At 39.1% G+C, this 72,089-nt stretch overlaps 1 pseudogene; it reads right to left on the bottom strand.

Moving 5' to 3' along the window:
* Window positions 1-41,533: 41,533 nt before the first annotated feature.
* On the bottom strand, window positions 41,534-43,245 carry LOC113898314 (annotated as a pseudogene).
* Window positions 43,246-72,089: the final 28,844 nt, after the last annotated feature.

The following is a 72,089-nucleotide window of genomic DNA, read 5'->3' as shown; positions in this document are numbered from 1 at the left end:
TATCTAGGTTTGTCATAGCTTTGCTTCCAAGGAGCAAGCATCTTTTATTTCATGTCTGCAGTCACTGTATGCAGTGATTTTGGAGCCAAAGAAAAGAAAATCTGTCACTGTTTCCATTTTTTCCTCATCTGTTTGCATAAAGTGATGGGACCAGATACCATGATCTTCATTTTTTTAATGTTGAATTTTAAGCCAGCTTTTTCACTCTCCACTTTCACCTTCATCAAGAGGCTCTTTAGTTCCTCTTTATTTTCTACCATTAGACTGTTATTGTCTGCATATCTGAGGTTATTGATATTTCTCCTGGCAATCTTGATTCCAGCTTGTGCTTCATCCAGCCTGGCATTTCGCATGATGTACTCTGCATGTAAGTTAAATAAGCAGGGTGACAATATACAGCCTTGACATACGCCTTTCCCATCTTTGAACCAGTGCATTGTTCCATGTCTGGTTCTAACTATTGCTTCACAACCTGTATACAGGTTTATCAGGAGACAGATAAGGTGGTCTGGTATTCCCATCTCTTTAAGAATTTCCCTCAGTTTGCTGTGATCCACAGTCAAAGGTTTAGCATAATCAATGAAGCAGAAAATTTTCTGGAATTCCCTTATTTTTTTCTATGATCCAATGGATTTTGGCAATTTGATCTCTGGTTCCTCTGCCCTTTCTGAATACAGCTTATGCATCTAGGAGTTCTCAGTTCATGTACTACTGAAGCCTAGCTTGCAGGATTTTGAACATAATCTTGCTAGTATGTGAAATGAGTGCAACTGTACAGTAATTTGAACATTCTTTGGCATTTCCCTTCTTTGGGATTGGAATGAGAATGAACCTTTTTCACTCCTGTGGCCACCACTGAGTTCTCCAAATTTGCTGGCATATTGGTTGCAGCATTTTAACAGTATCATCTTTTAGGATTTGAAATAGTTCAGCTGAACTTTCATCAGTTCTACTAGCTTTGTTTATAGTGATGCTTCCTAAGGCCTACTTGACCCACATTCCAGCATGTCTGGCTCTAGATGAGTGACCACACCATTGTGATTATCCAGGTCATTAAGACCTTTTTTGTATAATTATTCTGTGTATACTTGCTACTTTTTCTTAAGCTCTTCTGCTTCTCTGTCCTTTTTTGTGCCCATACCTGTGCGTGAAATGTTTCCTTGGTATCTCTAATTCTTGAAGAGATCTCTAGTCTTTCCCATTCAATTATTTACTTCTATCACTTTGCACTGTTCACTCTCCTTGCTATTCTCTGAAACTCTGCATTTAGTTGTACATATCTTTCCTTTTCTCCTCTGCCTTTCACTTCTCTTATTTTCTTAGCTATTTATAAGGCCTTCTCAGACAACCACATTGCCTTTTTGCATTTCATTTTCTTAGGGATGGTTTTGATCACCACATCTGTACAGTGTTACAAACCTCTGTCCATAGTTCTTTAAGCACTCTGTCTACCAGACCTAATCCCTTGAATTTATTGGTCACCTCCACTGTAAAATCATAAGGGAATTTATTTAGTTCATACCTGAATGGCCTAGTTACTATGCTAAAGCCTTTGACTGTGTGGATCTCAATAAACTGTGGAAAATTCTGAAAGAGATGGGAATACCAGACCACCTGACCTGCTTCCTGAGAAATCTGTATGCAGGTCAGGAAGCAACAGCTAGAACTGGACATGGAACAACAGACTGGCTCCAAATAGGAAAAGGAGTACATCAAGGCTGTATATTGTCACCCTGCTTATTTAACTTATATGCAGAGTACATCATGAGAAACTGGGCTGGATGAAGCACAAACTGGAGTCAAGATTGCTGGGAGATACATCAACAACCTCAGATATGCAGATGACACCACCCTTATGGCAGAAAGCGAAGAAGAACTAAAGAACCTCTTGATGAAAGTGAAGGAGGAGAGTGAAAACAGTTGGCTTAAAACTCATCATTTAGAACACTAAGATCATGGCATCCAGTCCCATCACTTCATGGCAAATAGATGGGGAAACAGTGGAAACAGTGGCTGACTTTATTTTGGGGGGCTCCAAAATCACCGCATGACTGCAGCCATGAAATTAAAAGACACTTCTTGGAAGAAAAGTTATGACCAACCTAAACAGCATATTAAAAAGCAGAGATATTACTTTGCCAACAAAGGTCCATCTAGTCAAGGCTATGGTTTTTCCAGTAGTCAGGTATGGATGTGATAGTTGGACTATAAAGAAAGCTGAGCACGGAAGAATTGATGCTTTTGAACTGTGGTGTTGGAGAAGACTCTTGAGAGTCCCTTGGACTGCAAGGAGATCCAAACAGTCCATCCTAAAGAAGATCAGCCCTGAGTGTTAATTCGAAGGACTGATGTTGAAGCCAAAACTCCAATACTTTGGCCACCTCATGCGAAGTGCTGACTCATTTGAAAAGACCCTGATGCTGGGAAAGATTGAAGGCAGGAGGAGAAGGGGACAACAAAGGATGAGATGGTTGGATGGCATTACCGACTCAATGGACATGAGTTTGGGTAAACTCCAGGAGTTGGTGACGGACAGGGAGGCCTGGCATGCTGCAGTCCATGGGGTCACAAAGAGTTGGACACGACTGAGCAACTGAAGTGAACTGAATGGCCTAGTGGTTTTCCCTAATTTCTTCACTTTAAGCCTGAATTTTGCAATTAGGAGCTGATGTTCTGAGCCACAGTCAGCTCCATATCATGTTTTTACTGTCTGTAAAGAGCTTCTCCATCCTTGGTTGCAAAGAATATAATCCATCTGAGTTCAATATTGACCATCTAGTGATGTCCATGTGTAGAGTCATCTCTTGTGTTGTTGGAAGAGGGTGTCTGCTATAACCAGTGTGTTCTGTTGGCAAAACTCTTATTAACCTTTGCCTTGCTTCATTTTGTATTCCAAACTTGCCTGTTACTCCAAGTATCTCTTGACTTCCTACTTTTGCATTCCAGTCCCCTATGATGAAAATGACATTTTTTTGGTGTTAATTCCAGAAAGTCTTGCAGATCTTCATAGAACCATTCTACTTTAGCTTCTTTGTCATTAGCAGTTGGGGCATAGACTTGGATTACTGTGATACTGAATGGTTTGCCTTGTAAACAAACCAAGGTCATACTGTATTTTATCATAAATAGGAATATCTAATTTGCAGACTTCTTGCTCCAACCTTTTCCATCTTAGTCTGTTCTTAGATAAAAATTCAGTTAGGTAGTAGTGTATGACATACAGTAAGTGTATAACACACCTGCACACACAGGTAGACATGCAAAAGCATATACAAAACAACCAGTCACCAAATCAATGATTCTTCCTATCTTTCTCTTGGAGGGATATAAGCCAGCTGACTGCATTCTTCGAGCAAAAAGGAGAAAGAGAGACTAAAATGGTCACATTTAATCTTTGTCTGCATGTGTGCATGCATGCTCTGTCTCTTCAGTCGTGTCTGATTCTTTGCAACCCTATGGACTGTAGCTCACCAGGCTTCATGGTCCATGGGTTTCTCCAGGCAAGAATACTGGAGTGGGTTGTCATGTCCTCAAAGGGATCTTTCTGACTCGGGGATCAAATCCATGACTACTGCGACTCCTGCATTACAGGGGGATCCTTTACCACTGAGCCACCAAGGAAGCCCCCTGTTTGCATAACTGTCCCTAGTCCAACATCCAGGCCTTGTACCAAAGAGTGGAGAATACTTGTGGTCCAGTCACTGCACAAGAAAACTTCCCATCCTCTACTGTGGCAGGGGAGGAGTAGGTGTGTCACTGCATCGGGCAGATTAGGTGACCTGTGCTTTTGCTTCTTAAATATTGATGCTGAAACAATATTCCTTGACTTCACAGGTCCTCCTAATTTATAGGAATTGTTTTTTAACATTTTTATTCTTGAATTGCCTTGCTCCTTGGACTTCCTCTTTGCAGGCTTAGAGGAATTTCTGCTTTTCCAAATCTGCTGTCAGTGAACACTCATTCATTTGCTTTTGTGCTTCCAAAATTTCACTAACATCTCTTACCCCATGTTGTCTGCTCTCTTACTTCCCACTTTTTTTTTTCCTTCTAGTGGCATTTTTTGTGTATGTTTTTGACAGGAGCAGAGATAAATGTTTGCATCCAGTTCACTATTTACAGTTAAATGTCTTTAATGGGTTTTCAAATGTTGAACCATTCTTGCATCCCCCAATAAAGCCTATAATATCACAACATATAATTTTTAGCATATTACTTTAATTTTGTTAGTGATTTTTATTTGAAGTCTTTTTTCTGTTTCATAAACTTTTGCTTTCATCTTTTTAATTTCCTTTCTTCTAAATTATTTGGTTTTCTCAATCATTCCTTCTATTTTGATTTTGACAATGATTTTATATTTTCAACTATAGAAATTTAGAATACAAATTACTCCCTAAGATCCACTTTAACTACATCTTGTTTTGATACATAATGCTTTAATATTTATTCAGTTCTAAATGTTTTCTAATTTCTAAATAATTTTCTTATTAACATACAAATTGTTAAGTATATTCTCCCCCTTAAATCATTACTCAGGATAGGCACAAAGAAACATTTTTTTAGTTTTTCTGATTTCTAGAATATTATTACATGTAGTTGACAATGTTGCCTGTATGATGTTGACATTTTTGAAATTTGTTGAGATTTCCATTGTAGACTTACTCAAGTAAATTTTTGTGTACTTTGAAACATGTTTATTTTCTGTTGGACACAGCCTTTATATATATATTTTTTTTAATCATGCTTTCAATGGGTTATTTAAATCTTCAATTCTTTTCCTCTTCAGTTCTGGCTGTTTGTTCTGTTTCAGGGAGAAGTATATTAAACCTCTCTCCATGTTTGTAGGTTTGTCAGTTTCTCTTTGTTGATTTTCATTATGTCTTTCAATTCTTTGTGGTTAGGGGCTTTGAACTGCAGAGGTTAAAAAATGAATTAAGAGTTTACAGGCCAGTGGGAGAGATTGTTAGATACACTTCTAACAATAAAACCCAAGGCCTAACACAACTGACACATGCAAAAGAAACAAAGTGCTATTAAGTCTGACAAGAAGCAAACCCATTTCTTTTTCTGAATTATCTCTATCTAATTTTTAAGTACCTCTGAGGGATGTAAATTCTCCTCTTGCACATCTGTGAAACATTTTCCGGGCAGTCTGGAGAGAGAGGCTCTTTGCCCCACTTCATGTGTGCTTTATTTCCTCCCTCCCTTCATTGGCCCTGCCTCTTCCTGATCAAAGCTTTCTGTTATCTAGTACTCCCCTTCTTACTAACTTCTCTTTTTCTTTATTAGCCATTCTATCTTTTACCTTCAATATTTACAGTTTTCTTTTCCTCTTTCTGTCTCCTAAATGAGTCATAATGTGAAATCCTAGGATTCTTATTTGTTTTGTTTAGTGAATAATACATATGTTTATGCTATTAAAAATCATATTCATTCAATTTAAACATACATAATTGGGAAAAAGTCAGACTCTTCTCTTTAGCTTTTAAAATAATCATTCCATTCTTTTTTTAATTTCTATGTCAACAATTCCATGACCCCCAATTTGGTTCAGCAAATAATTTTTTAAATTCCTTTTTACAATCCCATATTTCTATTCCACCAAATTTTAATAGGCAGGGGAATTAATAATAATATTTTACTAAAAGATTGTGTGAAATAAATATGATTTCTTTGAGCTTATGCTGTAATTGTAAAATAGTTCAAGGAGAGCATGTGTGGCTAAGTTTTTTCAAAGATTAAAAAAAGGATGCCAATGAAAGATTGCATATGGAAAGACGACTAGTTTAACTTGTACAAGACTAGGCTGCTAAAATGCAATACTTAAATATCACAGAGCCAAAATATAAAAGAAGATTATCATGAAAATGCAAAATAGCATATTAAATTCAAATAGTATGAGCATCTCCTAGGTTGCCTTGTCTCTGTAGTAGCCTTGCTATGACGGATGCCTTATTAAAGCTATAAATAATTTTGCATTTATAGCTTTATCAAAGAGTGATTATGATATAAATAAAAATGAATATATCTGCCTCTAGAATTTCCATATATTCTTACAATTTTCAAGTTATACTGTGCATACATGCACATTCACACACATGCACATTATCATTTTTCTGCACTATCAAGAGATTACATGAAAAGACTGTTGTTGGACATCATAGTAACCCCTGCAAGGCTGCTTGAGGGATAGTTTGTGTTGCATTTTGTGCAGTTTTCTGTCAAGATAATTTCTATAGTAACCCCTATTTGCATTCTTTCAAATGGTGGTAAAATCTGACATATCCCATTAAATATGATAGCACTGCAGTGTTTCATCCACTCTTAAGCCCACTTGGGAATTCTTCATTTTATCTACTGACTGAGACCATTCTTCTCTGGTATCAAAGCATCAAACTTTTTACCATTAAAATGTTAATTAGACTTTTATAACCATTTTAGTAGTTCTGCTCTTCATCTCAATTGCTCCAAACATAATTATTTACAATTGCATGATGTTCTCATTAATATGCTATGGAAATCTGCCATAGTGCATAGAACTTAGCTTAATAACAAGCTGCAGAAATATATCCTCAAAGACATCTGTGAAACATCTGTAGAATTTTAATGATGCAAAATAACTTTTCAGTAAATGAGATAATAAGCAGACAATACTTAAGGTCAGTATTTTTTATAACTATAGCCTGTCTGCTAGTATGACGATTGCATGCCACTATTTAATACACCAATAGCACAACCTACTAATGATTATTTGCTAAATCCCATGTTCTTTAAAAGTGATACATGTAGAGCCCAGAATATCCTTGTGTCTATATTAATGTATAAAATAGTATTGATATGATACAATATATACAATCTTAGCACCTATTTGTAAACATTTTCCTCCAACACATGTCAAGGAGTTCTACCCATATCTCACTCATCCTTGGATTGTTCATTTAAATATTAATTTCTCTTTTCACAGAAAAATAGATGTTCAAAGGATAAATGGCTTGCTTCACTTTATATTCCTGTAACAGATAGGAAATGACAACAGAATTTCAATTTATATCAGAAACAGATATCCAGTTAAATGTAATCTGGTATTTTTCTAAGGTTTCTAGTGGGAATAGTCCTAAGATTGTATTGATAGGGCTATTTGTGTTATCCTGGGCAAATCACTTAATTTAACAGAATCTCAATAATTTTCATTTAGAAAGGGAAATAAAAGTAACCACCTCAAAGTATCCAAAAAGAATAATTACTATTTCATTCACTTAATTTCCCTAAAAGCCTAGAAGAGATCATCATAGGGAAGACTAAAATTCAGCTGGCTGAATAAATGACAGGTGGATGGATACATATGGTGCTTTGCAAACTCTAAAGTCCAATATATTAAGATCACTGCTTTATGTGAGTCCTATTTGCAGAAAAACTCCCAATATGGAGATAGGCATAATATATTAGTCTTCTATTGCTGATGTAAACAAACTACCCCAAACTTGGAGGCTTAAAACAACACATTATTATTATTATATAGTTCAGTAAGTTAGAAGCTGAACATGGGTCTCACTAGGCTGAGTCCTAGAGAAGAGCTCTGACTGTGCGAACAGTGGGCAGAAGTTACATTTCAGAGATGGAGGAGGGAGTAAGAAACCTCCAACTACCTGGGTCCTATTCTCAAATCAATCAGTGGTCATACCCTTTCAATATCCTCCTCCAACACCATCTCTATCATATCAGGGCTCCACACTCTTTATCTGTGTCACTCCTTCACAGATTTCTATCACTTCCTCACAAGTGATAAACATAGCCACAGTTACGGTTAAGGCTTCTACATACGAATCTGGAGGGATGGGGCACACAGACACATCTATAGTCTATGACATCTAAAGTAATCTTTAGATTGCTTTACATCTATAACATCTGAAGTCTATAATGTCTAAAGTAATCAAAGCAGTCCACCCTGCATAAAGATAGATATACAGACCAATGGAAAAGAATAGAGAACTAAAATAAACCCTCAGGCTTATAGTCAAATGAACTACAAGAATGCCAAGACTATACAATGGAGAAAGAACAGTTTCTTCAGTGAATGTTGGAGAACTATATACCCACACGCAAACAGTATGACATTGTACCCTTTCCTTACACCATACGTAAAAATTAGCTCAATTATATTAAAGACATAAACATAAAACCTAAAATTTTAAAAATCCTAAAAGAAAACATAGGAGAAAATCTTCATTACATAGGATTTAGCAATATTTTCTTGAATATGACCCCAAAGCATAGGCAACAAAAGCGAAAATCGACAAACTGGACTATATAAGACTTGAAAACGTATATTTAGCAAAAGAAATAGTCCAAAGAGTGAAAGGCAACCAGTGGAATGGGACAAAATATTTGCAAACAATGTATCTGAAAATAAGTTAATATCTAGAATACATAAAGGGCAACTCCAACTCAACAACAAGAGAAAAACAAAACAGCCAATTAAAAAATGCACAGAGGACTTAGACTGTTCTCCTGTTTTCTTGTTTGTTATATACCACATTTTTCATGTTTAAATAACATGATAAATATTTGTTCAACTGATTTCACGACTGCTTAATATACCTATGACCATGAATAGTAACAGGGATTAAGTCACACTGTTGAGATGGGGCAAATCAATTCACAGCATTTCTTTTGCTTCCTTAAAAACTGAAAGGTAATAGTATCTGCTGCTGCTGCTGCTAAGTCGCTTCAGTCGTGTCCGACTCTGGGCGACCCCATAGACGGCAGCCCACCAGGCTCCCCCATCCCTGGGATTCTCCAGGCAAGAACACTGGAGTGGGTTGCCATTTCCTTCTCCAATGCATGAAAGTGAGAAGTGAAAGTGAAGTCGCTCAGTCGTGTCCGACTCTTAGCGACCCCATGGACTGCAGCCTACCAGGCTCCTCCATCCATGGGATTTTCCAGGCAAGAGTACTGGAGTAGGGTGCCATTGCCTTCTCCCAATAGTATCTAGACACCGTCATAATAGAAAATGAGATTATTTTCTCATTTAGTTGAAATATGAGTTTAGTTCTCATTTACCTTGGGAAGTTTTCAACCCTTTCTTCTTCCTTCACAAGAATTTTAAGATAGGCAACATTACTACATCACTTCCCAGGCTTTGAGAGACAATCTAACATCATAAAAGAGTGAGAAAGTCTTGACCTTCCACATGTTGCTGAAAGGACACAACAGAAACCAAGTATCTTGGACCTGGCAGTCTGAATTGAGGTTGCTACAACTAAGTTGGGAACTCACTTATCTTTTTAGCAGCTCCAGATAGTACTGTGAATAAAACAAGTAATATTCGCTTCTTTTCGTGTCCTCATCCATCCTTACATATTTCTTTTTCAACTCAAAGAGTCATATGTCATCAAGACCTCAATGGACCCATCAGAATTATGTCATGGGGCTACAAGGCAGCGTTCCCTATTCATGCACTGTTTTGAATTTCTTCATTCTTTCATCTTAATGGGAGACTAAATTTCCAATTATATGATATAGTATTGGGTTTTCTGAATTGATGACTAGAATAATATTGGGATATTTAAAGATATACTCCACGCTCTCCCCATGCAACTCAGTCAGTATTTATCAAGAAATATTGATGCATTTTCAGTTCCTTTCTACTACAAAGGCTTCTGCATATTTTCTGAGGTGCTTTTCGGGCATCACTGGAAAGAAGTGAAGGAATGGTGATTATGCAAAGAGAAGTAAAATAGCATTACTTAAATAATTCACCTTTATGTCATGTAACCACACTAGCACAAAGGAAGACACAGAGAACAAAGCCCTGGATGACACTTCCACCAGTTCGGGAGAATTTAATCTAAGATTTCTGTAAAAGCCTTTTACTTTTTTCCCTCCCCCACCTTTTTCCCCCAAGTGACCCAATTTAATGCTACACAATCAGGTTAACTCAGCAGGAGATAAAGAAGGGAGAAAAACAGATTACTGTTCTTTCAAATAGAGAAAGCCAGGAACCTAAGAGTTAAAGTTGAAAACTTGATGGAAATAACCTTAAAGTGAGGGGAAAATTAAGGAATGTTAGAAATAAATGAAAGTCAGAACATCTACTTTTCTTTTTGGATCAAGGAAGAACACATGTCTGTTACATTTTTTGTGGTATCTACATATACAACATTTGAACTAATTACTAGTTACCCATGCTGCACTAATAACTTTGAACACAAATTGAGAGCTTACTATTTGTCCCTCCATACTTGGCATTTTAAATGGATTAAGGAACTAAATCCTCACACATCAAAAAAATAAAAAAAATTTAAAAACCCTTATCCCATCTTCCATTGCAGAAGTTAGAAAAGTGAATTTAAGCAAGGTGCCCACAACTAGAGGAGCCCACAGTATTCAACTTCTGAGCTTTGGCCTTTAAAATCTTTACCATTCTTTTCCCCATTTCTACAAACCACTGTTTTAAAAGCATGATCTATGGACCTTGCCCATCAGAATTACTTAGAACTATTGCTAAAAATAACTTCCTGATACCCATCCTATGCCAACCAAATCAGAAACCATGGGAAAGTGAACCCAGAAATCCACATTTTTAAAAACTCCCCAGGTGTTTCCAAAACACTTTAAAATATATAAAAGTTTACAGTACTATGGAGACAATATTTAGTAGACCTCAGAAGCACAGGCACTGAAGCCAGGAAACTGGTTCAAATCTGCACTCTGCCACTCACTAATTCTGTGACTTGGACAAGTACCTCAGTTTCTCTGCAGTTCATTTTCTACATATGTATTATTTAATTAATTTAATGGGCATCTGCCTATTCATGGCTACAGTCCTGCACAGTGAATTCCTTTTACACACTTACAGAATTCATCAAAGGGTGAATGATCTAAAGGACAGATCATACTAAAATAATTAATGTTAGATTTTGGATGTGCTACATTTGGATATTAATTTGATATTCTATTAACGGAGACAAAACAAACAATAATCAAAACAAAAACAAGTGGAGCCACATTGTGAAAACTTAATTTTGAAAATACAAGGAAATGATCTGGTTTATTCTCCTTGATTCTCTCTGAAATATATTTCTTCCTCTGCCTTACCCCTTACAGCATGCAATTCATAATATGCTAGTGTAGTCTCATTTCTCTTATACTGACATTCCTTTATGCTATCTCATTTCTGCTACAGAACTTCTGGTGAGATCGAGATTAAAGGTAGAGAAACAGGATGGAAAGAAGAGACAGGTAAGAATTCAAAAGAAATATTTGGGTAGCAAATTACTTCAATGTATACAATGAATATCGAGTTTAGAGTCTATTAAAGCAACGCTTATCTAAAATAAGCTTAGCTATAATAATATGGAAGGTAAGATTTGCCACAAAATACAGATAATCAGTAAAGAGATAGCATGGAGTACTGATTGTCAAATAACTCTGAATCAGATCCTTTTCAGTACTAGAAAAGTCAGCCAGCTTGTCTGAGGTTGAATTTTGAAGGCTGTAAAGGGGAAAAGGCAATGAAGATATTTAACTATTCAATGCTTGAAAAAGTAATATTTACTGGATAATGCTAGAAGAGTGTTTTCCCCAAATAACATTTATCCTTAAAAAGAAAAGTCAAGCGTGGGCTCAAATTCAGCAGATTCACCAAAGAACACACCTTGACAATTTTAAGAATCCTCAGATTGTCTAACAGTACTGCATAGTCTTCAGCAAAGCTGCTCATTTCACAATAATTAAAACAGAAAAGTCTTGAGAGGACAGGAACTGAAGCAAAGAGCTTTGCTTCTGCATCTGTTGAATGAATCACCACAGACAAGAACTTTGCAGAGCCTGACACAGATATCTGCTTTCATCAGAATGATGTGTGGTCACCAAAATGTTAAGTTCCACAAGAACAGGAATGGCTTCTATTTACTCTTATGCAGTTACCTTTGAGATCAGTAGCTAGTGCAGAAAAGAAATTCAATAACTGTTAATTCTTGTTAAATTGCTGAATTAATACCATAGGTCATGGACATTTGCAGTTGTTCTTAAACAAAGTTGAAAACATGAACTCTTTAGGTGTCAGTATAGATAACATTTCCCCCCTTTAACAAACTTCACACTTGAAAGGTTGTAAGGGAAATTAGAAATTATTATAATCGGGTTTGATCCCTGGGCTGAGAAGATCCCCTGGAGCAGGGTATGGAAACACATTTCAGTATTCTTGCCTGAAGAATCTCATGGACAGGGGAGCCTGGCGGGCTACAGTCTGTAGGGTTGCACAGAGTCAGACACAACTGAAGTGACTTAACACACACTTGATTTAGTTCAGTTACTTTCTCCAGAAAAGGCATACAAATGGCCAATAGTATACAAAAAACTAATGGACATCACTAATCATCAAGGAAATAAAAACCAAAACCACAATGAGGTATCAACTCACACCTGTTAGGTGGTCACTATTGAAACAAAACAAGAGGAAAAATGACAAGAATAAGGAGAAGAGGGAACACTGGCATAGAACTGTTGAAGGGAATGTAAGTTGAAACAGCCCCAAAAAGTTCTTCAAAAAATTAAAGAGCACTACCAATTGACCCAGGAATCTCACTTCTAGGTATTTATACAAAGGAACTATAATGAGGACCTCATTACATTTTTCAGGGGATATTTTCATTCCCATGTTCATTTCAGTATTTTTCACAATAGCCAATATATGGGAAAAACCTAAATGTCCATCAATAGATGAATAGATGAAGAAAATATTGTACATATACATGATGGAATGTTATTCAGCCTTAAAAAAGAAGGAAATTCTGCAATTTGTGACAACATGGACAGACCTGGAAGACAGTAGATTAAGTGAAATATGCCAGACATAGAAAGACAAATACTGTATGAATTCTAAAATAGTCAAGCTCACAGAAGCAAAGAATAGACTGCTGGATGCAAGGAGCTGTTTGGAGGGGGAACTACAGAGGTGAAAGCCAAAGGGTACAAAGTTTTAGTCATACAGGTAAATAAGTTCTTGAGATCTACCTTACAACATAGTACCTATAGCTAACAATACTACATTGTATTCTTAAAATGTGCTAATAGTGTAGATATTAAGTGTTCTTAACACACACATACACACACAGAGAGACATAATAACAAAAAAGGGGACAGGAGGAAACTTTGGAAGATGATGAAAATGTCTATAACCTTGATGGTGGTGATGGTTTCATGGATGTGAACCCATTCCCAAATTCACTGAGTTGTAACATTAAATATGTATAGCTTTTTGCGTCAGGTATACTTCAGTATGGACTTCCCTGGTGGCTCAGATGGTAAAGCGTCTGCCTATAATGTGGGAGACCCGGGTTCAATCCCTGGATTGGGAAGATCCCCTGGAGAAGGAAATGGCAACCCACTCCAGTTCTCTGGAAAATCCCATGGACAGCTTCCCCCATAATTCCACAGTAAAGAATCCACTTACAATGCAGGACATGCAAGAGGCGTGGGTTTGATCCCTGGGTTGGGAAAATCCACCAGAGGAGGGCATGGCAATCCACTCAGTATTCTTGCCTAGAGAATCCCATAGACAGAGGAGCCTGGCAGGCTACGGTCCACAGGGTCGCAAAGAGTCAGACACGACTGAGCAACTAACACTAATACACACCCAACTAATACAATCATCTATATGGTACTGTACAGTAATAAGTTTATAATACTTTTCACCCAAATAATACGTAAAAAGCAAATAAACACAAAAAAATGAAGAAAACATTTTTAATCTTACAGTATAATACAGTACATTGAAAAGTACGGTAGTACCAGCTATATCACCACTGCTTTTAGGATTGCTTCCAGACATCCTAGGCTTGAAATAAAAATACTGTTCTACTGTACTCTATACTATAAAGTACATAAAAGACAACCACTTGTAGAGGATGCACACACATGACAATGTACACTAGACACATGAGCTAGCTTAAATGATTAGACATGCAAATGCACATTCACATCTTTGAAAATTCACAACCTGAAGGTTTGCATGTATGGGACATACTGTAGTTCAGTCACAAGTGAACATCTAAATCTGAAGTTCAATGTGTGTAACTGAAATTTCTCCAATTAAAAAAAAAAAATGTGCATGGGGTTTTGGATAGTTTTGGACCTCCCTGCCTTTGAGGATAATTAATTGCAGTGATGATCTTGTTGGCCATGAGAAAATATCCTAAGTTTCCCGGTGAGCTATGTGACTGGAACAAAAAAGACATGACATGGTGACTAAGGATCCTATGGTTTTTAAATTTTTTTTCTAATTTTGCCCACTCTGACCTCTTCTTATCCCTTAGCTAATTTTTGGCCCACTCTGAAGAGGAAGGTAATTAAACAAGTAACTAAAGAAGCTTGTGGAATAATGCCCCTGCCACCAGAGGTCCCTAAGAAGAAGTAAGTGAGTCTCCCAGTAAAATAACCTGAAATTGCAGGTGCAGCTGGAAACCATTCTGCCACAGGACAGGATGAACCACTAACCCAAGCACTCCTGTTTCCCCATGCAGAAGCACCTTCCTCTCCATTTACTCAGTGCTCCATTTAAGCATAATTATAAAACCGGACCTTACTGGACCGTCAGGAAGCCTCCATTTTTCCAGTGTAACATTAAAGATCTCAGGGAGTGCATCTTTAACAAAGCACCTTTGTTATTTGCCTAAAATGCATGACAATAAAGCACTTTGCATCTGTGCTGAAAGATTTGCTTTAAGATTTATTTACTTGTGGACTGATAGAAGGGTTTTGTAGCATCCTTATTCAGAACAGCCTTGGAATACAAATGAGAGGAAGTGGGAGAAAGGGGACTCAGCCTGAGCGGTGCTTCCCTGGAGCTGCTAACTTCACCTCCTGCTGCTGAGCAAGGGCACAGGCTAAACTAATCAAGCAAGGGCCAAGAGGTGTGGTTTGGAGCTAAAACTCATATTCTGATTTAATCCAAACCCTGTAATGCCAAAACAAAGCTGAAACTGCAGAACTAGGGGAGCATACGGTATACATGAGACTGAATGCTGCATTAGTCTTTTGAAAATTCCCTCCTGAAAAAGAACAAAGAAGATGAAAGCGGGCTCAGGATTAAAACCGTGGCAGGTGCCTGGATGCACCAAAGCAAGCCCTCCTCCTTGAGTGTTAGTTTCGAAATGACATTGTAGCTAAACTGACTCCTGGGTCTCCCATAGATATGCCTGATGGAAATGTGAATGTGAAGAGGATGCGATGTTTGTAGTTTTTTTAAGAATGAAAAACCGCAGCAATCTAGGCTTTGTCCAAAACCACAAACTGTTCTGTTTGGCCATCAGAGCACCTCCTGCTCCAGGTTTATCCCGGTTGCTGAACAAATGCACAGACTGCAGCTGAATGAAGAGGCATCTGAGCCTCAACCGCTTACAACTGGGCTAGAAAGCTTTGAGATAGGCCCCGGGCCAGGAGCTGTTATCTTTATTGTGCAGAATGACTGAGATTCAACTTCTGGATCACTGGGCTGGGGTAATACTTTTGCAGAGAAGCAAATGGTGCTGTCGGCAGGCATGGAGGAAAAGAAGTCCCAGGAGCTTAAATGTTGGATATGAGACAATGGAGGAGCAGGGAAAGGGGATGTGTGTCAAGTGATGCAGATAATGGAGAAAGATAAGCCTTAGATCATAAATCAGCTCGCAGCTACCACCTATGGCTTTGAAAGGGCTCCTGTATTTCTTACTGTATCACCAGCTCATTAATGAGTCAGTAGTCATTACAGGTGGTATAGAGAGAACATAATTTACATATTAAGTAGTTAAACGAGGATTCCTCAGCATTCTGATTCTGAAATGCATGCCTTTCAAGGGCACTATTCAGGCTCCTGTCAACACATTCAAGTTTTCTTCTGTCTATAAAAAAAGGTGTTTGTTAAAAGTCATGATTTCAGTACAATTGCACAGGCTGTTTCTCAGGGTCAACCCAGTGACTCCTTGTCTGAAATGGAGGTGGGAAATTTTCCAACATGAGTGATTATTTGCACTGACATTCTGATGAAGTTAATGGACACAATTTACATGAAGGGCCATATTTAAGAGCTCTCTGTAAGGGTGGGTATGAATAATATTAACTTTTTTAATGCAAAACCATAAAAAATCAATTAATTTTATTATCATTATAAATAAAATTTTATTATTAAAATTCTTCTATTTTGAGCATTTTTATGGCTATGAGGACAGCTGGATGACTTTTCAAGCTCCACATCTTTCTGCTGTGGGTTGTCATGAACAACAACTGTGGGCCTCCAGCAGAGTGCAAAGAAGCCAGGTGGTGGGGGCAGAGTTTATTAATAAACCCTCATTGGGCCTATGGTTGCACAGTTAAGGTAGTAGTTAGGTCTGGTCTGTAAAGAAATGCTTTCCTAAAACAGCAAGTTCTAATAAAAAACTTCTGGGCACATGGCAGAGCAGAATGGTGTAAAATAACTAGTGGCTCTCTGTAGGAGGAACCAGTTCAACAAGTCCTCCCCTCTTTCAAAAGCAGATTTATGCCACCATCTGGGAGCTCAGTGGACTTCCTGAAGAGTAGAAAAGTGCAAAAAACTATGCCATGAGAGTGACATTCAGGAGCCCTGTTTAGGACTGTTAGGTAGGTAGAATAGGGAAAAGGAGTCCAAAATGGGGGTGGCCAAAAGACAAAGAAGGGGAAAGCCCATGAAAATAGAGCAAAAGAAGGTCCGAGGACCGGAGTGAGGACCTCAGGTAAAACAAACAACACTCCTGGCTGGCCCAATTTACATAGGACAGGCCCAGGGAGAGACAAACATATAAGTGGAGGAGCCAAAGCTAGCTCTCTCTCTCTCTCCCCTGCACGCTGGGGCGCTCTTCTCCTCGTGTCTTTGGATCGACGTGCCCTCACGCCTCAAAGATGGATTTTCCTGCTATCTTCTAAATAAAATACAGCTGTAGCACTGAGCTATAACACTGAATTTTCTAAGAGCTATAACATGGTCCTTTTGAGACCTGAGAGCTATAACACGGTCTATCCAAGACCCGAGAGCTGTGACAGGCCGAGGGGGCTTTAATGTCCGTCACTCTAAATCTTTGTTGTGACGAGACAAAGAACTGAGGAGCATACACTTTCGTGACATCTACGGTGTGTGACTCGGATTTAACCTGGCTGAAACAACCTCTGCACGGAAGAGGCCAGGCACAGCAGGAGCCCAACTCAGTGAAGCTCCTGCGGTAGAGGCAGAAGGTGAAGAAAATCCAGAGCAGGGGAAGACCCATCGTGCTGGAAACCAGGACAGCAAAAAATAAACTCAGCAGAAAGCTCACACGTCCCAGTCTCAGATTCCAGAAGACCTCTGGTTAAGGTAAGAGGTCCTCGCTCCTATTGCTGGAGGGACATGCCTAACCAAATCTTAATTCCTTTACAATCTCTCATTTCTTGTTTCCTTGAACCTCCCATGAACAGGCAGGCGGCAGGAGGCAGGGATTCTGGAGAGGCTACTCCTCAGCATGTCCCAAAGGCGCTATCTGCTGAGCCCCAGTAGCTGTTACACAAGCCGGTGGGGGTTCTTCTGTCCTTTCTCTTCTCTGTGCCAAGGATCAGACCAATGAAACTGTGAGCACTGGTCAGATATTTAGCAAATTTTCCAGTGGGCTATGAAGGGGATTCCTTGACACGTTTTTCCCACTGCTTTTTCCTCCTGTCCTTCAGCTCTCTTTCTGGGTCAGGACTTGACCCCAACCAAAACCTAGGATGCCCAGCTTCAGGACCTAATGAAGCTCAGGCTCTGAGGTCTCATTGCAAAAATTCATTGAGAGTCAAAGAGATAGATAAGAGGTAGACTTGTTAAGATTCAGAGAGAAGTGCCACACTCTACAGGGTACAGGCCAAGGAATGTTGCGAGCAGGGTGAATTCATATGCTAATGAGTGAGAGGATCATCCCAGCCATTGGGGAACCACCCACTCCTCCCTCTTCTGACCTTGTGCCTTGGAGCTGTCCTGCCACCTCTGGGTGTGTCTGTTGGTTTATAGATTGGGGATTAAGGTTTACTTGAATTTGACTTATCATCTTGGACCCAATTGATTTTAATTGGTTTACATTATACCCTTGTGCTATGTCATTCTTTCAAAGGTTGTGCTCTGCCCCCCTCCCTCCTGTTTCATGCTCTTTTCCTGAGCCCCATCCAGACCCACAAGGTTGCCTCTACAATCTTCTGGAGAGACAATCAGAAAATAGCTGGCCTTGGGAGGGAAATACTCTATAATATCCAACCCCCTAATCCTACCCAGTACTGGTCATACTGGAGATCTTGGGGGTGCCCAACTCCAGTCCAGGGGTCCCAGGAGGTCATCATGCCTTGACCTGCCTAGGGATCTTGTCCTCGAAAGGTTGTCACACCTCAACCTGCTCAGGGATCCGCCAGTCCCAGGGGTCCCAGGAGGTCGTCACGCCTCAACCTGCCCAGGGACCCAATTCTCGGGAGGCCGTCATGCCTCGACCTGCCCGGGGATTCAATCTCTAGGAGGCTGTCACAACTCAGCCTGCCTGAGGATCTGCACCCTGACCTGGGGACGCCTGGCTCTCAGGTTGCAACAGTTCTGGGTAGGATAAGCTTCAGAAAGACTCACCCCTAAGGAAGTCCACCCATGGAAACATAAGGAAGCCTATTACTTATGGGACTGTGCCCAGTCTCAGCAATAATTCAGGACCCCAGTGAGAACCCCATTGCCTTTCTAGAAAGGCTAAAAGAGGCCCTCCAAAAGTTTACCAATCTGGACTTAGACTCTTACGAGGGACAGGTGATTTTAAAGGACAAATTCCTGTCCCAATGTACATCAGATATCAGAATTAAGTTACAACAGCTACAACAGCAGGACCCTGCTGCCTCTTTAGATGAGATGGTCCAGACAGCCACCAATACCTTTTATAACAGAGAACAGGAAAAGGAGGCCAAGGCCCAGGAGAGGGAGAAAAAGAAAGAGACAAGGCATGCCCAAATGCTGGCCACACTCCAGAGAAGCCCTATGGCTAACCTGAGTCCTTGAAGGACAAGGCATGAGACAAATGCCTGATCTGTAGACAGGCGGGGCATTGGGCCAAAGAGTGTCCAAACCGTGACAAGTATCCTAGAACAGCTTGCCACAAATGCCATCAACTGGGACACTGGGTGGCACTCTGCCCTCGAGATCTAAGAGCCTCAAGGTCAAGCGCCAAGCCTACCCTCACGATGATTCAAGAGGACTGAAGTGGCCCACTCCAGCCAGCCCGTCTCTCACAGATAACCATCACAGGGCTGGAGCCAAGGGTGCAACTGGATGTGGCAGGTAGGTCAGAGAATTTCTTGGTTGACACAGGGGCTACCTACTCTGTCTTGATCTCCTACTCCAGAGCCTTCTCCTCCCAAACTTATACCATTTTTGGTGCTACAGGAAAAGCAACTACTAAAAGATTCACCCGAGCACTTCTTTGTTGCTGGGATGGACAAATATTTTCCCACCAGTTTCTGGTGGTCCCTGAGTGTCCTACTCCCTTATTGGGAAGAGATATACTCACTAAACTGGGGACCACCCTTGTGATGGGAAGTTTTTCAGCCCCTAGAGTTCTACAGCTCCTGGTCACTACTGAAGAACCCATTACACCTTCAATAGAGAGGGACCAAAAACTATAGGAAGACAAAATTAACCCCCAGGTGTGGGACCAGGGGATTCCTGGACGAGCCCACCAAGCTGAACCAGTCATCATTGTCCTCTGAGATCCCACTTGGTTTTCTAACCAAAAACAGTATCCTCTCAAAAGAGAGGCTCAGGAGGGACTACAGCCTTTAATAAATAAATTCTTTGCTTGTGGGCTATTGGTCCCCACCAGTTCACCATGTAACACCCCAATCCTCTCAGTAAAGAAAAAAGACGAAACCTGGCGAATGGTTCAAGATCCCCAGATCATAAATGAAGCTGTAGTCCCCCTCCATCCCACAGTACCCAATCCCTATGTAATCTTGGGAGAAATCCCACCCAGTGCCAAGTGGATTACAGTCTTGGATCTCAAAGATGCATTTTTTTTTTTTTTTTTTTGCATACCACTGGCTAAAGAATCCCAATATCTTCTTGCCTTTGAGTGGGAGGCCCCAGGAAAAAAACACCAACAGATGACTTGGACAATATTATCTCAGGGGTTCAGAGATAGCTCCCACATGTTTGGACAGGCCCTTAGCTGGGGTCTCCTGGATCTGGACCTGGGACCTAATGGAAAAATATTACAATACGTAGATGACCTACTAATCTGCTCTCCAGATGAAAAAAGTGCCCATCAACATGCAATTCAGGTTCTAAACTTCTTGGCAGAAAGGGGATATAAAGTCTCCCGTGCTAAGGCACAGATGGTCGAGACAAAGGTCACTTACCTGGGAGTTCAGATTACACACGGGTCCAGGAGGCTGTCCTCTGATCAGGTACAAAGAATCCTCCAGTTGCCCTCCCCAGCGACTCGAAAACAATTGCGAGCTTTCCTGGGGCTAACTGGATATTATAGAATCTGGATACCCAACTATGGTCTAATTGCCCAGCCCTTATATGAAAGCTTAAAGGGACAAGATGATTCAATTCCACTGATGTGAGGAACTCCTCAAAAGAAGGCAGAGACTACACTAAAACAGACCTTAACTCAGGCACCTGCCTTGAGGTTGCCAGATCCAGAAAAAACATTCCAACTTTATGTCCATGAAAGAGAGGAAATAGCCTTGGGAGTGTTAACTCAAAGGTTGAGGTCTGAGCCCCAGCCTGTAGCTTACTTATCCAAGAGGCTCAATCCAACTACCCAAGGTTGGCCCCCCTGCCTTCAAAATCTTACAGCTATTGCAATCATGATAGAAGATGCTTTAAAACTCTCCTTTGGGGGCAAACTATTTTTACCAGCCCCCAAGTAAAACAACTCCTAAATGGGAGAGGCCATTTATGGATGTCTGATCAAAGAATCCTCAGATATCAAGTAATGCTGATGGAAAATACAGGCCTCACTTTATCCCCTTGTGAGGTTCTTAACCCAGCCACCCTCCTGTCTACCCCCGAGGGCTCTCTCCCCTTTCACTCTTGTCTAAAACCCTTGGGCCACTGGACAAAACTCCAAGAGGGATTCTCAAAAGATCCTCTGACCAATCCTGAGGAAATCTGGTACACTGATGGAAGCAGCTTTGTCTTGGATAGAAAAAGAAGAGCTGGGTATGCAGTAGTCTCCAATTTTGAGACCATAGAGGCTAAGCCTCTGCCACCAGGTACTTCAGCCCAATTAGCTGAGCTCATAGCCCTGACTCGAGCTTTAGAGCTGGAAAAAAGGGAAAAAAAATAGCCATTTTGAAAGTATGCCTTTCTGGTGCTACATGCACATGCGGCTATTTGGAAAGGAAAGGGCCACCTGACCACCCAAGGGTCCCCAATCAAATATGGTGATCAGATTCTTCGATTCTTGGAGACAGTCCATTTGCCCACTGAGGTTTCAGTCTCCCACTGTAAAGTACACCAAAAAGGGAGCACAGAAGTGGCACGAGGGAACCAAGCAGCTGGTCAGGCAGCTAGGAGAGCAGCATTACAGAACCATGACCTAATAGGGATTGCCACCTTAGTTTCACAGACTAATTTGCCAGAAATTCCTTCATATACTGAAGGTGAGACTCTTAAAGCTAAGAGCGAAGGCTTTCAAGAAGATCATATGGGGTGGTTCCAAAAGGAGGGACTCCTTTTTCTGCCTGGGAACCTCCAATGGAAGTTGGTTAAGTCCTTACATGCCACTATCCATTTAGGAGAAAAGGCCCTCCAAAGATTACTTAAAAGGTCCTTCAGAGGAACAGGCTTCCAAACAACTATAAGACAGGTGGTCTCCTCTTGTCCCACTTGCCAATTAAACAATCCCCAAGGAGCTCAAAGACCCCAGTTGGTCCAGCCCATCCAACAACATGGGGCCTACCCAGGAGAGGACTGGCAGATGGACTTCACCCAGATGCCAGTTTCTCAAGGGTATAAATACCTATAAGTCATGATAGATACATTCACAGGATGGATTGAATGCTTTCCCACCAGGACTGAGAAGGCTGAGGAGGTGGTAAAAAAACTGCTCCATGAAGTCATTCCAAAATTTGGTCTGCCCAGGTCATTACAAAGTGACAATGGGACATCATTTACTTCTAAGGTCACCCAAGGGGTCTCGAAAGCATTGAGCATTACTTCTTATCTCCATTGTGCCTGGAGGCCTCAATCTTCAGGAAAAGTAAAAAGAGACAATCAATTCTTAAAATTAGTGATTAAAAAAGATAACCCAGGAGACCTCCCTGAGATGAAAGGAGGCTTTACCAATAGCTCTCCTCCACACCCGCATTGCCCCTAAGGAGCAGATTGGTCTTAGTCCTTATGAGATGCTATATGGGAGACCTTTTGTTTATGTCAATGACCTCTTCCTAGATCCAGAGGTTCAGACCCTCCAGTCTTATACCATGGCCATTGGGCAATTCCAACAGGATAATGCTTGTAGGGTATGAACCAGGACCCAAAGAGTCACCACTATATGCTCCAGGGACTCAAGTCCTAATTAAAGTCTGGAAAGATGGGTCCCCAAAGTCTCAACTCCAGCCCACATGGAAGGGCCCCTACCCTGTAATACTTTCTACCCCCACAGCAGTCAAGGTACCAAGACATGACTCCTGGATTCACTCCTCATGAGTCAAGCTGTGAAAAAAAAACAGAATAGGACACGCAATACACCTGTGAGCCCCTGGGAGATCTCAGATACCTATTCAGGACTACCAATGAGTGTCATTCTAATGAACACCCCCAAAATCTGATTTCTGGGGATAAGATTTCTCAGGATAGCTCTAAAGAGCCAACACAGTTTGACAGAGATTGTACTCCAAAACAGACAGGAGATAGATCTTCTGATCCCTGAACAAAGAGGGACTTGAGCCATTCTGGCGATGTGAATTTAAAATTGGCTAATGCCCCTACTAGTCCTTTTTATGCTATATTGATGATGCTTATGATTATTCCATGTACTGTCAATTGTCTAACCTGTTTTGTCTCTACCCAAGTCAACCAGCTACAACATGCAGTGCCAGTACAACAAAGATATAAAACTACAGCCAACCACGGAAAATATCACACACCGTTGGACACCACTATAAGGACTCTGAGGCTTGAGACTAGCAGTTGGGGGAGGCCCAACACCCCTTGCCATCCCAGTTCAGCAGGAAGTAGCCAGAAAGACCTCGCCACCCCTATTCCCAAAGAATTGGGCCTCCCATCTCTTGAGAGGGGACTGTTAGGTAGGGAGAATAGGGAAAAGGAGTCCAAAATGGCGGTGGCTAAAAGACAAAGAACCAAAAAGCCCGGGAAAATAGAACAAAAGAAGGTCCGAGGACTGGAGTGAGAACCTCAGGTAAAACAAACAACACTCCTGGCTGGACCAACTTACATAGGACAGGCCCAGGGAGAGATAAACATATAAATAGAGGAGCCAAAGCTAGCTCTCTCTCCCTCTCCCCCACGCACTGGGGAGCTCTTCTCCTCGTGTCTTTGGATTGACGTGCCCTCACGCCTCAAAGATGGATTTTCCTGCTATCTTCTAAATAAAAGCTGTAACACTAATTTGTCTGCTATCTTCTAAATAAGAGCTGTAACACTGATTTGTCTAAGAGCTATAACATGGTCCTTTCGAGACCTGAGAGCTGTAACACGGTCTATCCAAGACCCGAGAGCTGTGACACGCCGAGGGGGCTTTAATGTCTGTCACTCAAATCTTTGTTGTGACGAGACAAAGAACTGAGGAACATACACTCGTGTCACAGGACCATATTGGAGGATTTTTAAATACATTTACTTTTCTAATTATTAAAACAAGACATTACATTAAAGTAATACATTATTCGGATTGTGACAATAGAGGGCAAAATTGCATGTGATTCTAACTCACAACCACTGTTACTTTCTTTATACATGCATGCTATGCAATCTAAGTAGCTTCAGTCATCTCCAACTCTTTGAGACCCTATGGACTAGAGCCCACCAGGCTCCTCTGTCCATGGGATTCTCCAGGTAAGAATACTGGAGTGGGCTGCCATGCCCTCCTCCAGGGGATCATCCTGACACAGGGATCAAACCCACAATTCTTATGTCTCCTGCATTGGCAGGCAGGTTTTTTTACCACTAGCACCACCTAGGAAGCCCAGTCTCTTGGTGCTTACTTGCAAGTATTTTTTTTCCTTCTTTACTTAGAATGATCTCTCATCATTATTTATTCTTCCAGGACCACTGAGGAAATGATAGACACTATTCTATTTTCAATGGAAAGTGTAGAGGGTATAATAATAGATTTGGTTAAATAAACAAGATCAAAAGAACTTTTGGGTGTTTGGGGAATTTTCCACATGTGTAACCATTACGTATTCATCATTATGATCATGAGATTAGTTAATACTAGATGATTGTTTAGAGGTCATTAACTGTAAGCTATGCATGAGGCAGAACTCAGCAAATATTTTCACCTATTAGTTGGAATCTCACCAGAGTCTATTCTATTCCCTGAACACATGTGATCGGTTATTAGCCAACATTAATCTCTCAGTTCCTGTATCCATTTGCAGGGGTGGGGAATGCCTTTTTCCACTTCTGTGCTCTAATGTTGGTATTACCTACCCACACTCTGCCTCCACATTCGTTTAAACCACTGTATATTGAAAGCTCAGTCAAGCCCTGTCCTAGGCATCAAGTCTATCAACACAAATAAGAACATCATCTCCTCCCCTTTCTCTGCATTTTAGAAAGACTATCAATTTGAATATGATTGAAGAAATAGGATCTTAGGCTGTTTTTAAGGATTGATGAATTTCTTATTTTGATTTCAGGAATTTAACTATCTAAATTGTAACTGATGATACATTGCTGTGGAGATATGAAAGCAAGTAAGCTCACACTATGGTTATCGCATCCTTAGGATCTGAAAGAGTAATTTGACCTCTGACTTAATTATGTGATCTGTGGTACACCCAGAAAGTAATTTCTCCTACTGAAACTTTTTTGTCATGAAGGTACCTGCCTATTTAGTTCCGATGGAGTCAAAGCTGGTGGTGTTATCATTTGAGTCCACCTGGATCAAATACCTATGTCAGTACCTAAAGGAATTCTTCTATTTAGGACATCACAAAGGAAACAGAGGGATTGATTTAGATTAGTTGGATCCAAATGTACTTAAAGTTCTACCTGATTGACCATAAAATTAACTTCAGCATTAAAATAAATACATGACTATAAAATCTAGCATCAGTTCTTAAGGGGGTCAAGTTCTTCCTAGCCACTTGGATGCTTCTGATGAGAAAAGTGGTGGGTCAAGATTTTCTTGTATTCTTAGCTCGGCATAAGAACCAGCAAGAAATTTAAATCCATGCCATGGGACTTCTCATAGTCCCATGCCCAAATATAAACACTTTACCCAATAATAACTCCTTGCCAGGACTTACTGAATTCCACTAGTTGAGACTCTGTACTCCCAATACAGGGTACATGGTTCTTTCCTGGTCAGGGAATTAGGATCCTACATGCCGAATGGTGTGTGTGGGGGGCAGTGGGGGGTGGGGGGTGGGTGGGGGAACCTCCTTGCCAGAATAGTTTTTCTAACAGAACATGCTATTTTATTGTTTCAGAAATTAGCAAATCTCTAAGTTGTGAGAAACAAAATAATATTGTAATATTGGAAGAGAAACATTATACAGTAGGCATAGCTAATATGACCCTTACAAAGCTTAGAGTTTAAAGAATTTTTCTGAAGTCACACAGCTGGGAATGGGTCCAACTGTATTTCAAAATCAGGTCTATGTGACACTGATATCCTTTTTCTAACATTTTTAAGAAGAAAAAACAGACCACAAATAGTGTCACTTAGGTTAAGTCCATGTCACCAAACTAAGAAAATACCTAACCTAACTGCAGTTTCAGCATCTCCCAGGGATGTGATCTTAAACACTCAGTCTGGAATCTCCTGGTCAGCACTAGACAAGTAATCTACCTGACAGACCCCTGTAATCTCCCAAGGAAGCTGCCCTTGCTGAAACAATTCATTCTTTGCTAGCAACCTCCTTGTTCCTTCTCTTTCTGCTTATAAAATCTCCCACATTGTACAGTTCTTCAGAGCTTTTTAGAGTTTGGTAGATGGATGCTGCCGCCTAATTCATGAATCATTGAGTGAAGCCAATAAAATCTTCAAAAAGTATTCAACTGAATTTTGTTCTTAACAATATCAAATTGCCTTAGAGAAAGTAGCTTCCTTTCCTTAATCCTATACCATTCCATGTTGTGAAAGTCTTGTTTCTTTATTCATGCTACAATTTTTTTTAGCACCTCTCTGCCAAATGTTGTGATTAGTATTAAAATTGTTGCTTAACAATATTTGTAGGTAAATATCTTCATGGCTGCCATTAGCCAAACTAATATTTTAATTAATTTATTTGTGAAATATTCTGACATAATACATTAGCTAATATAATAGACAAAGTTATCTAGATTTAACATAGGCTAATATCACACCATAACAATTTTCTCTTGTTTGTTAAGAACCAGAATCTTGTGGCTCCCCAACCTCCACCCTTAGAATTAGCCAGTACCTACACGTTGGTGTGTATGATATGTATGCATCATGTTTTTATACTTTCCATTACATAGATATATGTATTTAAAGGTCTAGTTTTTCCTGTTCTTCATGGTATGAACCTTAGGGAGTTCTAATCCATTCTAACTCTCTAACCCTTTCTGCAAATACTGTTCACCAGTTCCACCTCTGTGAAGAAATAATGAGTGACTATTTGCTGAATTCTACATTATTGTCTCTCTATAGTGGGCATGATGAAATCAGAGATGGCTATGAGATTGGATTTATAGAATGGGTGTTGGGAATAGAAAGAGTGAGTAAGAAAGAAGGTTATAGAAGACTAACAGCTCCTTAGTTTGGCTTTTGTTTTATGATGCCACTGACCGAGACAGGAGAATTGTTGAAATAGCACAGAATTTCAGGGTTTGGTAGATCTTGAATGTGAGATGACAGTGAGACTTTCAGCTAAAAATAGTTGAACTCTGTGTGTGTGTGTGTGTGTGTGTGTGGTATGGTGTAGTGTGTAGGGATCATAAATTTAATTCATATTACAACTTGAATGAACATATAAAATGCAATATTCTTCTTTGGTCTGCATTTCAACTGGACTTAATCACAAGTTCCATTTACTAAAGGAAGTTACAGGAGTAATTAAATGGCCGGTCTGATTTCATGTGTTTTCCAACAACTAACTTAATTAGTCCTTGAAATTAACTGTCTAGATTCTGTTATTGCCAGTTGCCCCTCCCAAGACCCATTTACTATGACATCATGGATGTAGGAGTGGAGTGTTCATGTGCTTCATGGCAGGAAAATGAACAGTCTTCAAATCCACCTGGTGTTTTCTGGATCTTCATGGTATTGACATCAAAAAGTCAGTCAACTGTCCTGGGAGGTATGGTTGACCAACTCTTGTATATTTATACCTTCTGTTGACATCTGTAATTTTTGCAATCCATTTCTTGTCTGGTCTATCAATTGGTTTAGTCACAGTCTGACGGCCCCTCTCTGCTAACAGAATCTCCTTTTTACTTCACGGCTGCATATGCCTCTAGATCATATCCTTGTTCTCCATCAGGCCATTCATGCCCAGAGTGATCCATTCCCAGCCTCTGCTGTGGACCCACAACAGCAGCCCCAGGGGCAGGCCCTGACTCTCAACTTGGTGCTTATACCAAGAGAGGTTTAGCAGGAAAAAATAAAAGACTCTTTACCTTGCTCCATCATGAGGCTCTGCCTGCCTGTGTTGAGACCATGAACCTGCTGTTGGACCTCTACATTACATGGTAGTTTTCTCCTAAAGTTCCTAACAGAGATACGGTAAGTCTATCTGCCCTGGTTGATTTCTCTTTTATTTAAAGCCTGGAGTGAGGAGACCAAAACACACATCTGATAACCTTTCTTACTTCCTCCCTTTTGCTCTTCTTTGCTTAACAGATTTATTACACCAAGGGAAAACTCAATGGTTTGACTCCTTTACATTTAATGTTTAAATGGGGGACTCAAGAAATTAGCAAAACTACTCTTTATACATACTACTGGACATTCAAGCCCATCTTCATACCACCATTATTTTTTTCTCAACAGGCCACAGGAAAGTAGGCTCTCTCCCCATTCACAAATGGAAATAATATGGAGAAGATTGCTATATAAGAATAATTCTTATTATCAAAGAATGGCTTCAGCATGATAAAAATGGCAGAGTAAAGTTCATGACTTAATGGTAAAAAATCAAAATATCTTAGTTTAATATTATACAATATCATCTTTATTGCATGTAGGTTTGGAATCAAGACTGATAAGCAGTAATCGATGGAACCTATGAGAGTTGGACATGACTTAGTGACTGAACAATAACAATAAGAGAAGGGAAAAGAGGGGGAAAAGCCAAAGACTGAGGCACACAAACATTTGAGCAGCAAATGGCAAGAGAGAGGCCAAATAAAAAGCAAAAAGTTGAAGGACAAGAATGAGAAGTGAAAAGTTTCTCAAGGTCAACAGTGCTACATGCCAGACAAGGTCAAGTAAGGTCATAAGATCAGTCCACTACATCCAAAAATCAACAGATCATTTGCAGGTTTAGCAAGAATAGTTCTGGTAAAGTGATGGGGTCAGAAAAGATTTAATAGAGGAAAGGAATCAAAGAGAAGGGGAAAAGTTAATAGAGTGAGTGCTTTTAAGAAAATTAGTTGTTCAGGGGGAGAATAAATGTAGTATAAGAGAACGTAAGCAGAGTTTCAGGAATGCTATTAACAAGGAAAACTGTCAAGATAGATGAAGGTATAGTGCAGTAATAAACAACCTCAAAACTCTGAAGTTATATATTTTCCTGTATATGACATGCCCAGTGCTTGTATGTTTATTACAGTCACTTGAGGACCAAGAAAACAGGAGGCTTTATCACTTTGGCCTTAGGAGCTTCCAGCCATCAGTAAAACTCATCACCTATTATTAACCAAAGCTAATCATATGGCCATACATAACTTCAAAGGGAACAAGGAAATGCAACATATATAATGTAAATGAACAAGAATATCACTGTTTGTGAATATGTGTATTGACTACCATGGGCAAGAGCCACTTACTCATACCACAACAAGTCAATCACTAGGGAGGGAGAAGGCGAGGTTGCAGACAGACCAGAGAAAGAAATTAATTGAAAGAATATGGTCTTAGAGAGAGGAGAATGTAGAGCATGAGCTGATGGAAGAGCTTTTGTGGAAAGACTACTTGTCCTTAGAGATGGGCAGGAAGGAAGTGAGGTTGTCTGTGGATGACACTGCTCAAAGATTGCAGAAATAATTTCTGGCTCACAGCATGAGTCAAGATGTTTTCAGTAGGAATGTTTAAATTTTCACTAACTTGAGTGATTGTCATATTTCCTCCAGTGGTGAGAGGGCAGGAAGGATGACCCAAGATGGCTGGATCATTCAGCGTTTGGAGTTTTGCAGGCCAGGTACAACAGTCGGTTGAGAGGATGACAGTGTTAAGGATACTGGCAGGAAAGAGGCTGAAGGGGTAAACCAGGAAAGTAGCTCATCAACTGGGAGAAAATAAAGCTCTGACCAAGTTCTTTCTCCTAATGAAAATTATGACTTCTTAGACTCCCTGATAAAGCAAGTCTCTTGGAAATATAATGACAGCTGTTTATAGGAGTCCAATTAAATCAAGTAAGATTTGTGTGCTCTCTTTGGTAAACCTCCCAGAAGAGACTTCCAACAGAACTACTCTGTCACTGGAAGTTACTACTAGGGAGGTGGCTAATAAATTTAGGCCTTTTGATGAACCTATCAATGTGTTATGGGAGCCTAATATATTTTATCCAGCAAGAAAAGATGAATTCTAGCAAACTTGGTTTGCAATTCTGAAGACATAAATCACTTCAAGAATGATCATTAGGACTAAGGACACCAACATAATAGAAAGTCTAGGAATTATTTAAGAGAAACCTTAAATTCTTGATTCTAATTTTTTACTAGAACCAAGGAATAAATATAAATTTGGATTGTTTTTTAGAATTCTCCCTTTTGAGATAAATTTTGGATCAGAGGACACTACATATATAAATATTTACTTTCCTGGATTAAAATTTTCAGATAGAGCCAGCTATTGAAAAGCTATCAAATCTAGCTAGCATACTGACATCCAACAACTTTACATTTACATAGCCAAGAATGTAAGGATGATTTCTGTAGAGAAAGTTGGAGAGTTGAAAAGATTTTATGCTCTTTCTCCACCATTTTTTTTTTCCTTCAGTCACAGATTATTTCCCTTGCTGCTTCAATTCCGAATTCAACTTGAATTGGATACACTTTTTACTATCTTGTGTCTCTTAAATTAGAAGAAGTATTATATCTGGTGATTAAAAAAATAGATCAGAAAAAGCACTGTATAAAAAGGGCAACTTGGTCTGATGCTGAAAACTTCAACCAAAAATGTAATCTGTGCTTTAGTTATTGCCAATAAGAACTGGACCACGTCCAGAAGGAGGTAGTTTTAATCAATTGTTTTTAGGAGGAGAGTCTATAACCTACTGGCTTAAAAATCTTCTAACAGTAAGTTTTGTAGAGATATAGCACATTTGCCAAAACTGCATTACCGCTTCAAACCATCACAAATTACACTGCACTTTAGGTTTTATTACCAAGTAAGACAGCACACAAATTCATTTCCATGTCTGTTGCCAATTTAAATGAATGGCTGGCTCCTGCCAGCTCAGGAAGACACCGGAGGAAATGTTGCACAGATCATTGGCGCATGGAATAAATGATAGCAGGCCCTTTGGTCATTTAATCTCAGAGCAAAATTTATATTTTAAGTAGGCTTTAAAAATGTAATGTAAATTATGCTGTATAAGGGTAATAATTCAAAAAAGCAGCTGTATTAAATGCTCAAAAAAGCCTACTATGTACTCAGAACCATTCTAGATGCTGTAGATAATATAGAATTAAATGATATATACTCCATTCTCAGAGCTTCCTCTAAAATTGGTCAAAGTAAAGTACACACCAGAAAATAAGTAAGGTACTATGTGAGTAAATTACTTGGTATATCCAATGTTATAAGAATTCAAAGAAAGGGAAGATCATTAAAAAGCTAGAATATTCATGTGAGGCAATGTCCTAAAGCTCTGAAAGAGAAAAGAAAAATGAGTATTCCAAGCAAAGAAACAATATAAGAAACAGCAAGAATTTGGGATTTGGGATTCACAGGATTCATTTGACTAAAGAAAGTTTGATTTCTGGAGGACCATTGGAAATACGGAACATGGCCAAAGCATGGAAGAACTTAACAGCATAGCGGAGGTGTTGCATGTTGAATTATGATGTGTTGTCTTTTATTATGTTGTTTCTTCCCCCATGTCTGATCTTGAGCAGCCCTATTATCAGGGAGAGGTCCTGATTCACTTGTGATCTACCTGGGCTAGGCGTACTATTGTACCAGGTTGAGCTGAGCTAGAAATAAAATCAGTTTGGAGACTAAAAATCAGCTTAGAGGAGAATGAGTGGCAAATAGCCAAGAGCATTGGAAAATGAAGACTTCCAAGTTTCTTGGGAAAGTGGGGACAAAGGCCAAGACAGAGGCTAAAATGAGGAGGATAGAAAAGGAAAGAAGGAATTGATTTTTTTAAGAAAAAGAAAATTAAAGGTCAGAGGATAAAGACCAGAAGGATCAGGAAGCTTGAGAAATAAGATATGAAGTATACAAACATATAACAGCAAAAGATAAATAAAACTCAGAGAAAGTGGGAAAGAAAAATAAAATAAACTTTAGGGAGATGGCACAGGAATCAGGTATTGAAATAGTAAGAGAAGGAAAAACAGCAAGAGTGTAAGGAAAATATGACGTGACAGTGAGAAATAATACAAGGTGAAAAGGAGGAGGCTGTAAGGAACAGGGAAAGGATGGAAACTGGATAAATGAGTGGAAGGAATACTAAGACATCATAGGTTAATATATTCAAGAAGAGAAGGTGGGGGAGAAAAATAAATAACTTCAGGGAAACAGAAAACATTCAACACTGCTTCTACTCCCTTATCCTTCCCTTGAATGATCATTATTAATCTCACACCACAGGCGAGCCCCACCAGGACATCAGACTCCTGTCCAGGTCCCACTCCCCAAAAGACTTAGGGGTGTTAGATAATTCTAAGGCTTTACAGTCAGACTCCAAAACTTCAATTATAGCATGTTGCCATTCAGCAATTTTTCCACTCATTTTCATTTAACTTCCTATTATCTTCCCCATAAATACAAGTTTCTAAACTTTCCCAACAAGCCCTCAAAACCACTCTCCAAAACCATTCTGCCCTTTTACTGCATTTCCTCCACTTTTCTTTTTCTTGACTGAGATTTCTCTTCATCTTCAACCAATTTCTTCTCTCACCCAGGCTTCTTCTGAAAAAAAAAGAAAGAAAGGGTGGAAGGGAGAGAGGGAGGGATGGAAAGAGAGGGAGGGGAAGAGAAAAGAAAAGAAAGAAAAAATTTCCATTCTCTCTGATGTTATTCCTTGCAAGAATTTCCCCTTGGACCTCCTCCACAGTCCTTGTTGGATCTAATAGCCCTGCCTCCTTAAATGTTCAACCTTTCTTTAACGTCTTTCCTCCACAAACTTCTGCCTTACTTGAAACTTCTTCATTTGTTCTTCAAGACTTGGCTATCTGGCCTCTTCTTCCACAAGAGCAATAACACTTTTAACTATCATTTAAAGGACTGCACCTCCTTCTTGAAACTCTTGCCTCTTTCCTTTACATCAGAATTCCTAGGTGTAGAATTCCTAATTTGGAAGTTAACTGGTGAATAAGATAGAAAAGGAGTTTATTAAATAGGTTAGCGAGTGGCTAGCAGAATTGTTAGAGGGGATAGAGAATCAGATTTCAGGCCAGAGCTTCCAGAAACAGACCCCAAATCAAACTTTAAAAGCCTTAGGCTAGCTTTGCTCTGGTCATGGCCTCTACTGAGGCCCTGCACTACAGTTTGGATTCCAGTCAAGAATGTAATCGCATCAATTCTATTACAAGAACTACCTCCAGGATCAATGCCACTGCCAACCAGAGACAGACTTCCAGCCACTGCTGCTGCTGCTGCTGCTAAGTTACTTCAGTCATGTCCGACTCTGTGGGACCCCATAGAAGGCACCCCACCAGACTCTGCTGTCCCTGAGATTCTCCAGGCAAGAATACTGGAGTGGGTTGCCATTTCCTTCTCCAATGCATGAAAGTGAAAAGTGAAAGTGAAGTCACTCAGTCATGTCCAACTCTTAGCAACCCCATGTACTGTAGCCTACCAGGCTCCTCCGTCTGTGGGATTCTCCAGGCAAGAGTACTGGAGTGGGTTGCCATTTTCTCCTCCATTCCAGCCATTAGTCTCTGCAAAACCCTAATGCCTTTGCTTCCCCCTTTGCCAGAAAAATGAATGCATACAAACTTTTTCTTCCACGTTGTTTCTTTCAGAACTGAAATCTCACAAAAATACAGTTAGTTAGTGAAGCCCCATAACTACTCAGTGCATATTTGCTGAATGAAAGAAGGAAAAATATAAATAATACAAAACATAAATTAGAATCATAATCATTAACTCCTTATACACAGAGCAGTTTCTTTCTTCTTGGCCTCCATTTGAATTGCAGTCACACCCAGAACCCAACATGTCTATGCTTCCATTACTGCTGTGTACTTCCAAGATAAGTAAAGAAAATTCTACCAGTTACCAACTGGCACACATAGATTGGAATTTGTTTTTTAAACTGACGCCCAAGTCAGCTTCCTCCATGCTGCACCCATATGTTACCCCATATGCTATGCTTGTTTCATTTTAGAGGCTATTATGCCTGCCTCATCTTTGCTTCCAGAACATCTATACCTACACAGTAGTAATTCCTGCAGTCACAGATATTTGAAAAGTCCTATAATAGTGAAATGATGGTTTTTAAAATTTGCATGGCATATCCCTTCATGGCTTATGTTTTCCTTAATATATATTCTATGTTAGCACCAAACCAATGCACTAAAATCTCATTAATTGAAGTCCCATTCATTTTAAACTCAATACCCACTAACAATTTCTTGTTTCTGCTTCTGTTTCTTTCCTCTCACCTAGAATTTCCTTTTCATTCAGCTGAAATTCATGTTTATCAACTCCCTCCAAACTGAATTGAAGATTACCTATTCCAAAAACCTTATTCAATTAAACCCATCAATTCTGATCACTTTAGGTTTTCTATGAGAAACCTAAAGAACTACCAGAACTCATAGATTCTGTTCTTGACATGTACAATTTTGAGCATGATGCTTTTATTGGTTTTATGTCATTTCCTATATGTATGTATCCTCCCCAACTAAGGGACAGCTTTGAGTAAGAAGGGACTGTAACTTCTACTTATATATCCCCTACCCCAGAGCTTACCTCTGAACTACGTATGGGTGATGTAGGTGTCCAGAACATGCTTCCAGAGGGAAGGAATAAACTCAGAGGGTTTATATATCCCCTACCCAAGAGCTTACCTCTGAACTATGTGTGGGTGATGTAGGTGTCCAGAACATGCTTCCAGAGGGTAAAGGAAGAAAATGCAAAATGTAACTCATTCTCTTGATAATCATTTCAAACCTTAATCTTACCACTGCTAGAAGTATGCCATGAGGAACTAACAATATCTTAAAATGTCATCTTCGGAGATGACGAAAAATGATGAAGCCACATATGCAGCAGGCAACAGCTAAATTATTTAACAGAAAAACTATGTGGAGGAATCAGCACTGAACTCCTGTATGACAGGAAACTTACTACATATCTTGATGAACTGTCATACCCAAGTTACTAAGAGAATGAGATACAGACTATTTCATTTCATAAATACAAATAAATAATGTATTCACTTTCACTTTGGAAAACAAATATTTAAAAAGCTAAAGTTTTCGTAAATTATCTACTTGGTAGTTTTTCTTTATATGTAATTGGTAACTTTTCTTTAAAACAAACTCTAAAAATGACAAATGCATGAGACAATATGAAATTTTAACTCTGAGAAGACATTTGATGATTTCAAGAATTTTTTTTATCAATTTGGGGGACTGTGATAAGAGTATTAACATTTTATTTAGGCGAGAGTACTGAAATATTCATGGATGAAATAATATCTGTGACTTACTTCAAAATCATTAAAAATTGTTTTACATACATTTGTTTATTATAAAGCTTACAAAGTAACTGCTGTTTTGCTAATTTTACAGATGAGGAAATAGGTTTAGAAAGGTTAAGTTTCTTGCCTAAAGTCATACACTGACAAAGTAAAAATCCAAAACGAGAACTATTTGATAGCAAAGCCCATGTTTATAACCACTATACCGCACTGCCTGTTTTAATGCAATCCCCAAATAAGATATTACTTTGTTGCAGAAGAAAACTTTTACTGTGGGATCCACAATTTGATACCGTGACCTTTCTATTAAAAGATACTCATGGGAATGCAATTTATTTTAGAAGACAAAATATCCAACAAATATATGTCATTCATGACTGACACCACAAAGGAAAGAAGTCTATATACATATATATATATATATATATATATATGATGCATTACTATTCACACAATAACTTTAATAACAATTATTCAAATATAAATAATTTGAATATTTGTATATAAATATATAAAATCTTATTTGAAAGATTTCTGACTTGGGTCTATCTTTTCACTGTTTCCTATATCCATTCAGCTAGTGAACACATATTGCTTAGAAAACGATTAAAGAGTCAATTCAATTAAGCAAATATTTAGTAACTTTTTATATTTCAAGGCATGTGTGTGAACCTAAAAGTCTACTGTATGGGTTACATATTGCCTTTCCCTCCTCTTATACTTCCCAAAGAGCTTAGAATCTAGTTACTGAGAAAGGCTATAAAAATGACCATAAAACAAAGTGTAATAAATGCAGTGAGAAAAGAGAAAAGTGCTACTGGAGATCAAAAGACTACTTTGAGTAAAAGTAATTATGAAAGCTTCATGGATGAGAAAACATTTGAGACTAGTAAGATTTCAACATTGTATTAGTGAAGGTGTAGACTGAGCTTCTCTAATATAGACACCTCAAAATATAAGGGCTTAAGATAAAATTGTTATTTCTCTCTCTTAAGAGTCCAAATAAGGGTCCAAGGTTAACAGGGCAACTGTACCTTCTCAGTTCTTGAAGTCCATGGTTACTCCAGTCTTTGCCAGTTTCAGTCAATGAGAAGGAGAAAAGAGAAGTCCGCAGCAAACAACTTTTTCTAAGTGGTAAGTTCAAAGTCCCAAAAAGGGCAATGCCAGAGTATGTTAAAACTACCAGACAGTTGCACGCATTTCACATGTTAGCAAGGTAATGCTCAAAACCCTTCAAGCTAGGCTTCAACATTATGTGAACCATGAACTTCCAGATATACAAGCTGGATTTAGAAAAGGCAGAGGAACCAGAGATCAAATTGCCAACATCGTTGGATTACAGAAAAAGCAAGAGAATTCCAGAAAAAAACATCTGCTTCATAGACTACATTAAAGCCTCTGACTGTGTGGCTCACAACAAACTGTGGAAAGTTCTTAAAGAGATGGGAATACCAGAATACCTTACCTGCCTCCTGAGAAACCTGTATGCAGGTCAAGAAGCAACAATTAGAATCAGACATGGAATAATGGACTGGTTCCAAATTGAAAAGGAGTACATCAAGGCTATATATTGTTGCCCTGCTTATTTAACCTATATGCACAGTACATCATGTGAAATGCCAGGCTGATCGAAACACAAGCTGGAATCAAGATTTCTGGGAGAAATATCAATAGCCTCTGATATGTATATGACACCATCTTTATGGCAGAAATTGAAGAGAAACTAAAGAGTCTCTTGATGGAAGTGAAAGAGGGGAGTGAAAAACTCAACATTCAAAATACAAAGATCAAAAGATCATGGCATCTGGTCCCATAACTTCATGGCAAATAGATGGGGAAACAATGGGTACAGTGACAGGTTTTATTTTCTTGTGCTCCAAAATCATGGCGGACAGTGACTGCAGCCATGAAATTAAAAAATGCTTGCTCCTTGGAAGGAAAGCTATGACAAATCTAGACAGCACTTTAAAAAGCAAAGACATCACTTTTCTGACAAAGGTCCATATAGTCAAAGGTATGATTTTTCCAGTAGGTATGTACAGATGTGTGAGTTGGACCATAAAGACGGCTAAGAGACAAAATATTGATGCTTTCAAATTGTGATGCTGGAGAAGACACTTGAGAGTCCCTTGGACAGCAAGGAGATCAAACCATTCAATCCTAAATGAAATCAACCCTGAATATTCACTGGAAGGACTGATGCTAAAGCTGAAGCTCCAATCCTTTAGCCACCTGATGTGAAGAGCTGACTCATTTGAAAAGACCTTGATGCTGGAAAAGATGGAAGGAAGTAGGAGAAGGGGACAACAGAGGATGAGATGGTTGAATGGCATCACCGACTCAATGGCCATGAGTTTGAGTAAACTCTGGGAATTGGTGATAGACAGGGAGGCCTGGCATGCTGCAGTCCATGGGGTCGCAAAGAGTCAGACACGACTGAGCGACTGAACTGAACTGAACTGATGGACTTTAGCCCTCCATGGTATTCTCCAGGCAAGAATACTGGCATGGTGCAGTGGGTTGCCATTTCCTTCTATAGAGGATCTTCCCAACCCAGGAATCAAACACTGGGTCTCCTGCAGCTCCTGCATTGGCAGGCAGATTCTTTACTACTGAGTTATCAGGGAACCCCATGTGTGTGTTTACACACATACAATTCAGTCTTTAAAAAGAAGTTAAATCTTATCATATTTGACAACATGGATAAATCTGGAGCACATTATGATAAGTGAAATAAACCAGACATAGAAAGACAAATACTGTATTGTATCACTTATATGTGGAATCTTAAAAAAGTAAAAGTCACAGAAACAGAGTGAAATGGTGGTTGACAGAGACTGGGAAATAAGGAGATGTTGGTCAAGTGTACAAACTTTCAATTATAAGATGAATAAGTTCTGAGGATCTATATACAGCATGGTGACCATCAGGAGTATGGGATTAACAGATACACACTACTATATATAAAACAGATGAACAACAAGAATTTACTGTATACCATAGGGAACTATATATTCAAAATCTTCTAATAACCTATAATGGAAAAGAATCTGAAAAAGATTATATATATATATATATATATATATATATACACATAATATACACCCAAAACACTTTGTTGTATACCTGAAAGCAACATATAATTATAAATCAAGTATGCTTCAATAAAAAATTCTGTATTGTATACTTGAAGCCTGTTAAGAGCACAGATCTTAAGCATTCTCACCAAAAAGAAAAAAATTGACCATGTGAGGTAATAGATGTTTTAATTAACTTAATGGTGGTATTAATTTTACAATGTATATGTACATGCTGTACATGTTTAATATGTTACAATTTTATTAATTATACCTCAATAAACCTGGAAAAAATAAATAAAATTTTTAAATAATACTAAAAAGAAGATAGCAGTACATGTGAAAAAGTAATATCCCATTAAATACAGTTTACTTGTTTATTAAAATAAAGAATTTTAAAAGCAAGGATGTAAAAATAGCTCACAGACACAGTTTAGCCTGAAAGCCATAGCTGGCCAACTTCTGCTTTAGAGATGTTTCTGTTCATCTATGGCCCCGTCTGAATTGGTTATTAGAGCATATGCTCTGCTTGGGAGCTGCACGGTCTTAGTGCGTTGCCTGCTGGTGCAGCTTGGGAAAGCCATGAGTTGTATTAGGTGTTGAAACATCACAGAATGTCCAGGCCTATCACTGGCTGCTTTGGCAACACAATTTCCCTGAAACATATGAGCTTTCTAATCGGTTTGCTTCCCATCAGTTCCGTGTAAAAGTAACCACAACCAGAGATCTCATCTTGTCCTGAGATTTAAGGCTACCACTCTCTTCTGTTAGTTGGTGGCTTCTGCATACCTTCCTCAATTTCATGGCAGCTGCCTCACAATCGTCTGAGACAACATGCCTGGCAATGCTTTTTTACCTGATCTTCACTGCTAGACATTCCTGGTTTGCTTCCTTCCTGCTTGGCTTGTTCAAAATCTCACAAGGACCACAATGTCTAAGCTACCAGTGATTTTAGATTATGGGCCACAGGCAAAGAGAGCCTCCCTCAGCAAACATCTATTACCTCCCATCTGATCCTTGCCTGAACCAGCTTTATCACTCAGCAGTTTCTAAAAGGGCCAAGAAACAGTCAAAACTCACCAACAGTCTACCATTTCTAATGACTTCCCCTAAAATCATGGGCCATAGAGATAGGTGGTCTGTCTTTCAGGTTATCACAGGAATTTTTTCTTTCAAAAGCAAATAGTTAAATGGTTCAAATAGCAGTTAATGACACTATTTAGCTGACAGCTGACATGCATGAGGGTGTACCTGAGGACCAGGTAACTGCCCAATCAAAGCAGAGTTGGACTTTCTCATGCAGTAAAGAGAAAAGAGGCCATGGTATGATTCACATAGAAGTGTTTGTCTTTTTGTTGCTGAAAACTCAGGATCAATGGTGCAATCTTATCCCAATCACTGTCAGAACAGTACTTTTCTAATTTTGCAAGCCTTGCAGTTTATTGGTTAGTTGAGGTTCATGAGGCAGGGGAGACAACAATCTAAAGAGAACAGAGTAGAAAAAAAGAGTCAAAACCAAGCGGGAAAGTGAGGACCATCTACTATGTCTGCTTTAGTCCTTTGACTTACCGAATGTGTTGCTACAGCTCCAACAAAAGTTGTATCCACACCTTATAAATGCAATGTGTCTAACATGAAGTTACTTTGTCATTGGTATTATTAGTAGGACTTACTCCAGGAGCAAAAAAAATAGGAAGGAGCAGGAAGTTCTTGTGTAGGGATAAAAAATCATGAGATCTATGCCTTAGTAAAATAAAGATGACAGCTGGGAAGAGAATGGTTAGAAATATACAGAGAAAAGTCAAAAAGACCTGAAATCAGATGATAGCAGGAAGAATGGAAAAGAAAGAGATGGATGCAAGGCTAAAAACATAACATGGAGAGCTTATAAAACAAAACTCAACTCAATGCAGCAGGCAAAAAGAATGTATTTCCCATGGATAACAATAAGAATAAAGTACAATTAAGAGAAATAGAGATAGAAGTCTATTTTGGAAATTATAAGGTTGGTTACTATTAAGCAACCAAAAAAACAGATATCAAGAACAGAGCTTCAAATAAAATTCTAAAATCGGTGGTGTAGGCCAAAGTTATCAGTAGAGACTCAGAAGTCATACAAAAGGAGATATTTACTACCATAAAAGTGAATACAATATCTGAAAAAAAAAAAAAAAGGAATTGAAAGAAGCTCCTGAAAAACACTTACAATTGTAATTTAAAAACAAATATTTTGCTATATGCATAGAATGGTTTCACTCAGTCATACAAAGGAAGGAACTACTGATACACATAGTAACCTGGATGAATCGCAAAGTATGCTGACTGAAAGAATCCAGATCAAAAATGAATATATATGTATGGTACTATTTATATAAAAGTATTGAAATGGAAAATCAATGTATAATGACAGAAGGTGGATCAATGGTTGCCTGAGGTAGGGAAGAAGGGACTGCAAAGGACATGAGAGAACTTATTGGAGTGATGGACAGGTTCTTTAACTTGATTCAGTTCAGCTCAATTCAGTCACTCAATCATGTCCAACTCTTTGTGACCCCATGGACTGCAGCATGGCTTCCCTGTCCATCACCAACTCCTGGAGCTTACTCAAACTCATGTCCATCGAGTCAGTGATGCCGTCCAACCATCTCATCCTCTGTCTCCCCTTCTCCTACCCACTTCAATCTTTCCCAACATCAGGGTCTTTTCCAATGAGTCAGTTCTTTGCATCAGATGGCCAAAGTATTGGAGTTTCAGCTTCAACAGCAGTCCTTCCAGTGAACACTCAGGACTGATTTCCTTTAGGACGGACTGGTTGGATCTCTTTGCAGTCCAAGGGAACTCAAGAGTCTTCTTCAACACCACAGTTCAAAAGCATCAATTATTCGGTACTCAGCTTTCATTATAGTTCAACTCTCACGTCTGTACATAACTACTGAAAAAACCATAGCTTTGACTAGACGGACCTTTGTTGACAAAGTAATGTCTCTGCTTTTTAATATGCTATCTAGGTTGGTCATAGTTTTTCTTCCAAGAAGCATCTTTTAATTTCATGGCTATTTAGGGTTTACTAATTCACTTATCTATACAGTAGAAACTAACACAACATTGTAAAGCAACTATATTCATAAAAATTAATTTTAAAAATTAAAATTAAAAGCAGGATTAGGGAAAATGAAAGAGAAACATTTAGAAGAATATATCTTGCTATCAGAAAGAATTTCTTTTTTTTTTTTTCTCATTAAACTTTTTTTAATGGGTCTCAAATTCTGTGACAGATTTTTGGTCAAGTAGTTTTCATTAAAAAGTACTGATTTTAAAAACTAATAACTTAAACTGCCACACACAGAACATATGGTCCACAAAAAAAACATTCTCCTTTCCTTCTGAAGGTTTTACAATGCATTGTTATCATTAACCAGTCTTTTACTATTAAACTTAAATGGCCAATTGAGACAAACAGTTCTGAGACCATTCTTCCACCACTGATTAACACTGGGGTGGCAGGTATTGGGGATAATATTCATTTAGCCTTCTGAGCTTTCTGGGCAGACTTGGTGACCTTGCCAGCCCCAGCTGCCTTCTTGTCCACTGCTTTGATGACACCCACAGCGACTGTCTGTCTCATGTTACGCACAGCAAAACAGCCCAGGGAAGGATAATCAGAGAAGCTCTCGACACCCATGGGCTTGCCAGGAACCATATCAATGATGGCAGCGTCACCAGATTTCAAGAATTTAGGGCCATCTTCCAGCTTTTTCCCAAAACGATGATCAATCTTCTCCTTCAGCTCAGCAAACTTGCAAGCAATGTGAGCTGTGTGACAATCCAGCATAAGTGCATATCCAGCACTGATTTGGCCCGGATGGTTCAAAACAATCACCTGAGCTGTGAAGCCAGCAGCTTCCATGGATGGATCATTTTTGCTGTCACCAGCCACATTGCCATGACAGACACCATTGACAGACACGTTCTTGACATTGAAGCCCACATTGTCCCCAGGAAGGGCTTCACTCAATGCTTCATGGTGCATTTCTACAGACTTCATTTCAGTTGTTACATTGACTGGAGCAAAGGTGACCACCATGCCAGGTTTGAGAACACCAGTCTCCACACGACCCACAGGGACAGTACCAATACCACCAATTTTATAGACATCCTGAAGAGGCAAACGCAAGGGTTTGTCAGCTGGGCGAGTTGGTGGCAGGATGCAATCCAGAGCTTCAAGCAGGGTGGTTCCACTGGCATTGCTGTCCTTACGGGTGACTTTCCATCCCTTGAACCATGGCATATTAGCACTTGGCTCCAGTGTGTTGTCACCATTCCAGCCAGAAATTGGCACAAATGCTACTGTGTTGGGGTTGTAGCCGATTTTCTTAATGTAGGTGCTGACTTCCTTAACAATTTCCTCGTATCTCTTCTGGCTATAGGGTGGCTCAGTGGAATCCATTTTGTTAACGCCAACAATTAGTTGTTCACACCCAGGATGTAAGCCAGAAGGGCATGCTCACAGGTCTGCTAGTTCTTGGAGATACTGGCTTCAAATTCACCAACACCAGCAGCAACAATCAGGACAGCACAGTCAGCCTGGGATGTGCCTGTAATCATGTTTTTGAGGAAGTCTCTGTGTCCTGGGGCATCAATGATGGTAACATAGTACTTGCTGGTCTCAAATTTCCACAGGGAGATATCAATGGTGATACCACGCTCACGTTCAGCTTTAAGTTGTCCAAGACCCAGGCATATTTGAAGGAGCCCTTTCCCATCTCGGCAGCCTCCTTCTCGAACTTTTCAATTGTTCTCTTGTTGATCCCACCACATGTGTAGATCAGATGGCCAGTCGTGGTAGACTTCCCTGAATCTACATGCCCAATGACAACGATGTTGATGTGGGTCTTCTCCTTTCCCATTTTGGCTTAGGTTTAACTGTGGTTTTCACGTTGCGAAAAAGAGAACTACATTTTTGTGTATAAGACCTTGACAACAAAATTTCAACTGAAAGCACTGTTATGACCTGGTTGAAAGATAGCTTAACATGAACTGATGAGATTGAGAAGTTTTTAAATAAGCTTACTTACTTACTTATTTCACCATGAAAAAGTATACAAAGGTTCAGCAAAGCAGCCAGCATCTTTAGTAACTAAATTCTCAGTCACAAATAATAACTTCCCACTCAGCATAATTACAATGCCAGAAACAGAACAGAAAAATCCTATACCACCAGTATATGTATTGAGTTGACTTAACTTGGGTAATGTATTCCTAGATTTCACCAAAAATAATGTATGCTTAGGTGATAAGGACATATATAGTAAAAAATCTAGTAATATTTCATGTCATCTTGAGGCAAATTTATATACCTCCATTAAAAATCTCCAAGGTTAAAATCAGAATGCATAATGAAAATGCTAAAATGAAGAATGGCTTATTGGCAAGAGCATTATGACAGCATGTTCTGTAAGAAAGGTATATGTGGAGCAAATATTCAAAATAGAATTCTCAAAATAATTAGTGATGACTCCCTAAAATCATTTTGCATCCCAAAATGGACTAAAAGCAGTTGATAACAATTGATTTTTTCAATAAGTTAATGTTGAACTATTATTCTAAATGTTATTAAAAGGATTCAGGGTAAAAATAATCTCTATAAAAAAAGAGTATATGGAAAAGTGCTCCTTCTCTCCGAGATATAGAGATTGTTTTTACCCTGAATCCTTTTAATAATGTTTATGTATATATATATTATTAAATACATTAATATAATATATTATATTATATTATAGGAATATATAAGAGGAACAAGATGGAAATGTCCACTGTGTGCTGGTAACTCCAATGTTTCACCTCTGTTCTCTCAAATAATTCCTATATTTCATTTCCATAATTTAAATTGGTAGGAGTTATTATCTTCATTTGAATACATGGAAATTGGTGCTCAGAGAAGTAGCTTCCCAGGTCATATGCAGGCAGTCTGTCTCATCCTTTCAAGGTGCTTTCTGCTCTGCCACACAGTATCCCTGTGTGGTTATAATTATTCTCACCATTCCATAAATATGCATCAATTTATTCAGCCTCTAGGCAATGGAAATAAAAGTGTTGGCATTTGAATAACACACCATCCACTAATAACACATGGTTCATGCCCAAGGTCTTGTATGCAAATACCCATGGCACTGTGTGGAGTGGGCAGGTGGGAGCCCATGGGGGCAGTTCCAGAAGGAAGGTTCTGTAAGCTTCAAGACAAATATCAGGTATTTCAGCAGACTCATAAAAGATTAGTTCACCTCATGGGCAACAGAGGAAAGGACTGAGGGGGGTGGGCCCATGTTCTGGAACATGTGCAGTTAAGACACTTTAGGAAAGACAGTCAGAAGACAATGTGTCTATTGTGAATACAAGTCCATTAACAACATCTACCATCTCTGAGCCTGAAGTGTTCCAGGTACCTCTATTTCCCTGGATATGCTGACCATGAATTTGTTTCTCTGAAGGAATACATTATAGGCCAGTATACATCACTCCAATGCTTCATTTTCAGAATTCACAGACGGACTTAGCCCTGAGAACTCTGATTTCACAAGGCTTCTTGGTAAGCTGGCATGTTATCGCATTCTGTTAAACAGTATCTGAGCCCAGGAACTCAGGAGAAATAGGCCCTCTATCCCTCAGCTTTCAGGTTTCTGAATAATTAAAGGGAGCTCACAACTGTAATAAAATATAAAATAAAATTTATAGCTTATAAGAATTTAAGACTCAGATATATCAAGCTAAGAAGTACAATTGGATACCAAATTTTGAGAAATGATAACTAATCTCAGAGTTTACTTTAAATTAGACTCCAAAGTACCTATTATACTTTGTTTTTAAAAAGAATATTTCTCTAAATTTTTTATGTCTATTGAAGCTGAGTTGACTTACAGTATTGTGTTAGTTTCAGGTGTACAGCAAAGTGATTCAGTTATTTTTTTCCCAGATTACATTTTTTTAATATGGGAGGTATAAAATATTGTCTTTTTAATAATAATAAAATCAATTGTCTCTCCTAATTTAGACAAAATCACCCTGCTCTAATGTGAAGTGCTTTAATTTTTACGAGTTTAAACATCCTTTTCATTTGTTTTTCGATCACTGAATTCCCTCTTTTCAGAGATTTCATTTCCTGTCCTTTTCCTATTTCAATTTCAGGCTATTATACATATCTAATTAGTTTTTATTACCTATTTGAACTTAAATTGTATAAGATCTTCCTCATATTACCTGGGAATATTCTCTGATATGCCTTTTCATTTTGCTATTAAACCTTTTTGTAGGGTTGGGGGTTCCAGTGACAGAGAGAAACTAAGCAAGAACAGACAAAGCTGATTATTTACCTACTTAAGGCCAACAATTTCACATCATTTTAAATGTTATATCTCTAGAGACATCTTTCTCCTCCTCTCCTTTGTGTTGACTAAGGGATTTTATATGTGTGTGTGTGTGTGTATATATATATATATATATATACAGTAAAGTATATATGTATACTTTATGTATGTAAATATATGTATGTATATATGTGTGTATATATATACATAAAGTATATATGTATACAGTAAAGTTTATATGTGTATATATATATATATACAGTAAAGTATACAAACATCAAGTACATTTTAAATAAGCTCACATTATGTAGTCACCACATGGATCAAGACATAGAACATTTCTAGCATTCAGAAAGTTCACTTGTGGAGGAGCCAAGATGGTGGAGGAGTAGGACTGGGAGAACACTTTCTCCCCCACAAATTCATCAAAAGAGCATTTAAACACCGAGTAAATTCCACAAAACAACTTCTGAATGCCGGCAGAGGACATCAGGCACCCAGAAAAGCAACCCAACTCTTCAAAAGGAGGTAGGAAAAAATATTAAAGACAAAAAAAAAGAGACAAAAGAGGGAGGGACGGAGTTCCGTCCCGGGAAGGGAATCTTAAAAAGAGAGAAGTTTCCAAACACCAGGAAACCTTCTCACTGCCGAATCTGTGCCGAGCTTTGGAAGCACAGAGGGCAACATAACAGGGAGAAAAAATAAATAAACAATTAAAACTCGCAGATTGCGAGCCCTACGGTAACTCCCCCAGCGGAGAAGCAGCACAGACGCCTGCATCCGCCATTAGCAAGCGGGGGCTGGGCAGGGAGGCGCGGCGCGGGCTGCATTGCTGAGAGTAAGAATCTGGCCTGAATACCCTGAGCGCTATCTGAGCGAAATAATTTGGGCTAGCAAACCAGACTGTGGGATATCTACCACGCGAAAAGCCAGCCCTAACCTAAGACCGCCAGGTCCGCGCACAGAACAAAGGACTGAACAGAGATAGCCCGCTGCAGACCTTCCCCCTCCGGTGACAGGCAGCCAGAGCCGGAAGGGGGCAATCGCAGCCCCAGAGAGACATTATCTATAAAACTGTAAGCAGGTTTCTTTGCTAACTAAACTTCTTGGGGGTCTGGACAGTCAACATCTGCCTGAGAAGGTGCGCCGGTTTTACACCCAGATAACCGAGTGGCGGGGAGGCGATAAGTCGCAGCATTGGCGCTCGCCAAACACCTCATCACCTGAGCTGCTCGGACCTGGGAAGAGCACAAAACGCAGGCCCAACTGAGTCTGCGCCTCTGAGGACTACCCGAGTGCCTGAACCTGAGCGGCTTGGACCTGGGAGGTGCATGCAACCCAGGGCCGGCCTCGGATTGTTCCCGGCGGAACAACCTAGAGCCCGAGCAGTGTGGGCAGGGTGGCTACACGCGCCGTGAGCGGGGGCAGACCCAGGGTGGCTGAGGCACTGCGAGCCCACGCCAGTGTTATTTGTTTGCAGCATCCCTCCCTCCCTCCCCACAGCGCGACTGAACAAGTAAGCCTAAAAAAAAAAAAAAAAAAAAAGTGTCCTCCACTGTCCCCTTTGTGTCAGGGCGGAAACCAGATACTGAAGAGACTAGCAAACAGAAGAAGATATAACAGAGGGAAACGCCTTGGAAGCTACAGGCAATAGATCAAAACCCTGTGGTTACTACGGACTACATAAGAAGGGGCCTATAGATCTTGAGAAATATAAGTCTGACCAAGGAACTAGCCAAAACTGAACTGAACCCACAACACCCACAATAAAACCAAGAAAGTCCTAGATATATTTTTATTATTTTTACGATCATTTTCTTTCTTTTTTTTTAATTAAAAAAAAATTTTTAAGTCCTCTATTGTTCCTTTAATTTTCACTTTTATAACCTATTACTTTGCAAAAATAAAAAATAAAAAGACCCTATTTTTTTTCTTCAGCAAACTTCATATATATATATATTTTATAATTTTTTGACCTTGTTTTTTTTTTTTTTTTTTCTTCTTTTCTTTAACATTGTATTTTTGAAATTCCAAACTCTACTCTAGATTTTTAATTTTCACTTTTTGGTATATGTTATCAATTTTGTACCTATAGTTTTTTTTTTATATAATGTCTGTGACTTTTTTTTTTTTCTTCTTCTCTGTTTCTTTCTCTTCTTCTTTTATATAACATTGTATATCTGAAATTCCAAACTCTACTCTAGATTTTTAATTTATGCTTTTTGGTATTTGATATCAATTTTGTACCTGTATTTTCTTTATAATTTTTGTGACATTGTTTGTTTTTGTTTGTTTGTTTTCTCTCTTTATTTTTCTTCTTCTTTTTTTTTTAACATTGTATTTTTGAAATTCCAAACTCTACTCTAGATTTTTAATTTTTGCTTTTTGGTATTAGTTATCAATTTTGTACCTGTACTTTCTTTATAATTTTTGCGACCTTGTTTGTTTTTGTTTGTTCATTTTTTCTCTCTTTCTTTTCCTTCTTCTTTTCTTTAACATCGTATTTTTGAAATTCCAAACTCTACTCTAGATTTTTAATTTTTGCTTTTATGTATTTGTTACCAATTTTGTACCTTTAAGAACCCAATCTTTAGGATCCATTTTTCACTAGGGAGCGAGATTACTGGCTTGACATCTCTCTCTCCCTTTGGACTCTCCTTTTTCTCCACCAGGTCGCCTGTGTCTCCTCTCTAACCCCTCTCTACTCTACCCAACTCTGTGAATTTCTGTGTGTTCCAGACTGTGGAGAACACTTAGGGAACTGATTACTGGCTGGATCTGTCTCCCTCCTTTTCATTCCCCCCTTTTATCCTTCTGGCCACCTCTGTCACCTTCCTCCTTCTTCTCTTCTCTGTATAACTCCGTGAACATCTCTGAGTGGTCCAGTTGTGGAGTGCACATAAGGAAGTGACTACTGGCTAGCCCACTCTCTCCACTATTGATTCACCTCATCTCATTTGGGTCACCTCTAACTCCCTCCTCCCTCTTCTCTTCTCCATGTAACCCTGTGAACCTCTCTGAGTGACCCTCACCGTAGAGAAACTTTTCATATTTAATGTAGATGTTTTATCAATGGTGCTGTATAGAAGGAGAAGTTTTGAAACTACTGTAAAAATAAGACCGATAACTGGAAGCAGGAGACTTAAGTCCAAACCCTGCCTCCAGGGAACTCCTGACTTCAAGGAACATTAATTGACAGGAGCTCATCAAATACCTCCATACCGACACTGAAACCAAGCACCACACAAGGGCCAATAAGTTCCATGGCAAGACATACCAAGCAAATTCTCCAGCAACAAAGGAACACAGCCCTGAGCTTCAAGATACAGGCTGCCCAAAGTCACCCCAAAACTATAGACATCTCATAACTCATTACTGGACATTTCATTGCACTCCAGAGAGAAGAAATACAGCTCCACCCACCAGAACACCGACACAAGCTTCCCTAACCAGGAAACCTTGACAAGCCACCTGTACAAACCCACACACAGTGAGGAAAGGCCACAATAAAGAGAACTCCACAAACTGCCAGAATACAGAAAGGACACCCCAAACTCAGCAATTTAAACAAGATGAAGAGACAGAGGAATACTCAGCAGATAAAGGAACAGTATAAATGCCCACCAAACCAAACAAAAGAGGAAGAGATAGGGAATCTACCTGATAAAGAATTCCAAATAATGATAGTGAAATTGATCCAAAATCTTGAAACTAAAATGGAATCACAGATAAATAGCCTGGAGACAAGGATTGAGAAGATGCAAGAAAGGTTTAACAAGGACCTAGAAGAAATAAAAAAGAGTCAATATATAATGAATAATGCAACAAATGAAATTAAAAACACTCTGGAGGCAACAAATAGTAGAATAACAGAGGCAGAAGATAGGATTAGTGAATTACAAGATAGAATGGTAGAAATAAATGAATCAGAGAGGATAAAAGAAAAACGAATTAAAAGAAATGAGGACAATCTCAGAGACCTCCAGGACAATATTAAACGCTACAACATTCGAATCATAGGGGTTCCAGAAGAAGAAGACAAAAAGAAAGACCATGAGAAAATACTTGAGGAGATAATAGTGGAAAACTTCCCTAAAATGGGGAAGGAAATAATCACCCAAGTCCAAGAAACCCAGAGAGTCCCAAACAGGATAAACCCAAGGAGAAACACCCCAAGACACATATTAATCAAATTAACAAAGATCAAACACAAAGAACAAATATTAAAAGCAGCAAGGGAAAAACAACAAATAACACACAAGGGAATTCCCATAAGGATAACAGCTGATCTTTCAATAGAAACTCTTCAAGCCAGGAGGGAATGGCAAGACATACTTAAAATGATGAAAGAAAATAACCTACAGCCCAGATTATTGTACCCAGCAAGGATCTCATTCAATTATGAAGGAGAAATCAAAAGCTTTTCAGACAAGCAAAAGCTGAGAGAATTCTGCACCACCAAACCAGCTCTCCAACAAATACTAAAGGATATTCTCTAGACAGGAAACACAAAAACAGTGTATAAACTCGAACCCAAAACAATAAAGTAAATGGCAACGGGATCATACTTATCAGTAATTACCTTAAACGTAAATGGGTTGAATGCCCCAACCAAAAGACAACGACTGGCTGAATGAATACAAAAACAAGACCCCTACATATGTTGTCTACAAGAGACCCACCTCAAAACAGGGGACACATACAGACTGAAAGTGAAGGGCTGGAAAAAGATTTTCCATGCAAATAGAGACCAAAAGAAAGCAGGAGTAGCAATACTCATATCAGATAAAATAGACTTTAAAACAAAGGCTGTGAAAAGAGACAAAGAAGGTCACTACATAATGATCAAAGGATCAATTCAAGAAGAAGATATAACAATTATAAATATATATGCACCCAACACGGGAGCACCACAGTGCGTAAGACAAATGCTAACAAGTATGAAAGGAGAAATTAACAATAACACAATAATAGTGGGAGACTTTAATACCCCACTTACACCTATGGATAGATCAACTAAACAGAAAATTAACAAGGAAACACAAACTTTAAATGATACAATAGACCAGTTAGACCTAATTGATATCTATAGGACATTTCATCCCAAAACAATGAATTTCACCTTTTTCTCAAGCGCACATGGAACCTTCTCCAGGATAGATCACATCCTGGGCCATAAAGCTAGCCTTGGTAAATTCAAGAAAATAGAAATCATTCCAAGCATTTTTTCTGACCACAATGCAGTAAGATTAGATCTCAATTTTAGGAGAAAAACTATTAAAAATTCCAACATATGGAGGCTGAACAACACGCTGCTGAATAACCAACAAATCACAGAAGAAATCAAAAAAGAAATCAAAATTTGCATAGAAATGAATGAAAATGAAAACACAACAACCCAAAACCTGTGGGACATGGTAAAAGCAGTCCTAAGGGTGAAGTTCATAGCAATACAGGCACACCTCAAGAAACAAGAAAAAAGTCAAATAAATAACCTAACTCTACACCTAAAGCAACTAGAAAAGGAAGAAATGAAGAACCCCAGGGTTAGTAGAAGGAAAGAAATCTTAAAAATTAGAGCAGAAATAAATGCAAAAGAAACAGAAGAGACCATAGCAAAAATCAACAAAACCAAAAGCTGGTTCTTTGAAAGGATAAATAAAGTTGACAAACCATTAGCCAGACTCATCAAGAAACAAAGGGAGAAAAATCAAATCAATAAAATTAGAAACGAAAATGGAGAGATCACAACAGACAACACAGAAATACAAAGGATCATAAGAGACTACTATCAACAATTACATGCCAATAAAATGCACAACGTGGAAGAAATGGACAAATTCTTAGAAAAGTACAACTTTCCAAAACTCGACCAGGAAGAAATAGAAAATCTTAACAGACCCATCACAAGCACGGAAATTGAAACTGTAATCAAAAATCTTCCAGCAAACAAAAGCCCAGGCCCAGACGGCTTCACAGCTGAATTCTACCAAAAATTTAGAGAAGAGCTAACACCTATCCTGCTCAAACTTTTCGAAAAAATTGCAGAGGAAGGTAAACTTGCAAACTCATTCTATGAGGCCACAATCACCCTAATACCAAAACCTGACAAAGATCCCACAAAAAAAGAAAACTACAGGCCAATATCCCTGATGAACATAGATGCAAAAATCCTTAACAAAATTCTAGCAATCAGAATCCAACAACACATTAAAAAGATCATACACCATGATCAAGTGGGCTTTATCCCAGGGATGCAAGGATTCTTCAATATCTGCAAATCAATCAATGTAATACACCACATTAAAAAATTGAAAACTAAAAACCATATGATTATCTCAATAGATGCAGAGAAAGCCTTTGACAATTCAACATCCATTTATGATAAAAACTCTCCAGAAAGCAGGAATAGAAGGAACATACCTCAACATAATAAAAGCTATATATGACAAACCCACAGCAAACATTATCCTCAATGGTGAAAAATTGAAAGCACTTCCTCTACAGTCAGGAACAAGACAAGGGTGCCCACTTTCACCATTACTATTCAACATAGTTTTGGAAGTTTTGGCCACAGCAATCAGAGCAGAAAAAGAAATAAAAGGAATCCAAATTGGGAAAGAAGAAGTAAAACTCTCACTATTTGCAGATGACATGATCCTCTACATAGAAAACCCTAAAGATTCCACCAGAAAATTACTAGAAATAATCAATGACTATAGTAAAGTTGCAGGATATAAAATCAACACACAGAAATCCCTTGCATTCCTATACACTAATAATGAGAAAACAGAAAGAGAAATTAAGGAAACAATTCCTTTCACCATTGCAACGGAAAGAATAAAATACTTAGGAATATATCTACCTAAAGAAACTAAAGACCTATATATAGAAAACTATAAAACACTGGTGAAAGAAATCAAAGAGGACACTAATAGATGGAGAAATATACCATGTTCATGGACTGGAAGAATCAATATAGTGAAAATGAGTATACTACCCAAAGCAATTTATAGATTCAACGCAATCCCTATCAAGCTACCAACAGTATTCTTCACAGAGCTAGAACAAATAATTTCACAATTTGTATGGAAATACAAAAAACCTCGAATAGCCAAAGCGATCTTGAGAAAGAAGAATGGAACTGGAGGAATCAACCTACCTGACGTCAGGCTCTACTACAAAGCCACAGTTATCAAGACAGTATGGTACTGGCACAAAGACAGAAATATAGATCAATGGAATAAAATAGAAAGCCCAGAGATAAATCCACGCACATATGGACACCTTATCTTCGACAAAGGAGGCAAGAATATACAATGGATTAAAGACAATCTCTTTAACAAGTGGTGCTGGGAAATCTGCTCAACCACTTGTAAAAGAATGAAACTAGAATACTTTCTAACACCATACACAAAAATAAACTCAAAATGGATTAAAGATCTCAACGTAAGACCAGAAACTATAAAACTCCTAGAGGAGAACATAGGCAAAACACTCTCTGACATACATCACAGCAGGATACTCTACGACCCACCTCCCAGAATATTGGAAATAAAAGCAAAAATAAACAAATAGGACCTAATTCACCTTAAAAGCTTCTGCACATCAAAGGAAACTATTAGCAAGGTGAAAAGACAGCCTTCAGAATGGGAGAAAATAATAGCAAATGAAGCAACTGACAAACAACTAATCTCAAAAATATACAAGCAACTCCTACAGCTCAACTCCAGAAAAATAAATGACCCAATCAAAAAATGGGCCAAAGAACTAAATAGACATTTCTCCAAAGAAGACATACAGATGGCTAACAAACACATGAAAAGATGCTCAACATCACTCATTATCAGAGAAATGCAAATCAAAACCACTATGAGGTACCATTTCACACCAGTCAGAATGGCTGCGATCCAAAAGTCTACAAATAATAAATGCTGGAGAGGGTGTGGAGAAAAGGGAACCCTCTTACACTGTTGGTGGGAATGCAAACTAGTACAGCCACTATGGAGAACAGTGTGGAGATTCCTTAAAAAACTGGAAATAGAACTGCCTTATGATCCAGCAATCCCACTGCTGGGCATACACACTGAGGAAACCAGAAGGGAAAGAGACACATGTGCCCCAATGTTCATTGCAGCACTGTTTATAATAGCCAGGACATGGAAGCAACCTAGATGTCCATCAGCAGATGAATGGATAAGAAAGCAGTGGTACATATACACAATGGAGTATTACTCAGCCATTAAAAAGAATACATTTGAATCAGTTCTAATGAGGTGGATGAAACTGGAGCCTATTATACAGAGTGAAGTAAGCCAGAAGGAAAAACATAAATACAGTATACTAACGCATATATATGGAATTTAGAAAGATGGTAACAATAACCCGGTGTACAAGACAGCAAAAGAGACACTGATGTACAGTCTTATGGACTCTGTGGGAGAGGGAGAGGGTGGGAAGATTTGGGAGAATGACATTGAAACATGTAAAATATCATGTAAGAAACGAGTTGCCAGTCCAAGTTCGATGCACGATACTAGATGCTTGGGGCTAGTGCACTGGGACGACCCAGAGGGATGGTATGGGGAGGGAGGAGGGAAGAGGGTTCAGGATGGGGAACACATGTATACCTGTGGTGGATTCATTTTGATATTTGGCAAAACTAATACAATTATGTAAAGTTTAAAAATAAAATAAAATTAAAAAAAAAAAAAGAAAGTTCACTTGTGTCTCTTCCCAGTCCATACTCTCCCCCAGAGGGAGGTACTATTCTGACATCATTACCATAATTTAGTTTTGCCATTATAAGGAATACTTTAATATTATCTCATTTCAAAGATTAATAAAAACTTTTATCATTTTAAAATTAATTGGAGTATATTAATAGATATAATAAAGTTGCTATAACAACCTAAAAAACATGTATCCTGCTAACAAGTGGAAATTATGGAATGGCAAAGTTTTCATGTGATATATTAAGATGAATGTTTCTAAATCCAAAAGATCTAAAAGACTTAACTGTGAAAAATACACAATGTCAGAATCATGAGTTACACACAAAACTAACCTTAAAATAATAATTTCTATTATTATTCCTATGACTCTTTTTCTAATTGAATTCAAATTTTCCTTTTCAAATTACATTGTTCTGTTATAGATGAGATGTGATTTTTCTTTTATAGATAGAAAAAAACCAATAAAGCAAATAACTGACTAAATCAAAGTTAACACCAGTTTCTTTCCCCAGATAAAATTACTATAACATATTCAAGAAAGCACTGGTTTCCAAACACAAATATATTACTTCCAGAAGACCTGAAGTGGGTAAGAAGAAAGGTTTCCCTACAATTACTAGGAATCTTGCAAATATAAATAGCTAAATCACCATTTAGAAAATGTGCTTGTTGTTTCTTTCTTTCTTACCACTATGAGGCCAGTTTCCATTGATAATGTGTTTGGGGAAGAAGACACACATGTTGCAAGGAAGCATTAGGTCCTAATTTCAGTTTGTAGTTTTCCACTTTTAAAAACAGGACTTTATGCTATTTGCCTCTTTTTCTCTTTTTAGAAAAAGCTAGCAAGCAAGCAGCCCAGAAGGCCAAGTCCAATGCATAGAGACAGAGAAAGCAAAAGCAAGAAAATGAGCCAATGCATTAACCAAAGGCCAAAAACTGGCAGGAACTGATGGTCCTGGAAGAGTTCATACTTGCTTGATCCTAAGAACACAAACCAAATGCAGAATAAAGGTATCTGAGCATAAAAAGGACACCTGAGCCAAAAGATTTCAGTTGTAAAATGTACCCATTGCTCTTTTATTGTACTGCTTATTTCTAAAAAGTGTTATTTCTCTAAATTCTTCAAAATGTTTAGAATATGAAGAACATTGTCTTTTTAACAACATTAAAACATAGACAATCCTTGCACCATGAGATTTTCGATCAGAAATTGAAGGCTGCAGCTGTGAAACTGCTTTCTAATACAGGTCAGACTTGGCCAAAGGCACTTCACTCTTCCTCACCAGTGGAAGCATAGGTAGACCCAGAGGGTGGAGGGGCCTCAGCCTGGGGATGTCAGCAACCCAATAACAGTCACTTGAGCAGAAAGACAATTGCTATAAGACACTAACACTCTTGAAGCACTCCTTTAAGACATCTATCTACCGATTTTCACCATATTTAAGCTAGGGTGTCAAGTGAGCAGAGGACACAATAAAAATAGTCTACAGATCTGAGTAACTTGTAAACGTTAGAGTTGGGTGGAAAATCATGAAAAAGAAACTGCCTTGGGCATAAGGAAACATAACATCCTCAACAAGGTAATGATTTCCTTTATGATAGCTATGGGGTCTTTGCCTTTTTATTGTCTTTGCAAATACTGTTTTCATACATTTGAAATTTTAGTCAATCTACAGGAGCTTCATTTTTACCGTTGTTACCCTCTGGACACTGTATACATTGTGGAAAATACCTATAAAGATCCACAGGCATTCTGGAAGATCTGATTTTTTTCCTCCCCCAGCAGGAAGACAAAATTCTTTCCTTGTACACTGCTTGGACCAGTGTAGAGTACAGATGTGGGAGTTTGGAGGACAGCAATACTGATGCAGGGAGGAAGGGATTCTGAATTCTCCGAGAGCAGCTGTGGGAACTGACAGTAACATAATCTAATTTAAGTGGAGAGAATTCATTTTTGGAACAAGAAGAAAAAATATACGAAATAATTTTTAATAGACAGTTTTACTGCTTCATGGAATGAATGCATTTCAATAACTTTGACTCAAAAGAGGCTACAGTACATAGTGGGAAATGCTTGGAATTTAGAGTTTCTTGTTTCTCCACTTTAGGGGTAAATAAATTAACCTCCTTAAGGCTTATGCTTCATTTTTTCACTTGTAGAATGGAGATTCATATTTCTAACATAAAGGAATATTGTCAGAATAATGCAATGCAGTGTTGTCTTTAATGGCAGTGTATAAGTTGAAAAGCTACACCTTTGCTCATCTCCAAGTCCTGACTGCGAGCCCCTTGATTCCTCAACTATATGAGCCCCTTGATTCCCTATGGAAGGCAGACAGTTCTTGAGGCATGAGCTTACTGTACTCTCTTCTCAGCCAACTTGAGGACTAAAGCTATCTTTCTACTTCCTTCAGACTGTCTCCAAATTTTCTTATTCAGCTCTGGATGGGCAGAGAAAGACAAGATTTTTGTGGCAACACTACCACCAACAACTTCTACAACAGGACACAAATAATTATTCTCATTTCACAAGTGAAAGTCAGTTAAGGTATTGCAACTGGGAAGGGTTAATTTTGAGTTCATAATGGATCTACTTCTGTGACTTTCTTATTTTGCCACTTTTGTTATTATAGGCATACATAATGACCTGCTTCAGGGAGCCTTGCCCAGCCCCCTCTGCCTGACCCTTGGGCTAGGGTAACTTCGTTGGGCTCAGAGGGAGAATAGTCTAACCCTGCCCACCTATGAAGGTCTGTAAGGAAGTGAAACTAACACATCCCACTGCCTGATGCTTGCTAGTCTAGGAGATATTTGCAAGAATTAAATGGTCTCTTTGTTTCCTCACCTCCCTCCATCTCTGATCCATAAAAGAACCTGGCATCCATGCCCCAGGAAGATGGTTATTTTGAGGCACTAGCCTGCCATCTTCTCAGTCACCGTGCATTCCAAATAAAGTCATCTTCCTTGCCTCAAAAAAAAAGAAAAAAGAAAAGCATTAAATAGCACTTATTATTATTTGTGGCCTTGCCCAGTGGCTCAGAGGTAAAGAATCTGCCTGCAGTGCAAGAGACACAGGAGACTTGGGTTCAATTCCTGGGTTGGGAAGATCCCCTGGAGGAGGGTCTGGCAACCACTTCAGGGTTCCTACCTGGAGAATCCCATGGACAGAGGAGCCTGGTGGGCTACAGTCCATAAGGTCACAAAGAGTCAGACACTAGTGAAGTGACTTAGTAGCAGCAACAGTATTATTATTTGTTAAAAGCATACCCCTTCTATTTTTCCCACTGTGTTACAGGCATCTGAGTTGTTCACTTGTCTCCTGGAGCACTTGTCTGGCTACTGGGTCTCCTCAGTCATGGCAAAATTTCACTTCTACACTTTATCCGTGGAGTTCAGGAATTTATTCTGTTCATGGTTTTCCCCTGACTCCATAAGAGCAAAGCATGTAACTCTGCTCCTGCTTCTTCTCCTGGGCTCTGAGATTTGTAATATCTACTAAAACTAGGTTGCATGTCACATTTCCCTAAAACAGCCAGCTATCTTAAATACTGAGTACTGACCAGTAATCCCCTTAAATTCCAGCCTGCAAAGCATACCTTATTTTCATCTCTGTAAGTTCTTTCTTACTTTTGAATGTACTTAGAATGAAAACCACTTGCAGCCTCTAAGAAGAGAAATGCCTTTACTAGAATCTGAGAAAAGTTATTCACAAAGAAACAGAGGCAAAGTGCCAAAATCATCATCTTCATGATCATTGATATCCTGCAATGACACCTAACCAATTGGGAGATATAAACTGAAAGTGAAAATCAAAAACCCAACTGTTAGAATCAGGGACATAGAGAATAGACTTGTCGTTGCCAAGGGGAAGGGGGTAGAAACGGTTGAATTAGGAGTTTGGAATGAGCAGATGCAAACTAGTACATATGCGATGGATAAACAACAAGGTCCTGCTGTATAGCACAGGAAACTATATTCAGTATCCTTTAATACTGGAAAAGAATATGAAAAAGAATGTGTGCATAACTGAGTTATTAATACTTTGCTGTACAACAGTAATTAACACATTATAATTCTACTATACTTCAATAAAAATAAAAATTTTAAAAAGACAAATGTAAACATACATACGTACATACATACAAAAACTCAGCTGTTAGGTTAGATCTGGGAAGGAATTTAGAGATCATCTGCTCCACGCTCTTCAAATGGAAGAGAAGGAAAGAGACCCAGGGCTGGCCAGGAAACTACTGACTGCCTTGAATTATACATGTTTTAACTCCATGCTGTGACCTTGCAGCCAACTTCCTATTTCTTGAAATTTCTCCTAACTGCAAGTATCAAAAAGACCAAGCCAAATATTTAATTTTTTAAGACATCATGCCTGTCCTTAACATGCAAGTGGATAAGAAACATTTGGAAAGAAGAGAAAACTACCTGTGTGTGTTGTCTTGCAATTTAAAAAACACATCACATCAAAATCTGATTTGATCTTCATTCCTTCAAAGTGGAGAGAAAAGCAGAGCAGGTTTCATCTCCACTTTCAAATAGAGAAAATAGAACTGCAAGATTTTTCTCAGGGTCAAACAGGCAGTAAATGGAAGACTTGGACTCAAATCCACATTTGACTGTAATGTTCATGCCCTCCATCTTTAGATTGCATTAAACAATCATTTTAACTACTATCCAGCATTTCATAATAAAGTAGTTAGTAACAACACAGGTTTTAGAAGCCAACAACCAAAGTCTGAATACAGCCTCTAAGGTTAGATATGTGGCCTCAGGGTGTTATGTAAAGATTGCTTTACACCTTGGTTTGTGTGAGCATAGTCATTAAGCCTTGATTCATGGACCTGACATTCCAGGTTCCTATGCAATATTGCTCTTTACAGCATCGGACCCTGCTTCTATCACCAGTCACATCCACAGCTGGGTATTGTTTTTGCTTTGGCTCCATCCCTTCATTCTTTCTGGAGTTATTTCTCCACTGATCTCCAGTAGTATATTGGGCACCTACTGACCTTGGGAGTTCCTCTTTCAGTATCCTATCATTTTGCCTTTTCATACTGTTCGTGGGGTTCTCAAGGCAAGAATATTGAAGTGGTTTGCCATTCCCTTCTCCAGTGGATCACATTCTGTCAGATCTCTCTACCATGACCCACCCATCTTGGGTTGCCCCATGGGCATGGCTTAGTTTCATTGAGTTAGACAAGGTTGTGGTCCTAGTGTGATTAGATTGACAGTTTTCTGTGAGTATGGTTTCAGTGTGTCTGCCCTCTGATGCCCTCTTGCAACACCTACCATCTTAGTTGGGTTTCTCTTACCTTAGGCGTGGGGTATCTCTTCATGGGTGCTCCAGCAAAGCGCAGCCGCTGCTCCTTATCTTGGATGAGGGGTATCATCTCACCACCACCCTTCCTGACCTACAATGTGGGATAGCTCCTCTAGGCCCTCCTGCAGCCGCGCAGCCATGGCTCCTTGGATGTGGGGTTGGTATTGCCAACATCCGCTGGATCATGGAAAAAGCAAGAGAGTTCCAGAAAAACATCTATTTCTGCTTTATTGACTATGCCAAAGCCTTTGATTGTGTGGATCACAATAAACTGTAGAAAATTCTGAAAGAGATGGGAATACCAGACCACCTGACCTACCTCTTGAGAAATTTGTACGCAGGTCAGGAAGCAACAGTTAGTACTGGACATGGAACAACAGACTGGTTCCAAATAGGAAAAGGAGTACGTCAAGGCTGTATATTGTCACGCTGCTTATTTAACTTATATGCAGAGTACATCATGAGAAACGCTGGACTGGAAGAAGCACAAGCTGGAATCAAGATTGCCAGGAGAAATATCAATAACCTCAGATATGCAGATGACACCACCCTTATGGCAGAAAGTGAAGAGGAACTAAAAAGCCTCTTGATGAAAGTGAAAGTGAAAAGTGAAAAAGTTGGCTTAAAGCTCAACATTCAGAAAACAAAGATCATGGCATCTGGTCCCATCACTTCATGGAAAATAGATGGGGAAACACTGGAAACAGTGTCAGACTTCATTTTTGGGGGCTCCAAAATCACTGTAGATGGTGACTGCAGCCATGAAATTAAAAGACGCTTACTCCTTGGAAGGAAAGTTATGTCCAACCTAGCTAGCATATTCAAAAGCAGAGACGTTACTTTGCCAACAAAGGTCTGTCTAGTCAAGGCTATGGTTTTTCCTGTGGTCATGTATGGATGTGAGAGTTGGACTGTGAAGAAGGCTGAGCGCCAAAGAATTGATGCTTTTGAACTGTGGTGTTGGAGAAGACTCTTGAGAGTCCCTTGGACTGCAAGGAGATCCAACCAGTCCATTCTGAAGGAGATCAGCCCTGGGATTTCTTTGGAAGGAATGATGCTGAAGCTGAAACTCCAGTACTTTGGCCACCTCATGCAAAGAGTTGACTAATTGAAAAGACTCTGATGCTGGGAGAGATTGGGGGCAGGAGGAGAAGGGGACACGACAGAAGATGAGATGGCTGGATGGCATCACCGACTCGATGGACATGAGTCTGAGTGAACTCCGGGAGTTGGTGATGGACAGGGAGGCCTGGCATGCTTCAATTCATGGGGTCGCAAAGGGTCGGACATGACTGAGCGACTGAACTGAACTGAACTGAGTCATTAAGTCATGGCAAACTCTTTGCGACCTCATGGACTGTAGCCTACCAGGCTCCTCTGTCTATGGGGATTCTCCAGGCTAGAATACTGGAGTGGGTTACACTTCCAGTGTAACTTCCTCTGCCAGGGGATCTTCGCAACCCAGGGATTGAACCCGCAGCTCCCACATTGACAGGTGGATTCTTTACTACGGAGTCACCTTGATTTATCCATCTACAAATGTAAATGATAATTTAGATCTCTCATCCAGGATGTGAGAACTGAATAACATATGTAAAATTCTTAGCACAATACTTAGCATGAACTAAGTCATGATTTGTAGGTGTTACCATTCATTTTGCCTTCCTTATATATAAATACTTAGTCTAAGTCTTTCATTAAAAAAAAATAACCTAAAAGTTTCTTTTTATATAGGTATAGTATATGTAAACATGGGAAATGTTTTCCATATAAAGTCCTTAAAAGATTATATTTTCAGGGATCAAACTTCAACAGTCTTGCTACTCAAAATGCACACCTGGGGACTGACACTATCAGCATTACCAGAAAGTTCTCAGAAACGCACAATCCCAAGCCCACCCCAGGATAGATGAACTGTATCTCCAGTCAAGCAAGACTCCCAGGTGATCTGAATGCACATAAAAATTTGAGCAGCCCTGGTCTCCAGCAAGGTGCTAGAGAGCTGAGTGCAGGTGTAGTGTACAGTCATGTATATCAGGCAACTTCAAAGCAAATGGCATGCATTTCCATCAACAACAGCCTGTGAAATCATTTGATTTAATCATGGGAAGTCCTTTGCTGGATACTCTTCATAGGGTTTGGTTTTATTGACTTATCATTGATTTACTATTCTCCATCAACCCTACCATTCCACCCTCCATAAAGGAGAATATGTTTATGTATACTTGATGGATCAAATTATCCTGGAAGTTAATGCCAGTAAAAGTCAAAGAAAAGATAATCTCTAAAAGCTTTTTTAGCTAGCTTTCTTTTCTCCTTCCCTAACCCAACTCAACCCTAAAGGGCAGCAGTGGCTGAGCGTAAATATGGAAGCTTCTAAAATTAAATCAGAAAAAGTATTACTGAGGTTGGAAATGAAGGTGACATTTTTAAAGGTTAAATTAGGTAAATTAATTGCCAATTAATTTGGCAATGCCAAAGAATGTTCAAATTATTACACAATTACACTCATCTCACACACTAGCAAAGTAATGTTCAACATTCTCCAAGTCAGGCTTCAACAGTACATGAACCTCAAACTTCCAGATGTTCAAGCTAGATTTAGAAAAGGTAGAGGAACCAGAGATCAAATTGCCAACATCAATTGGATCATTGAAAAAGCAAGACAGTTCAAGAAAAACATCTACTTCTGCTTTATTTGCTTCCCTGGTTGCTCAGACGGTAAAGCATCTGCCTGCAATGTGGGAGACCCAGGTTCGATCTCTGGGTTGGGAAGATCCCCTGGAGAAGGAAATGGCAACCCACTCCAGTACCCTCGCCTGAAAATGCCATGGACGGAGGAGCCTGATAGGCTACATTCCATGGGGTCACAAAGAGTCAGACACAACTGAGCAACTTCACTTTTCTTTTACTTTTCCTTTTTCTGCTCCCATCACTTCATGGCAAATAGATGGGGAAAGAGTGGAAACAGTGACCGACTTTATTTTCTTGGGTTCCAAAATCACTGCAGATGGTGACTGCAGCCCTGAAAGTAAAAGACGTTTGCTCCTTGGTAGAAAAACTATGACAAACCTAGACATCATATTGAAAAGCAGACATTAGTTTGTCAACAAAGTTCCATCTAGTCAAAGCTATGGTTTTTCCAATAGTCATGTACAGATGTGAGAGTTGGACTATAAAGAATGCTGAAAGGGAAAGGGAAAGGGAAAGTCGCTCAGTTGTGTCTGACTCTTTGCGACCCCATAGACTATACAGCCCATGGAATTCTCCAGACCAGAATACCGGAGTGTGTAGCCTTTCTCTTCTCCAGGGGATCTTCCCAACCCAGGGATCGAACCCAGGTCTCCTGCACTGCAGGCGCATTCTTTACCAGCTGAGCCAAAGGGAAGCTGAGTTTTGAAGAATTGATGCTTTCTAACTGGGGTGTTGGAGAAGACTCTTGGGAGTCCCTTGGGCTGCAAGATCAAACCAGTTCTGTATATCCATTGGAAGGACTGATACTGAAGCTGAAACTCCAATACTTTGGCCACCTGATGCGAAGAACTGACTCTTGGAAAAGACCTGGATGCTGGGGAAGATTGAAGAGAAGGAAACAACAGAGGATGAGATGGTTGGATGGCATCACCGACTCGATGAACATGAGTTTGTGTAAGCTCCAGGAGTTGGTGATGGACAGGGGAGCCTGGCGTGCTGCAGTCCATGGGGTCACAAAGAGCTGGACACGACTGAGTGACTGAACTGAACTAAAAAGTCCTCCTCACTGACTATAAATGGACACCAGTTTTTAGTTGCTTGATTTTGTCTGTCCCTTTGTAGCACTCTCTAAGGTGTAAGATCCCTCTGTGTCTGATTGTTGTAGCCATGCGTTCTGGGAAACAAACTCACTCAGAAGGACAATGTAGATAGTAAAGTACAGTTTATTACACTGGCAGGCCCAAGGCAGGGTCTCCTCTTAGTCAAGGACTCCGACCAACTTTTGTGAAAATCTTATAGAAAAGTAAGATCATGGCATCTGGTCCCATCACTTCATGGCAAATAGATGGGGAAACAGTGGAAACAGTGTCAGACTTTATTTTTTCTGAGCTCTAAAATCACTGCAGATGGTGACTGCAGCCATGAAATTAAAAGACGCTTACTCCTTGGAAGGAAAGTTATGACCAACCTAGATAGCATATTCAAAAGCAGAGACATTACTTTGCCAACAAAGGCCCGTCTAGTCAAGGCTATGGTTTTTCCAGTGGTCATGTATGGATGTGAGAGTTGGACTGTAAAGAGAGCTGAGCACCAAAGAATTGATGCTTTTGAACTGTGGTGTTGGAGAAGACTCTTGAGAGTCCCTTGGACTGCAAGGAGATCCAACCAGTCCATTCTGAAGGAGATCAGCCCTGGGATTTCTTTGGAAGGAATGATGCTAAAGCTGAAACTCCAGTACTTTGGCCACCTCATGCAAAGAGTTGACTCATTGGAAAAGACTCTGATGCTTTGGGGGATTGGGCCAGGGATTGGGGCCAGGAAGAAAAGGGGAAGACAGAGGATGAGATGGCTGGATGGCATCACTGTCTCCATGGACATGATTCTGAGTGAAGTCCAGGAGTTGGTGATGGACAGGCAGGCCTGGTGTGCTGCGATTCATAGGGTCGCAAAGAGTCGGACATGACTGAGTGACTGAACTAACTGAACTATATACCTTAAGTGTACTGGTCAAGCCCACATCCCCTTAAACCTAGCCTGGAAAGTGTTAAAGGGAGATACAGTCAGTTACAGTCATGATTCATAATCAGAAAGATCACCTGGTTATACATTGTGGCTACACCAATGGGTGCCATAAAGATTACAAAGGTGTTTGACTACATAGGGGACTATTACATTCTTTTTGGCAACAGAAAATCTTGGTATGGAATCTGGTGTTTATCATTCCCGGAGGCCAGTTCGGCTGTGGGTATGTTATACCCATGGCTACCAGGTACATAGTCCAAAGCTCACTGAAAGTACAAGATGAAGTTTCCTTCTTTTTCAAGATGGAATCAGCTTGGCCATTCCTTTTCTCCTTTATGATAGAGACAGAGAGTTCATTATTTTTCTCTAATTCCTTCAGTGCCAAGGCTATAAGGCTCCGTGGCCTAGCACAGCTCTAATGGTTAGAACAGACTAGAACAGGACAAAGAAGAGTTCACCTTCACCCAGGCCAACCAGAACACTGCAGCCAAAGGACTTCAATCCTGGGGATTCTGGACTAAGCAACAAGCTTGCTACAGCAAGAAAAGGTCATTTCTCAGCAACAATGAGAATGTTGTTAAGAAAAAGGGACTTTAAGATTTACGGGGTCAGATTATTCTTGGATTTCACTTTAGACTTTGAAGGCATAATTATCGTGTTTGAACCTGGCTCCTTTGTTTTCCAGTTGTGATTGTGAACAAGCTCTTCATTGTCTTAGGTTTCAGTTTCCTCTACTATGGAAATGGGATACTCATACCCACCAGACTGATGTGAAGCTAAATTGAATTAGGAAATATGTAAAGCTACATATGTGCTACAATTCAACAGAACCTTAGTAACTTCACTCTTCTTCACTATGTGACACTGTGTCTAGACACAAAGAATTATCACTAAATACATTAGAAGAAAAGGTTTTGCCTGTGGATGCAAGCTTAGGGGAATTGATAAACCTGATTTATGTGCAGTGTGATTCTAAACCACAGGTAGAATCCAGCAGTCAGTCCACAGAGCTTCCTTATTCTAAATCCCTGTCAGGGAAAAAAGAACTCTACATCCCTGATCCCTTCACCTGACAGCCTCATCTGATTGATATGCAGAAAAAAACCTTTTTTCATAGAAATTTTGCTAAAATAATTAACTATTCTAAAATCACACAATCTACTATACAAAACAGAAAAGTATGCTACTTCAATATAAAATTTCCTTCTGTTGCTTCACCCTAGGAAGAGCCAGGGCATCAGAGACATTTGCCATTACATTATTGTAACAGGGAAAATTATGGCCTGTGTGTTTGAGCTGCTAAACTTCCATTGTGAGGTGGATAAAACATATAGGTTCTGTTTTTTGACTCCTGGCCAAAAAGAATCAAATTTCATTTGGCTAATAGAAGCAAGCATGTTCATCTTTTATTCTCAAACACATACACATGCATGCAAGCACACACACACAAACACATGCAATCCTGGAACAATTAGGTGCACAGCTACATATAAAAATACATTTGAGTCTATATTTTTACATTTAGTATGAAATATTAATTCAAAATATATCATCAGTTCAGTTCAGTCGTTCAGTCGTGTCCGACACTTTGCGACCCCATGAATTACAGCACGCCAGGCCTCCCTGTCTATCACCAACTCCCAGAGTTCACTCAAACTCACGTCCATCAAGTCGGTGATGCCATCCAGCCATCTTATCCTCTGTCGTCCCCTTTCTTCCTGCCCCCAATCCCTCCCAGCATCAGAGTCTTCTCCAATGAGTCAACTCTTTGCATGAGGTGGCCAAAGTTCTGGAGTTTCAGCTTTAGCATCATTCCTTCCAAAGAACACCCAGGACTGATCTCCTATAGAATGGACTGGTTGGATCTCCTTGCAGTCCATGGGACTCTCAAGAGTCTTCTCCAACACCACAGTTCAAAAGCATCAGTTCTTTGGCACTCAGCTTTCTTTACAGTCCAACTCTTATATCCATACATAACTACTGGAAAAACTATAGCCTTGACTAGACAGACCTTTGTTGGCAAAGTAATGTCTCTGCTTTTTAATATGCTATCTTTCCTTCCAAGGAGTAAGCGTCTTTTAATTTCATGGCTGCAGTCACATCTGCAGTGATTTTGAAGCCCAAAAAAATAAACTCTGTCACTGTTTCCACTCTATTTGCCATGAAGTGATGGGACCAGATGCCATGATCTTCGTTTTCTGAATGTTGAGCTTTAAGCCAACTTTTTCACTCTCCTCTTTCACTTTCATCAAGAGGCTTTTTAGTTCCTCTTCACTTTCTGCCATAAGGATGATGTCATCATAGATACAAATATAAAGTGAAAATCAATAAAGCATTTAGAAGAAAACAGGAGAAAATCTTTGTGATACTGAGTTAAGCAAAGATTTCTTAGATTTTACTCCAAAAGCAAAAAACAAAAGAGAAAATATTAGTAATGTAAACAATGAAAATTGTAAACATTTTGCTCTGCAAACACACTGTTAAGAAAGAAAAGCCTTTAACTGGAAGAAAATATTTGCAAATTACATACCTGACAAAAGACTTGTATCCAGAACATGTTAAACATTCAAAAGTCAAGAATGAGGAAATAAATTTAAAAACTTAGAATACCAAGTACTAACAAAGGTGAAACATAACTGGAACTCTGGGGAGAATGTTTGACTGTTTCCTATACCTTCCTATAAAGGTAAACATATACTCACAGATATTCTCCTAAGAGTAACATAACTTCTATTCACATACAGTGAGATCCCATTTGTGCAACATTCTTGAAAAGGCAAAATTTAGGTATAAAGAACAGACCAGTGGTTTCCAGAGTTTGTGAAAAAGAGGAAAAATGATTACAGAACCATGGCACAGAGAAATGTAGGGAGCTGATGAAACTATTCTTAATTTTGATTGTAGTGGTAGATAGGTGACTTCATGCATTTGCCAAAAGACACAGAACTGTGTACCACATGGAATAAATTTTATCATATGTAATTTAAAAATTGATTTTAAAAAACATGAGCACTGAATAGGAAGAATAGCTATAAATTTGCTATTTTCACAAGTTATATAATTATGCACATAAAATACCCAAAAAGATCTCCCCAAAATTACTATAAATAATAAGAGAATTAACAAGTTAGATAAATAGAAGACCCACATAGCAAAATCAATTGCATTTCTCTACACCAAGAGATGTTAGTGTTAGATAATGTAAATTTTAAAAAAGGCTTGTACAAAGACTTCCCTGGTGGTCCAGTGGTTAAAAATACACCTACTAACTCAGGGGACACAGCTTTGATCCCTGGTTCAGGAAGATCCCATATGACACAGAACAACGAAGCCTGTGTGCTATAAGCACAGAAGTCCATGCACCTAGAGCTCATGCTCTGAAACAAGAGAAGCCACCACTCACCACTACTAAAGAAAGCCTGTGCACAGCAACCAAGACCCAGGGCAGCCAAAAATAAACCAATAAATAAGAAAATGCAATCATTAAAAATAACAAATACTTAAAATTTAAAAACCTCTTGAGAAATTTAGTTTAGAGAAGGGCATTAAATATGGAAAAATAAATATAAATAAATGGAGAAATTCACCATGTTTGTGACAAGTGTGATGGTCAGTTTTATGTATCAAAATGACTAGTCTGCAATCCTCAGTTATTCAATCAAACACTAATCTAGATGCTGTTGTGAAGGTATTTTCCAAGGTCTGTAATTCATTAACTTTAAGTAAGGGAGATTAACCAAAATAATCTGGATGAGTTTGATTCCATCAGTAGAAAGACTTAGAACAAAGCTGAGAGTTCCCTGAAGAAGAAGAAATTCCCTCAATGGACAGCAGCTTTGGTGCATCCAAGAATCCCTGCCTGCCCCTCCTCACTGCCTGCCTTAGAGATTTGGACTTGCCCAGCCAGCCCTAGAATGGTGTAAGTCTATTCCTTGCAATAAATCTCTCAATAAATATTTCCTGCTTGTTCCATTTTTTTTGATTGAATGATGACTGGAACAAAGACTGAATTTTATAAAGCATCAGTTTTTACCCAAGTTATTTTTGGAGTGATTACAGTTTTAATCAAGTTCCAACATTTTTCAAGTTACTTGAAAAACTGATTCTAAAAATTGTACAGATGAAAGCTCAAGAATTGCCAAGATACTCCTGAGAATGAAGCACAAAATGGGAACTTTCTCTTATTAGATATCAGTACTACTGTAAAGGACAATTACAACAATGTGGTATTGGTACAGGAAATTTCAAAAGAAAATTTGACCCAATGGAACAGGCAAGACAGCCCAGAAACAGACTCCTAGATACATGCAGATATGATTTATGAAGTGGCATTGCAAAGCACTATGAAAGAGAATGAGCCACTTCACAGATCCATTTAGTGCATCTAGAAATAGGGCACAATGAAAATGATAAGTGAAAGATAAATGCATATAGTGTTATACAATATTTATAAAATTCAGAACAAGAAAACTGAATAATAACTTATTTAGGGAAATATATATATATATTATATAAGTGTACATCAATGGCTGAAAGAATGAAGAAAATGTGGTGTATAGATACATATATAATGAAATCTTTCTCAGCCATGAGAAAGAAGGAAATCCTGCCATTTGAGACAACATGGATAGACCTTGAGGGCATTATGTTACATGAAATAAGTCAGAGAGATAAAAATAAGTACTGTATAATATCAGTTGTATGTGGAATAAAAGAGCTGAACTGTAGAAACAAAGTTGAGTGGTAGTTGCTAGGTGTTGGAGGGGTGGGGCAAGGTAAAGGAAATGGAGAAATGTTGACCAAAGAGTACAAACTTCCAGTTAGAAAATGAATAAGTTCTGGGGATCTAATGAACAATATTGTGATTATAGTCAATAATATTGTATTATATACTTGAAAGTTGCTAAAAGAGTAGATCTTAAATGTTTTCACATAAAAAAGAAATGGTAATCATGTGATGATGGCAGTGTTAGCTAACCTTGCAGTGGTAATCATATTGCAAACGTTTGTAACAAACTCACATGCTGTATACCTTAAACTTCCACAGTTTCATATGTAAGCTAGTTCTCAATAAAGCTGGAAAAATTACAAATAGATAAATAAATTATTAAAGTTTTTGAGGGAAACAGCCGTCCTAAGATGGCAGAGGAATAGGATGGGGAGACCACTTTCTCCACCACAAATTCATCGAAAGAACATTTGAATGCTGAGAAAATTCCACAAAACAACTTCTGAACGCTGGCAGAGAACACCAGGCACCCAGAAAGGCAGCCCATTGTCTTCTAAAGGAGGTAGGACAAAATATAGAAGATAAAAAGAGAGACAAAAGAGTTAGGGATGGAGATCCATCCAGGGGAGGGAATCTTAAAAGAGGAGAAGTTTCCCAACACCAGGAAACCCTCTCACTGGTGGATCTGTGGGGGAGTTTTGGAATCTCAGAGGGCAACATAACTGGGAGGAAAAATAATAAATAAAAATAAATAAATAAAACCCACAGATTACATCCCTAACGGGAATTCCCAGCAGAAAAGTAGCCCAGATGCTCACATCTGCCACCAGCAAGCGGGGGCTGAACAGGGAGGCATGGGCCATACTGCTTGGGGCAAGGACCAGGACTAAATGCCCTGAGGGCAATCTGAGGGAGCTAATGTGAGATAGCAACCCAAACTGTGGGATAGACAGAGAGAGAGGAAAAAAAGAGAGAGAGAGAGAGAGAACTTTCCCGCGAAAACCCCTAACCTAAGGCACTGCCTGGCTCACAGAACAAAGGACTGAGCAAATACCAGAGGAGAGCTAGCCGGCAGCAAACCGGCCCATCCCCCACAGGAGGCAGGGACACAGGCGGGCAGCATCCAGAGCCAGAAAGGGGCAAACAGCCCCAGAGACGGCATCCTCCACCAAACTGTGAGCCGGCTGCCAGTTGCCAACCAAGCCTTCCAGGGATCCTGGACAGATGACATCCTCTGGGAGGGTTGCAGTCAGAGATCAGCTCCAGAGAAATTCCTAGATATATTTTTACTATTATCATTTTTTTAAATTTTTTTTTATTTTTCATTTAAAAAATTTTTAAGTCCTCTAATTACTCCTTTAGTTTTCATTTTTATAACCTACTATTACCTTGCAAGAAAAAAAGACCCCATGTTTAAAGCAAACTTCATATATATTTTTTATAATCTTTGTGATATTGTTCTGTTTTTTTTTTAATATTGTATTTTTGAGAGTCTAAACTCTTGTCTAAATTTTTAATCTTTGCTTTCTTGTATTTGTTATCAATTTTCTACCTTTAAGAATCCAATCTTCAGTACCCATTTTTACTTAGGAGTGTGATTACTAGCTTGATTGCCCTCTCCCCGTTTTGACTCTCCTTTTTCTCCCCTAGGTCACCTCTATCTCCTTCCTCCCTCTTCTCTATGTAACTCCGTAAACCTCTCTGGGTGTTCCAGGCTGTGGAGAGCACATAGGGATTTGATTACTGGCTATACTGCTCTCTCCCTTTTTGATTCCCCCTCTTCTCCTCCTGGTCACCTCTATCTCCCTCCTCCCTCTTCTCTTCTCCATGTAACTCAGCGAACCTTTCTGGGTGTCCCTCATTGTGGAGAATCTTTTTTCCATTAACCTAGATGTTTTATCGTTGGTGCTGTATGGATGGAGAAGTCTTGAGGCTACTGTAAGAATAAGACTGAAAACCAGAGGCAGGAGGCTTAAGTACAAAACCTGAGAACACCAGAGAACTCCTGACTCCAGGGAACATTAATTGATAAGAGCTCATCCAAAAGCCTCCATACCTACATTGAAACCAAGCTCCACCCAAGATCCAACAAGTTCCAGAGCAAGACATACCACACAAATTCTCCAGTAACACAGGAACATAGCCCTGAGCTTTAATATACAGGCTGCCTAAAGTCACACCAAACCCACAGACATCTAAAAACACACTACCAGGCACTTCATTGCACTACAGAGAGAAGAAATCTGGCTCCACCCACCAAAACACTGATGCAAGCTTCCCTAACCAGGAAACCTTGACAAGCTACTCGTCCAACCCCACCCACAGGGAGGAACCTCCACAATAAAAAAGAACCACAAACTGCCAGAATACAGAAAGGCCATCCCAAACACAGTAATCTAAACAAGATGAAAAGGCAGGGAAATACTCAGCAGTAAAGGAACATGATAAATGCCCACCAAACCAACAAAAGAGGAGGAGATAGGGAGTCTACCTGAAAAAGAAATCAGAATAATGATTGTAAAAATGATCCAAAATCTTGAAAACAAAATGGAGTTACAGATAAATAGTCTGGAGACAAGGATTGAGAAGATGCAAGAAATGTTTAACAGAGACCTAGAAGAAATAAAAAAGAGTCAGTCATAATGAATAATGCAATGAATGAGATCAAAAACACTCTGGAGGGAACCAACAGTAGAATAACTGAGGCTGAAGATAGGATAAGTGAGGTAGAAGATAGAATGATGGAAATAAATGAAGCAGAGAGGAAAAAAGAAAAAATACTTAAAAGAAATGAGGATAACCTCAGAGACCTCTGGGACAATGTCAAACACCCCAACATTCGAATCATAGGAGTCCCAGAAGAAGAAGACAAAAAGAAAGGCCATGAGAAAATACTTGAGGAGA

The sequence above is a fragment of the Bos indicus x Bos taurus genome, chromosome 9 (assembly GCF_003369695.1).
Source record: "Bos indicus x Bos taurus breed Angus x Brahman F1 hybrid chromosome 9, Bos_hybrid_MaternalHap_v2.0, whole genome shotgun sequence".
Classification (NCBI taxonomy): Eukaryota; Metazoa; Chordata; class Mammalia; order Artiodactyla; family Bovidae; genus Bos; species Bos indicus x Bos taurus.
The sequence above is the reverse complement of the archived record's forward strand: the minus strand, read 5'-3'. Positions and strand labels throughout refer to the sequence as shown.